Source organism: Pelecanus crispus, chromosome 1 (assembly GCF_030463565.1).
Source record: "Pelecanus crispus isolate bPelCri1 chromosome 1, bPelCri1.pri, whole genome shotgun sequence".
NCBI lineage: Eukaryota > Metazoa > Chordata > Aves > Pelecaniformes > Pelecanidae > Pelecanus > Pelecanus crispus.
In genome coordinates, this window is record NC_134643.1 from 91,483,246 (window position 1) to 91,550,612 (window position 67,367).

The following is a 67,367-nucleotide window of genomic DNA, read 5'->3' on the forward strand; positions in this document are numbered from 1 at the left end:
AGCAAACAATTATTAAATACCCTAATTACTGTTATAATTAACCTTCTTTAGCAATAATCATATGAATAAACCACTTCCACATTTAAGCAAATCACAGCCCCCCTTTCCCCTTACTGTTCTGCAACTTATAATCAAGCTAACAATTGTTACTATTTAGACAGCTGATGCAACAATATCACCTACCATAAGCCTTTAGTTGTACTAAGTAGATTCAGTTTCTATTGATACTTGCATTCTTATGTGTCTAATTCTGTGTACTTATAGTCTCACATTGTAACCCATATATTTGCATAGATCATTATGCATTTTATAGTTATTATGTGTTTTAGGGACTGGCATACAACTTTCTGTTCTTTCAGGTATCCTTGTAGCTATGTTAATATATGTGTTACAGTAATTGGTGTCTATGCCTTTTGCTATGCATTCTCCCAGTTTTTGTTAACAGAATTTTTTCATTGTTGTAACTGTGTTAGCATTTTATCTTGCTCACATAGGGAAAGTCTGTGTTAGCTGTTACACAGAAATTGATGTCTGCAATCTTATTAATTGAGTCATTGTAAGAATATTAGAAGCTCCACAGAAGCTGCGCAGTACCACATAAACACAGCAGCATATCCTTCAATGGTAAACTCTTCAGGGCAGAAACTGTCTGGTTTTTTGTGTATTACTACAATATTACACTCAGTCATCACAAACTCATAGATGTACCCACAGATAGCAACATACATGTTTTCACATCAGCTGTTTCCACAGATCTATGCACACAGCTTCTAAATATAGTACTGAGTGTGCACAGACAGTACCTCCCACTGCCCACTTGGACTCATCATGTTATGCCAAAGGTTGACAGAATCAGGGTGGGATTCCTTTGAGTCTGGACAGACCTTCTTTCATGCCCCCCCATCTCTTTAGTTTGTCTGATTTCCTACACAGACATCCACTCTCCCCACCTCCACTGTCTCTCTCCCCACCCCCCAACTGCTTCTCTATGCAATGCAATATAGCACAATGTCTTTTAAAAAGCATACAGCCACTTTCCCTGCTGAGGCTGAAACTGCCCCAAGGTCCATCCATTACACAACAACCATGCAAGCAGCAAAGAAGATCAGGATCAACCCTCCCCCAGCTGTCTTTGCTCCCATTCCTTCTAGATGCAAAATGTATTTAATTGGCATTGCAGGCAAGACGAGAATAAAAGCAGCTAAGCTGTTCATCCCCTACCTGAGCAAGGATCTCTCATCCCCAGCTGGTGAGCGGATGGAGACAGGGAACCCAGCTGCTCTCCTTTCCTTGCACTATCAATTATTCACGTAGGTTGCAGTGTCCTCCCTCTCTCTCTCTCCCTCCCTCCCTTTCTCTTCCGCTGCCCCCACCTGCAGATGAATGGAGAGCAAGCAGGTCGGTGCTGTCATACTTGAAACTGGAGATCATTGTCGATTGAACAGCCAGCCCATGGAGCAGCTGGGTTCTTAAGCAGGGAAGCTTGGTCCTAGGGGAAGGGGTCAGACCAACAGCTCCATAGGTGGAGCATGGGCAGCTCTGTACACCCACATCCTGCTCCCTGCGCTTCTAATCCCAGACCTGCAGGGATGATCTTTAAAAATGAGAGGGTTTTTTTTCCACAGAAAAGCACATTTTTTTAGTCCTGTCAGGTATAATGACAGTTGTTTGATGACAGTGAACTGGGTCATGCAGATTCATGTGCATAGATCAGAGTAGGAAGTGAAAGTAGCCGACTGGAAAAAATCTGAAAAATGCTTACTTAGTACTGACTTACTCCCATAGCAAAGGCACTGAAAGAGGATAACCAGAGGGGACAGGATGACTCGGTACTTTCTGCAAATGCTTTTGGTAATCGTGAGTCATGAGACTGACCTGTGGATTGGAATGATTGTTCAGTCACAATTTTTGTAGATAATTAAAGAATTTCCTATGTGGTACCAGTCTTAGGCAATGGTAAAATGAGTTCTGGCAAACCTAGGTGAAGGCATTTAAAGCATTTTGCTCTTATAGAGGTTTACTACCTACAACTGGGTGAGTGCTTTAGATTTGTCTCAGAGCAAAATTAGGTTTAATTCCCAGGCCAAATTAACCATTCCATTTTGCACTGGAGTAACTCAGCCTGACTCATTCTAGCACCATTAGTCTGCTGCAGGACCTCCTACTAGGTCATCTCAAACATCACAGTAATTTCTTCTGTTAATTCCTCCCATGACCATAGCCATGGCAGAGGCAAAAAAAAAAAAAAAAAAAAAAGCATACCAGGGTGCTCAAACAGTAGGTCATAACTGGCTTTTCTGCCCTATTTAACTTTTCCCATATTTTGAAAAAAAAAAATCTGTGGGAATTTTACCAGAAGTAATAAAGGGTTTCCCAAAATTAGATTAAAAATAAAGTGCCTAATAAAAAATTGCTGGTATTGCAACCTTAACTGTAAGACTCCTGAAAACCAGCAACTCTTAAAAAGAGGGCACTGTGTTTGTACCTACAATTGTTTTTAATTATGTTCTTGTTTTAAAAACTTCATAGACCAAGCTTTGTCAAGCTTTCCTCCACATTTATGCAGGCTGGAAATGCTTTATTTTAAAAAAAAGTCAGCACCTTTTTGTTTTCACATGAGCATGGGAACCAACAGGTTCTATAGATGGAACAACAACAAATTTCCTATGGATTTGTTTTGTGTAGTTGTTCCAGATCTAAGAACTCTGACTGAATCTGCTGGAGCACTTACAAGACCCTTCTCTTGTGCTGAATCTTTGATGAGGTTCACTTGCAACCTTTCCTTCTTTTGGGACATTTACAGGATTTTTTTTTCCCTGGTTGACCATTTTAATTAAGTTTATAGGAACCTTTTATCTGAGATAAGAGAAAAAATTCTCTTCGAGATACTTATCAAAGATGTATCAAAGATAATAATAAAATTATCAAAGTATACTTTTGAGAAAATTATCAAATGAACAAATTATCTTTGACACCTTGATCCCCTAATTTTGGTAGAAGATAAACTATTCCAAAGGTTACTAAGGAATAATGGTGTACAGACACACCCACACAAGCTGTCTAGCATATATTTTGTTTCCAGAAAAGTAGGCTGAGAACAAAGTATGGTAAAACTCAATAAAAGTAAGAAAACTGGCATTGTAAATATTAGAAAAGCAGTCATGTTTGGCTTTCAGTACGCAGCAGATATCGTTATCTGTATCAATATATCTACAGATGTAGCAGCACAAATTCATGCACTTTATTCTGAATATTAGACTCATACTGGACTTACTGTGTCACTGTTCTGGTATCTTACAATTTTAAATTAGTATTATTCATAACCTGATTAATAAAATTATAACATCCTACCATTTCTACAAGACTTTAAATCACCCTTAGATTATAAACTGATTGGGTCTTCACATTTGTCTATAAAGAATCTAGAATAAATTGTTTCCATATAAGTACTAACACTTCACATTTCCTTGCCACCTTTATTTGAAGATCTCGCAATAAGTTATTGATATTGATTCCCATTATTACCACTATTCCACATACAGATAAACTGGCACAGAGAGACTAACCCTCACTGTTACCCAGGGCCAGGAAAATGAAACAGAGCTCGGAGTCTGTCAGTACAGTTGCATAAACAGCTTGAGATGCCTGTGTACCACACTGACACCAGGACAGTCCCACTCGGATCAGCCAGCTGGTCCAAGTGACATCCTGAATGCTAGTGCTGGTGCAATGAAGGGGACTGGAATAAGTGGCCAGGGATGGAAATGGGATATGGCAGGACTCTGCTTTTTTGCAAGCAACAGTATTTTAAACTGGCCCATGAAACTGCATCATCAGTCTCCTGACAGAGCCCCTAGATAGCAACTTAGTTTATTTTCAAGCTTTGAGCAAAGTTGCCTGCTAGTAGAACTTAATGATATGAGAAATATTTATTAATTTACCTGACTGCCAGTACTGTATGAATTGGGGGAGATTTTGGCAGTGTAACTCTAGATATTTGTCAACAGGGAAAATTCATATAGACGGAAATTATGGAATTACTTGCTAATTTCAGAGATGACTGGAATGGCCACGATTCAGAAAAGAGGAAGCAGCTCCTCCACAAAAGTGAGTTCTAGGTTCTCACATATGCGCACAGCAGAAGGACAAGAGGTAACATTCAGGTTGCACCAAGGAAAATTTCAGCTATATGTAAGGAAAAATTGGTTCCTCCTATGAGGGTGGTTCAGTACTGGGAAGAAATGCCACAAGAGGCTGGGTGATCTCCATTCTTGGGGATCTTCAGAAGATGTATGGACAAGGCCCTGAGCAACCAGTTCTAGCTTTGAAGTTGACCATTTTGTGCAGGGCAGTTGACCTAAATGAGACCTTTCCGTCCTAACTTGTTCTATGATTTTACTCACTGCGTGTTAGAACACCTGTGGCATGAAATGTTCAGAAGGTCAAAGTTCATTATTTCAGTTTGAAATGTAAGAGTTTCAAGCTCTGCAGTGTGTCAGATCATAACCAAGTTGAAATTCTTCACCAACAGTTTCCACCCAGAAGTCACCAACTTTTCTAATAATTCAGCAGATAAGTATTTTCTTGGCATATGTGAGAGCACTCTGAAAATCGGAGAAAGTTTGTAGCATCCAGCAAGTCTTGCCCTGAAAATATATCTCAGGTGCTCAACAAGAGAATAATTCAGGCAGATGGAAAACATGAGATGTGAGGACAGCTCTAGTAGAGGAAGGCACTCTAATAAGCCCATATTTTGCAAACAGTAGTGCATTATCTATATAATAATCATGCCTAAGAGAAAGGACTTGGTTCCTGGGCTTTACTGCACAATTAACTTCATAATTGGCTTTAACTAATAATTTTAACAAAGAAAAACTTCCTTTATACTCTCAGTCAGCTCAATCCCTCAAAAGAAATAACATATGGATTTACAAAGCCAGTTCATGTCCATGAATTACATGTGAAATCAAGGCAGAGAAGTGAAAGGATTTCCAGGGTCTTGTTAAAATAGAAGGATGGACAGGCTTTTTTGACAGCAGAGAGGCAAGTCATTAGAGTGAGGAAAGGCTGAAGAGCACATAGGTGAAGATACAAGCCTTGCCTGAGTTAGGTCAACAAGTTTAATAGCTTGCAGCGATTAAATGGTATTCAAACAAGGGGAATAATAGCAGTCTAATCCAAACAGAAGGACAGGGTGCACATGCAAAGTTTTTGTCCTACGCATGTACCCACAAGTTTCCAAACCGGCACTGGGACTGCTGCAAAGATAACACGGGATGGGGAGGAAGGGAGGTCACACCTGGAGGGATGCAGTGTGGGTGAGGACAACAGGGGAATGCCTGGAGGGAAAGGCAGTCGGATGAGTAAGTTTCTTTTTCAGAATGAGGGATAAAGCTGCTCTGCTCTTAATTACTCTGAACCAGCTGGGATTATTCTCCAGAAACTTCTCCTGTTGGCCTGAAACTCTGAAGGGAGCAGAAAGAGTTAAAGCAGCCTGCGGTACAGGGGGTGGCAGGGAGCGGCCCCTGCCAGGCCACCTCAAGCTGGGGAATCCCTGATGGTAGGACACCATCAGCCCAGAGCCCCGTCCCCTGGCAGGAGCCCCCTCCTTTTGGCAGGTTCCCGGGAAATAAGAAAGATGCCGCGGCCCCTTTAAGAGCGGGAGCAGCTTATTAGTGTGAACAGCACGATCCACTGCGGTGTGGGCGGGGAGCAGGGAGCATCCACAAACTACTGTGCCCTAAAAATGCTAGGGAAACCCAATGGGACATATACCCCGAGGTACGAAAGTTCACTTATAAATACGGGGGGGGGGGGGTGGGGGGTGGGGTGGGGAGAGTTCGTGCTGCTAATTTCTTAGGCTTCATCAGCACCTGAAATGTTGTGAAATTATGTATTTCAGGGAAACATTTCTATATTTTTTTTCATCGAAGGAGGCTGCAAGATAGCCCAGCAAGATCTCGGCCCTATTTGCAAGGCACAAAATAAGAGTCAGTCCCCATTCTAAAAAAATTCGTTCTCCAAGAGACCTGTGATGAGTCAAGGGATTTGCTTAAAGTCACAGACGACAGGTTTGTAGCAACTGGAAATTTAACTGAGATTACCTGAATTGGACTTCAGTTCCTCAGTTACAAGAACAGTCTCCTTGCTTCCCCCTTCCTTGCTATTACTCCTCAATAAAAGAAAACCATGAAATACAGTGTTTTTCTTTAATTATGGGAAGGGGAGGACATTGTCACTTGTTTGAATCAGGACAGCAAACAAACAATATGCAGACTGTTCAGGACTACTGCCTCAGGAGAATTTCATCAAAAAGCACCTACGAATTATTCCACAATGATAGGCAACCAGGAAAGTGGCAAAGATGGTTTATGCAGAGCATTAGGAGACAAAATAATGGATCTTTTCTTTGTTAACCAATAAGGACACATAAAGAATAAGGAAGGTCTAGTAGCTTAAGTATGTCTGACAGCAGAGAACAGCTGATACTTGCTTTGACAAATACTTAGCATATATAACGTCTTAAAAAGAATCAATTTGTGATATTTAGTAAGAAAATGTCTACCACTTAGGAACCATACACTAACTCTAAATACCCAGAAAATCTATTAATGAAGAATGTGGGGCACATTTTGCTTGTGTGAATGGCTAAAAACATATCGTACTGTGTACAGTACATATCACAATAGGACACAGTTCCAGTTGGCATGTGTGGGCTGTACAGTATAGATGCACATGTATTTATAAAATACATAATATATTCTGTCTATCAGCCCTGCAGGAAAAACTGAATCTATGGCTTAGTTTACTTATTACACAGAAATCCTCCCTAAACCTTTTGGAGTACTGTCAGACAAAATGTCTCACAAAATAGTGTTTCTATATCAAACTTAAATGATGGAACAACTAAGGCAAAATGATTCCGTGGACCATTTTGTTAAGCACCTCACTGGCCTGAATAGCACTAAGAGGACAAACAACTGAGCACCACTGGAAAATCAGCCTGCATAGAGCACTATGGATAGTAAGAATCCAGTAAAATTCATAGACTGCAGGCAGCTGAACTGCTGCAACAAAAAAATCCTAGTAGATTGCAGTGAAATTGGCATGGAATAAAAAGCATCCAGCTGTTCTTAGAGAGCAAGTGACCACTTGGCTAGAATAGGAAACATCCAGCAATTTCTAAACTGCTATAAATTGTAGACCTGAAATAAAGAATGCCAGCAATGCTTTGGTGACACATAAAACAGAACAGGGAAAATCCAGCAATCTTCTAACAGCAAGTAGAGCTGCACAAACTAAAATATAATGAAAGGAGGACAAGCTGTTTACTTCCTTCTCAGAGAATGTTAAGAATTGATAAATACACTCATATAACTGATGTAAATATGTTCATGGAATGAAATGCAGAACTATAATCAATAATGGAACTCTACCAAAATGAGGGAAGTTAGATTTGTTAGACATTAAATATTTATACTGTGTTAGCGCTCAAACCCCAACTGGCTCAGTGTGAATCCTATAGAGGGAACTCAGAAGGATCAACAGCTAAACCAGAGACTTTAGGAACAGCAACAACAACCAATTACTCTCTCATCCTGAAGAGTTTTGCATAGGCATGCCAAACATGGGGAATCAGCTAAACACAGCCTCTTTTTTTATAATATCAGTATTTCATCTATCACCCCAAAACAGTAATATTTTTTCCCTTGACTCATCCAAAGGCATACATCCAGTGTTGATGTGGAGAATATCAGGTTTTATTTTTCACCTTTCTCTGCATGTTCTTCAAGCTGTTCCACTTCAGTTGTCTCTAATTGACCTACCACAAAAACCTCTTACCATGGCAATTTCTAGCCAAAACTTCCCCACTTAGAGCACCACAATTCACAAGAAGCCTTGGTTTTGTCTTTGTTTTGTTTGGAAACTTGTTTACAGTCAGATTCTACACTTCTTGTTTGACCTACCAATTTCAACACAACTTGTAAGAAAAACATTCAGCCTGCAAATTAACAAAATATAAAATAGGAGCATTAAAAAATCACCTCTGAAAAGATCTCTAGAAGTGTTTTAATGACTTGTATTTTGGTCTTAATTACATTAAATAAGCCATACATAGTTTGCATGGAAATGAACATATTTCTGCCTTCTCTGGCCCCATGAAGAAGTGTGTTGATCTCATAGAAACTCATGTTGCCAGTGTCATGTACTTGAGATTTGGAATTTCAGAAATTGTGAGACAGGCTTAACAAAGTTCACTGTAGCTGGGGTGCCATGCAAGGACACTTCAGGGTAGGGTTGCAAGGGCAAAGCATCAAGCAGAAGCAAGAGATGCAGAAAGCTGTAGTACTCAATATAAGCAAACATTTGTCAGGGATTTTGTATAAATGCTGCATCATTTGGCCTTTACAGTGCTCATAAGAAATCGAACAAATCACCTAAAGGCTACAGTTCTTCACCTCCACACATTCCTCATTCTGTCCTATCCCCCACTTTGCAAATACTATTTTAAGAACAGCAGGTGAATATGATATTGCCAAGGAAGCAGAGGAGTCGGCTCTCATCATGAAGGCCCTTTATCTTCTCTTCAGATGGCCAAATGTACATCCCATAGCAGTGGCTGAAGCAGAAATTTAGGAAGTCTTGATGATGGTCAAAGTTGTTGCTGAGTAGCTTTATGAGCAGGAAAATCAGGGTAAAAGTAGAACCACCATATATCAAAGACTTGGAAACTTCATCAATACCAATGGAGACTTGGGAGACTTTCAATATCAATAGATCTACAACCAGGTGTAGACTGGAAACTTGTGAGAGATATGGGTGTCACACACTGCCACACTTCCAAGTGTGAGAAGTAAAGGGTCATATAACAGTGATTCTGACAAGAGACTATTACCCCTTTTTTTTAATCAAGTGAGACAAAATTTGGAGGAAACAGGGAGGAATAGAGGAGGCAGTGGACAAGAATATATACCTCACCAGTAGTTCCAATATATTCAAAGAAGTCTCTTCAGCCAAAACTACAACCTATGACCTCCCATGCACCAAGTGTCAGTAAGAGCTTTTCAAATAGTTAACAGTGTATCCTGAATCACTCTGACATCTTTCATCTGCAAGGGATTTCACAGAACAGTCTTATGAACCAGAGGTTGCCAGTAGGCAGTAGACTTGACAACTCTTCTCAAGAAACAGTGGCACCACCACATGGATCATCTTTGGCATCAAATATGACTTCCATCCAACACAGATGTCCATGAACTATGACCACTTTATCCTGAAATTCTCCCTTCATGGGCAATCTTCTGATATTCACAGAAAGACCCTTTGCAACCGGTCACCAGTCTTCTCATGAGCACAGACATGATGTGGAACAAGCAGACAGTTATCACCATTAATAAATTCTGTCAAAGACATCAGTTCAACCAGATATACACTGAATTCCACATATTGCGTGTCCTGGTTTTTTGTCACCTACAGTGAACAAGAAAGCTAACAACAGCAACAGAAGCCTTAATAAAACAGTTCCCCTTTACAAACAATAGGAGTTGCAGTATCATTACTGCTGCTGCCTCAGGAGAAAGCAAAAGTGGTGTATTGCTTTCACAGTGCTGATTTACAAACAGCAGCCTGGTGATGTGGCATGGTGCTCTTTATGAGACTGTTCTTGCAGCTGATGGCTGACCTTGGAAACAGTAGTTCACCCCACAGGAAAAAACATCCAAAACATCTTCACAGTGCCATGCTAGAATCTACCAGGATAACAATTCAGATGTCATACAAACTGCAATACTACAGGGCATGATCACGGCACATACTGGAAATACACTATGATGTGCTCTTGCTAATTTGGCAGTGTCCATTAGAAATGCAAATCCATGTCAGAACTGGATAAAACCTGTACGTATCACTAAATAAACTGACAGCTCACACATTGAGGAACCATGCCAAGATAAAAGCTACGTTCTTTTCAGCTCATGTGTCTATTTGCTCACATAAAGTAACAAAGAAAATGCACTTTCACTGACCCCTGTGAATGTCTATTTGCATGGATGTAACTGAAATGTAACACCCATTTTTCCGGAGAAAGAAAAAGGAACCACATTGAGCTTCCTCTTTCTGAGGTGTGCTGCCTCTATGGCACATGGCTGGAGCAAAATGCAGTGAAAACTAGTGCTAAAACTAGTGTTGAAACAAATAGTATTGCCTTTGAATGGAGAATGTCTAATGAAGCAAAAAAAGGATCACTGTTACAGATCTAGTTTTCAAGCAAAAATGGCCTTTATTGAAATAGGTTTTACTAATTATTTTTTTCTTTCTTATTTCTTTTCTTACCAAGTTATCTCTCTCTGGCCTTCTATACTTGAATTGTTGCTTTGTGGCTTTGACACACTTCCTTTAGACTATGAGCACCTTAGGCTAGAAACAGGCACTGAGAAACACGTGGGATTCTGTGCTGCATATACTATAAAGAACAATGCTCAAAGAGTGACCAGCAGTGTATTCCTTTCTCCAAAGCACACCTCATCAATAAAATAGTTAAGTGAGCTCTTTGTCTGGCACACCTCCCCCATTCTCCCACCCCACTATTTAGTGAAAGAATTTGAAGGAAGTGCAACATTATACAATAGGAACATAAGAGCGCATCAAGGAGAGACACTGTGCATCCCACCAGTGACAGCGAACAATGCCAAATTCCTGCTCAAGCTACATTCTGCAACAGTAATTTCAACCTCTTTCTCTTCATGCCTATTACTTTTCAGTCCATGGTTATTTAGTACTACAGTGAGTTGCATAGTCACTGAATTCCAGCCCAAGGAGGCTATATTGTAATGTTGGATGGTAATTCCCAAATATTTCAGGTGTGGTTCCCTAGAAGAACCATCTAATACTGTTGAAAGGAGAAAGGCATCCCCTATTCTTCAACACAGAAATAGGCCATGAGGTCCTTTCTCCTCTCTTGGCGCTTCCTGCATGTCTTTGTGACTGTTAGTTTACTAACACAACAGAAAACAGCACTTTCTTCCTTTTTACTTGGTTAGTTTTATGCCTTGTTAGCAATTCAGAACAGGTCAGGGAGGGCTCCAGTGTGTAACAGGTCTGGCAACATCAGCAGCAAGAATATGTGGCTAGAATCAGGGAGGAAGATAGGGAACAGGAACTCTGTGGCAATTATGCCTTAACTTTTCTCACTGCATCTCATATCCTTTGGCTGAAAACTTTCCCATTTTGGAATGGTGAAATTATGTCTGGAGAAAAGGAATGCAAACACTGTTCTATGGTAAAGTAGCTCAGTGTATACAGGCCTTATTTTCTCTTATTTCCAGAGACACCTAGTACAGTCTAGAATGACAGCAAATGATCTTCCTGTATTCTTTTAACTATTCTCAATTGATTCCTTAATTTTACCTTGAAACTATTTCTTTCTGCTCACTTGCTCCTTCCACACTAGGTATTCCACTTGATTCTTTCACCATATTTTAGCAGTAGGATCTTAACTGCCCTCCTTCTTCTTCACCTTTAGTCACAGTCAAGTTCTCTCCTGCTCTGTCTGATCCACATTAGGAGCTCTAAACTAGCACAAAAGGAGAAGTCACTCTAGTATTCCATTTAGTAGCATTACAGTCACCAGGGTGAATTCCTTCAGAAGACTGCATACTGCCAATTTATCCTATATACAGTAATGTCTGATTTTTCATCAGTAAAAGTACTGCACTGTGCAGAGTTTCTACACAAGTATAGAAAGTCCTCCAACAAAAAAGTAAATAATATAGACCAGATTGGGCTCTGTCATTAAACTAAACCAGCTGCAGAAAATTTTATCAATGCTAACGAAACCTCACAGTTTTAAAGCTCCTGCCCCAAGGAGAATTCAGGATAAAAAGATAAGGAAGTTTCTAGCCTTTGCTTTCTTTTTCTCAGAGAAAAAAATGAAACATGTGACATAAGTGAATTTGAAAGGCTGTAAGAGGAGATAAAAAACCTCATATATCATTGTCTTGGTAATTGTTTGTTACTTTTCTGTCATTCTCATGGCAGAAAAGGAGGCACTGCTTTGTTAATTTTAAATACTTAGGAACTTTAGGTGTGTAGGCAGCCCTGGAAACATTTCTTACCTTAAATGTGACTCCCCACTATCAGAAAATAGAAATCCACTAGTTCTTCACAACATAACAAGTGTCTCTGACTCAGTCTCTGTAGATTTATGCTTTTCAGGTATCCCTGAGACAGGTGAGGAACGAGTAGCCACAGTAGAAGCTCTCCTTGCAATACCAGTCCTTCTGTGACCACATCTCAACCCTGATCTATAGAGAAAAGCCACTGCAGGTAGAAGACAGCCATGCCAAAAACCCACCATACAGCGACTACACATACAATAACTTTCAACCATTGTCCTGTAAGAACTGGAATAAGCTAGAAGACAGGGAGAGATTGCCAGCTCCCAAGAAATGTATGAACAATCAGCTGTGGCAGGTCAAGCACAACTGGATTTCTCATAGTTACACATATTTTTTGAACATCCGAGCATAGGCTAAACTTCCTTGGAGTTTTGCTTTCTCCTGCTCAAGACTTTATACTGACCAGAAACATACCAACCATAGGTCATGGCTGCCCCATGACCTCTGTAGACACAACGTAATTGTGCTCCTGAACAGAAAAATCAAAGTCGTATTTCACAAAGGTGACTAAGCAGAATCTGGGAGACAAAAGGAGAGGTAGACAAGACATGAAAAGGTGGTTCAGTAGCACTTTGTCCCCAGTACTTGCTCAGGCTCTCAGAAATTGCTTCAGGACAAGGTTATAGGGAAGAATAGACTTAGTGATTACAGAGAGATTAATCATGCCGTGGTATGTACGTCACAAGCCCTTGGGAATAAAGCAAGCTTCTCTGCATACCAACCTGATAAGTGAGCTTACTGTAGGTACTAAGTTAATTAGTAGCAGTGTGGGCAGGAGGTAGAGTAGATAGTGAGATGAAACAGGGGAAAGGTGAAATGCTTCCTGGATACTGAATGAAGAACAAAGATCAACAATGACATACTGAAAGAAAGAAAGAAAGAAAGAATGAAAAAAGGAAATCTGTGGTCTTAACTAAAGAAATTAGCTGTTAAATGAAGTCTGGTCCCCACAGCATGATTAAGCAACAGAGAACAGAAAGCTTTCTATAAAAAACATCTCTATGGCACATGAAAGGGAGACAGTTTAGGATGGCAGTATGAATGTCCCTCTTTAGTCTCCTTGACTTCTACCTCTTGTTTCACAAACACTGCATAGTGATACCTCTCAGGTGTTTCCCAAGCCCCTCTGCATTTTCTGAATCTTGTCATCACCAAAAACTTCTTGATACAGGTACGTGATCAATTTTTCTCTGTTATGGACCCCCACACACTGTAACCAATGACAGTCTGAACCGGACTATAGAGACAATCAAAATGGCAGACAGATAAAAATTTCAGAAATCCATCAGAAATGCCAAAAGGCCTCATGCAGAAGCACTGTGTTGCTAGAAATCATATTGCAAAGGTTAGTTCATAGAAGTTCGTGCTGCTTTGTATCCCTAGATCCGCAAAGCAGTCAGTATCACATTCATAAACATGTTCAACTAACGCATTCGCAGCTACATGGCAAAGTATCATTCTTGTAAATGCATAAAAATCATTCCTAAAGATTCAGCCCAGTCATCCATGCAACTCCATGGGTAAAATATACAGGAATTACTGAACTCTGAACTTCAACTGAAATAAACTGAAGTAATACAAGCTACAGCTAATGCAGCAGAGATATCTACCATTTTTAGCCTTTTTCATCCTGATATTTCATAACTATGCCTATAAATATTTTAAACAACTGTGCACCAATCAAAACTACTATTCAAATTTTCAGCAAAACCTATATCTTTCTATCTATCCACAAATCAAATCCAGCCTTTCCAATCACAGAGGTAGTTTTCCACCAATAATTAAGATTTTTTTTCACCTTTCTGACTTTTTCCTAATATAGCAAAAAGGTCTAGCCCCAAAGTAGTTTTTATGTGCCTACTCCCCACAGCAGAATGTGCAGACAAGCGAAGTGCCTTGGCTCCCTCTACGTAGCCTACAGAAGGATAAGTACCTTCTGTAGGTACTTACAAGGGGGATTCAACAACAGTCAGTTTGTTGGGGGGGATTCAACAATAGTCAGTGTACTTAGTAGAGCTGGGAGTTGCCTAAAGTCATCAGGCTGAGCTGGAAATCCCTGATATAATTAATAGGATTTGCTGAGGACAAGATTGGTCTTAGATTCTACACCTTTCTGCAGGGCTTACTTAGTCCAACAGGGAAGAAATTCCTTCCACTTCAATGGTTTGGGCTGAGCTGATCAAACGGTGCTCACCAGCTGGGTTAGCTCAGTTGGTTAGAGCATGGTGCTAATAACGCCAAGTTCACAGGTTCAATCTCTGCTCAGTGCAGGGGGGTTGGGCTCGATGATCTCTCAAGGTCCCTTCCAACCCAAAGCATTCTATGATCTTTGATCTCACTGCAGCCCTGGAAGTTATTCCCACTCTTCCTCCCTTCCCCTGCACCACTCTAGCTATGCATTCCCATTGCTTCCCTTGAATGGGGATCTAGTGGTTAGATGATACTTTTGTGACTAGACTCAGCCCACTAAATTCACTCTGGAAAAATGTAAATACTTTTCTACTAGCCAAGACAGCTGAGGTGGCTCGGCAAGAGATCAGCTGAGCACTAGGATCACTGCAAGGAGGACAGGCTTTGACAGCTGGGAGATGGAGAAGAGGCAGGAAGGAGGAAGGACTACCATATTCCACAGCAATTATCTATTAGGTTTGTTTAGCTGCCTTGTCAAACCACACCTTCACTCACTACTTTAAAAAGTAGAACCATCTTCTTTGAAGATAATTCTTATAGTAGTGATGCTCTTTTATTACAATAGGTCAGTAAACAGAACACTTAGCCAAGGTCTGTAGTATATTTTAATTCCCTCCTCAACCCAGTGGGATATAAATCTTTTATCTTTAAGGAACAGTTCCAACAACTACCAGCTACTCCAGTTAGAAGGAAGTACTGAGGTGTCCAGATTCTACCATCACTCAGTCATGCTTTCTGTACAGAGAGGCTGTGGAAACAGTTTTGTCAAATGTTCCTTAGCACTTAAAGTGTTTTCACTACTAGGCAATCCCAAAATGGAAAGAGCTGTAAGAAACAAATCAGTTTTCCCATTTAAATGATAGTCTTACAAAATTACACACTACACACCAGAAGCCTGACTTCCTCCTCTTTACATGGATATTAAATCATAGAATCATAGAATTGTTTAGGTTGGAAAAGACCTTTAAGATCATCCAGTCCAACCATTAACCTAACATTACCAAGTCCACCACTAAACCAATTAAGGGTAGAGTAGCAACCCCACACCTCCTGGCTTGGTGGCTGGATCATTTATAATGAAAGTAAAAACTAGGAATTATTAAGATTGGAAAGGACTTCTAAGATCATCATTCCAATCATCAACCCAACATGACCATGCCCACTAAACCATGTCACAAAGTGACATGACTACCCATTTTTTGAACTCCTCCAGGGGAAAATAAAAAAAAAAAAAAGAGATCCCGCTCAGCTTGAACGACTTCTTGAATGAGAATTTCTTCTTCTTCTTGGGGGTGTCCTTGGGGGCCACAGCACCTTCGGGTTTAGCATCCCCGCCTTCGGCAGGGGGAGTGGGCTCGATGGCATCCCCGCCACCCAGCTCGCCCTTGCTCTCCTCCTTGAGGGGTTCAGCCGATTCATTCCCATTCAGGGGTGCTGCTTCACCGCCCGACTTGGGCGTCATGTCTCCGTTGAGCCTCAAATGGCCGTTCTCCTGCCAGTTGGCCTTGGTGGGCTCGGTGGTGGTGGTGTGGCCAGCCGGCAGGCCACTGCCCTCCACCTTGGCCACCTTGGAGCCCTGGCTGCCTATGGTGCAGTGCAGTTGGGCCGACCCCGCTGTGGCGGCTGTGCTCAGCGGGCGAGCAGCGCCGAGAGGGAGTCGAAATCTGCCATCTTCAAAGGAATTCTCTTGAAAGCGAGAATGGATAACAGTCAGAGCTGAAAGTCCTTTACCTGTCAGCAGCCAAAAAGGGAAAAATGTTAGAAACATAGAAATGTTGACATGTCTAGGCTGGAAGGGGCGATCATCTGGTCCAACCTCCTACTGAAAGCAGGGCTTTAGACTCAGCTGAGTCTTGAATATTTCGAGCCAAGATGATTCCTCTGCTTCTCTGGGCAAGTACTTGCAACGTTTCACTGTTTTCATATTGAAGACTTTTTTTCTTATATCCAGAGGAACTTATCCTCTTTCCTTCCTATTGCCTCTTGTCCTCTTACCATGTACCCTCATGAAGAGTACCTCCATCCTCTCTGTAACTGCCTACTAGATATTGGAAAACTGTGAGTAGACACTCACCACCTGCCCAAGCCTTCTCTCTAGGCTGTACAAACCCAGTTCCTTAAGTTGTCAAAGGTCTCCAACCCTCAAATCATCTTGGCAGCAATTCACCAGACCATATCCAATTTTTCAATTTCTCTCTTGAACTGGGGGGAACAAAAATGTACACAGTATTCCAGGTGTGTCCTAACAAATGCTGAGTAGAGTGGAATAATCAGACCCCTTGATCTGTTAACTACACTCTTACTGATGCAGCCCAGGACAGTTTGCCTTCATTGCTTCAAGGGCACACTGCTGACTCCTACCCAGCTTGCTGTTAATTGTGACCACCAGGTCTATTTCAGCAGAGCTACATCCCAGTCAGTTGCACCCCAGCCTGTACTGCTTCTTGGGATTATTCCATCCATGCATGACTTTACATTTACCTTTGTTAAACCTCATACAATTCTTGTTGGCCCAATCTTCCAACCTGAATACTATTAATGAACATTTAGTAGTAGGACATCTTCCTATTACAGACAAACACAAGCTGCAGCCAGCTCCTGGAGGTAATTCAAACTCTAGTATTTGAGAACTTCCAATGATCTTCAGACACACGCTAAAGGTTCAGATAACAGACTTCAAGAAGTAATTCAGTACCTGTTCTGTTGCTTATCAGTACTCCTCATTCCCAGATACATCAGGGAGTAAGAAGGATTTTAACCCAGCCCTTTGTGAAATAATAACCTATTGTCTCTTTTTTTCCATTTGTTTGTAAAATCAAAGAGGGCATAAAACAACATCTTACAAACAGCACCCAATCAGGATAGGAAAATGTAGGGATTTACATTTTGCAGAACTCATAAATAGATTTATGTGTGGGCCATGTGATGTGGGCTGGGCCAGCTGTCCTTCCTGCTTTGTGAGGGAGAGATCAAGATTCCTCTGCTACGCAGGTGGGAGAACATAATTTTCAGGGCAGAGTTTCTCTCGTTAAACTAAAGCAGACCAAACAGATCCCACACAGGTAAGCACTCCCCCACAGCTCACTCCGCCCTCTTTCCTAATGAGTTTCCTGCTTTTGTGGGATAGACCTAGAAGAGCTGCAAAAGAGTAGAAGGTAGGTGATTGTCTAGAAATTGCTTTGGATTCAGAACCTGGAAAAACGAAGTTCTAGTTTCCCATGCAAAACTCGTACAACAGGATCTTCCCATCGTTTGGAACCTTCCCATATGCGCTAGTTACAGGCTTTTAGTTTCAAAAGAAATCTTCGTTGTCTCCCTGCAAGAATACTCAGAAGGAGGAAAGGAAAGTTTTTACTGGTGTCCTATCCTCAGGTCGGAAGGGGAAGGAGCAGGGACAAAAGACCTTGCACATTTTTCCATGTGATGAAGAGAGAAGTTAAAACATGACTGTTCCTACCTACCAAAACTCCTCTCTGGTAAGTATATGCTGAAAGCTGACAGTAAAAATGTAACAAGAAGGTAATCTGTTCAGAAAGAATGTGTTTCTTTTTCTGGCATTTGTATATATACATTTATCTATTTTTGCTGTAACAAGGGAATGCATTTATTGTGCAAAAGCACACAATGTAACATGGAACTATATAAAACTGTATCTTTGTTTGGAGATGCATGTTCATAAAAAATATGTTCATTGTGTCATGCTCTTCAAGGGGGTTTTCATCAAAACAGTGGGATATGTATTGGTTAGTATAACACATGTAAGATGACTCCTTAATTATGGTGTTCTTGAATACCACAGATCTCTGGTATTCATTCCATATTGACTGCACACAGTGACAACTACTGTCTTTTTCACAGAGATGGGGTTTGGAATGGGGGACAGGAGGGGCTCTCGTGTTTGAGAATGGTGCAAAAAAGCACATCAACAGAAAAAGAACTAAGGATATAGGCAAATATTCAAACACATGCCTACATTTTGCAAAAACAGACATACCCACAGCTATATCTAGAACCTAAAGTAATGTTATTGCTGTAATGCTACACTGAAGTTAGACGCTCAATTTACTGGGGCAGACAGCCCCATTAATAAGGCTTACTTCCGGGATCTGAACTAGTATCTGAACCTTCATTATGCAATATACAAATGTCCTAGAATTAACCTTTAAAGTTATTCTTCATTTCACTTTCCTAGTAACCTCAAATCTGCATCCTAGACTGCTCTAAGTTCTACTAAGAAGCTAGATCTTTTTAGATAAGCCTGGCAATAAGTGCTGATGGTCTATTTATGCATTTTATGTCTTGCAACTGTGTGTCCAAGCATTCCCATTATTTGATATGCATTCACATAGGAAATTCTAGTACATGTACATTGGCATGTATTTATGCACAGATTTCCCAGGCTTATTACGTATGTGCATAGCTGCGTGTTCTCATGATGGCATATACTCGAGTATGTCTGTTCATGATACTGATCACATGTTTGCATGCTCATGTTTCATGTTGAAAAAACTATTCCATCTTCCACAGATGTCTGTCCCCTTAACTGCTCATCTGTTCTCAACTGTCTACTACCACCACCTATACTACCATGTGGTTAGAGACACACTGGAAGAACATCCGCCAAGCCTTGTTGCTTCTTTTCACTGCTGCTCTTCTCATTGGGGTCACCATGCTGGCCATTTCATCTAACATCAATCCAGTAGGCTATTTCTTCCTAGGCGTAGGGGGAGTGTGCCTGGTCGGCTATTTGCTGAGTGTGTTTATCGAGTGTTACCTGAGGAATCAGCACCGACATGATGCAAATGAGATACCTCCACAGAGACAAAGCCAAGCAGGGTAAGCAGCAACCTGGTTATTCCTCTTACTTTAACTCTCTTGCCTCAGACATGGCCATTTTACATACTGTCTTGCTGCCCTTCCCCTAGGACACCAAACACAGACTCCATTCCAGAAGACAGAAGTTCTTTTTAGGTTGTTTTCCTTCATTCTTCATGTGGAGGTTGCAAATGTCTATGCCACGCATGTCCTGTATCTTGTCCAATACATATTTTCTTCCCCCACCTCCCCCGGGAACCGATCCACTAACAATTTCAAAGGTTAAACAGATCCAGGCCCAGTTGTATTTTTTCTTTGAGTAATCAAGTCTTGCCAAACAATGAGTCAAACAAGGAAAAAGAAACAATGTTGAAGCAATACTGAATCTTAGCTGGGTTTATCTCTATAAACCTTATCTCCAGAGCAACTGTTCCTGGGCAAACTTTTAAAAAGGAACCTGTAACTGGGTGTGTTTCCAGTATTAAAAATCTAGCTTGACACTAATAAGCCCTGATTTTGAGAGGTTCTTAATACTCCCACGTCTTTTTGGCTTCATGTATCCTTGCAGGTTCTCAACACCATCTAATTTAACTACAATTTGCCTACTGTAGTTGAAGAGTTTAACTTTATTGGTGTCTTTCCTTCCTTGTTGGTATAATCCAGATAATCATTATCTACATCCATAAATGACTGGACATTCTCAAATACAGGGTGTTGTAGGAGGGTAAAAATGCTATTACGTGTTTATTTTTAGAAAGAATACATAAAAAGAAGTCTATATTGGGCTTTGCTAGCTTGGGGGCATACTAGAAGAACATTAGTATCTATTTATTTAAAAATATGACCTAAAAAGGAAAACGTTTCTAAAGTAACATTTTTCTCTGCATATATTCTCTTTAACACAGAACAGTTAGTCCTTGTTTAAACTAAATGAAAATACTTAATTTTTTTCCACTTCTTAAAAATAGATGAACATTGAGCTAATGTATTAAAAAAGCAAGGTCCTGTTTTATTCTGAGAAATAATTAGTAGTTACTAATTCTTAGTAATACTTTTTAAGTAGTAGGAGATTTTAAGTAGCAGTAGATTTTAAATGAGGGACATCATCCTTAGCGGTCCCTTCCAACTTGAGATATTCTATGATTCTATGATCAAGCTAAGCCTAGGACACTGAAACCCAGTGTGGGTTTTTTGACTTATTCTGGGGAGTGTGGGAAAATGGTCACATGAGCCATCCTCTAGACCAAGAAGCAAGACATTAAGTTGGCTGGACAAATGAGCTGATCCAGTGGCAGAATATCACATACAATAATACCACATGAGATATCCTGTCTTAGTCCCATCTATTGATTGTAGCACGGTCCCTATACTACATTATCTAGACTACTGGCCTCTGCATAAACTAAGCAGTAAAATAACAAGTGTAACTGCCATTCCTCTCTTTGTGCATAGGGTGAATGCTGCCTATGAAGCGCCCAGCTATGAGGAGGTCATGACCATGTCAGTTCCAGCAATATGGACAATTGCATCCAATCCGGGCTTAGTGCCCTCACCACTGAGTGAGCCCCCCCCTTACAACGTAGTTATTGAATCATCTGCCCAAGAAGAGATTATGGTGGAGACTCTCAGGGTGTCAGTGGCACCAGATACAACACGCACCTCTGAGACAGACACAGGCTCCAGGATGCAGTTGCAGCTGGTGCTGCCCCCAAGACTGCAGCGGTTTGTTTCGGACATCCATGAAGTGAAAGGTATCGAAGACAGGCTTGAGCCACTGGAGCCACTCACGCCACCACCTGCTTATGAGAGTGCCATCAATGATGAGGTCTTTGAAGACGCTTTCCAGCCCTCCATATTATGATTAATTTCACTTTCTGTGAATGTAGAACCTAACCCTCACCCCAATACAGGGTGCTCCTGGATGGAAGGTGAAAAAGCTGAGATTTTTTACACCCAAAACTGTAAAAGTTTGTCTCGCTATTCTTTGAACCAGAGCTGAACTACAGACACAGCTTCTGATCTCACTAGAATCTTTTTGCACAAAACACAAATCAATGCAATACCACAATGCTTTGTCTTGGCAGATATGTAAAACCACTGTGAGGAAAGTTGTGTTATATACAGCAACAATTCTCAAACTGGAGATACACCTTTATGGGGGAGGAGAGTGAATCATGAGAAAAGACAAGGTTGCCAAGGGACCTCTGAAGAAGGACTGCAGGATGCAGCTGGGAGAAGCTGTCTCGGAAAGGGGAGGAATAGAAACAGCACTAAGTAGGCTATGCCTGTGCATTACAAACAGCAGTACTGCCAAGAGCTGTGCGATCACTGACCACCCTAAAATCCCTAATGAGAGACTGAGGCTGCAGTTCCCCGAGTGGCTGTTTTGCAGCAACACAAATTTACAGTCTGCACTGTTTGTTGCTACACCTCTGCTGTGCTCACTCCACATCCTCAGCTGGGCTGCACCACAGCGTGACTGAGCGGAAGGTGGCTGTCTTCATCTGGAAGCCGGCACCCCCCGATACCTGTCACTTAGGGTTGAAAAGCTGACGGCAAGCATGGCACCATGAAATTACTTCTGTTCTTCACAAGGTTCTCATCCCACGCAGCCTCCAGGTGGTGGACAAGAGGGAGACAATAGCAGTTTTTCTCCTGTAAGAGAGGCTGGCAGTAGGATACATGCACATATATGTATCCTTTGCCTGGTCCACCAGTCTTCACAGCTCTACAGGAGAATGTATTTGTCTGCTGTACTACAGCCCTGAGCAGCTCGCTTGAGATACGTTATTGTCGTCATGGCAAGCATTTGCACAGAAAGGTCAACGTTCCTCCAGTTCCCCGTAACAACACTGAGCATGGAGGCTTCTCTCTGGACTCTGGAAAGGACCAGACTGTCTGCCGAGGCCACAGCTACAGTGGAGAGCACCTGAAAATAGCAGTCCCAAGGCATAAGCCATCTTCATCATGACAGCTCTAGGTTGGAGCCAGGTTCTAGTTCTCACTGATCAGTGATGCTGTGTGGTGTTTTGAAATGGGTGAGTTAAACTGATGGGCTTTGCAGGATTAAAATGATCTGCAGTATTCATGTCTGGTGAATGTCCAAATAATGAAAAAACGAATATGGTGGTCCGAATCTCCTATGAAGGACAGCAGCAATCATCACAGCCTTGTCTAGTACAACAGCATCATTTTTAATTCATATGAGGAAACATCAAACCATAAGCTAGGAGCAAATAAATTATTTCTTATTGTTTGATTCTTTATAGTTAAAAAGACTTTTAAAGTTGTTTATAAATAAACAGGACTGTACTAAAAATACCTGGTGGCATCATTAGTTTTTGCTCCCAGAAGAAACACTCCACAAAGCATGCTTTTGCTGGCATTCTGCTTATTTGATAAACTTGGCTTAGTAAAAGGAGAGGAGTTCAATTTCTAAATCTACAGCTGAATCACTTTAATATCATTAATGATGGAACAGCTATGATACCTCTATTATAAAAGCATTATGAGAGACAAATTTGCTGATAGAGGCAATGTGATTTTTTTAAAGCCAGTCATTTCTTGCATCTCCCTCCTGTAGCTGCAAACACAGAAGAACAAACCACAGTAAAAAGTAGTACAGGTGTACCACACAGGATAACTTGGGGTCTAAGCTGAGCAACCCAGGACCTTTCTGAGCACACCAAATCGCCAGGAGTCAGGAAGCAATTCAGGTGACCGGTGCAGATAAAAACTAGCCAGAACAAAGACAAAGAAATGTCGACAGCTATGATCACTAGAATTTTGTCTTCAGCATCTGTAAGGGTTATTCAAACCTTCGGACTTGCATGCAGTTTTAGCACATGAAACTCCTGTGCACCAAGGAACAACTATCGGAAGCTGTACATGACAACAGCTGTAAATTTGCTTCTGCTAAAAGGATGCTCACTTGCTTTTCCTTTGTATTTCACGTGTACTGTGCATGTCCTGTGCGCTCCCTTTCATCCCTTTCCACTACTGAGCGTTACTTGAGCCCTTTTTTGATTTCAGCCAATTTCAGCCAAAACATACATCAGTAGAACACACGTTAACAAAAAAAGTCTAAAAATTAAAAACGAAACCCCAAAACCGGCATGTTTGCAAGGAAAGCTGCGTGCCTGTTAATTCTACCTGCACGCAGAATTCCCCCATTACTCCGATGTGCAAGGCCATACCCGCCCGTTCCCCCCGCCGCCATCACTCTGGCCTCCACGCCTCGGCACCGCCCCCCGGCGGGCGGGGCGGGGCCGGCACGCGCCGACAGCCCACGGGCGAAGCCCCGCCCCCCGCGGCCGAGCCCAGGCAGGAAGAGACGCGGAAGCTCCTCCGCGCTGCCATCTTCCTGCGGGGAAGGTGCGGCTGCGCATGCGCGCCAGCGGCTGGGGGCGCACGCTCGTGCCGCGCCGTGCTGTGCCGTGCCGCCTTCGCAAAGGGAGGGGCGGTGGCGCGGGCCCCCGCCCTGGCCACGTGACTGGGGGAAGTGGGTCTTGCCGTTTGAACCGCTGGGGCCGCCGGGAAGGAAGGTGCGCGCGCATGGGCGCACGGTGGAGCGAGGGGTGAGTGGTGGAAGCTGGTCCCGGGAGAGCCCACGGCAGCCTTCGTCCTCCGGGCCCTGCCGCCTCCCGGGCCCTGCCGCCTCCCGGGCCCTGCCGCCTTCCGGGCCCTGCCGCATCGGGAGCCGGGGGTGGGTGGCGCAGAGCGCGCCCTTCGCTGCTGATCCCCGGTGGGGCGGGCGGGCGGTGGAGGCTTCTTCCGCCTGTTGTCAGGTGGATGCTGGCGGTGGAGACGGTCGTCTTCTTCCTGAGCAGAAAGTTGGGAGGGGTAAGGGTGGCTCTTGCCATTGAGTTTGGCTTTGATCGCCCCTCTCCTGCCAGGCTGCTGGTTGTGTGCAGCATGCAGCGGTGTCACCAGGAAGCGCTGAAGAAGAACCGGGTGATGCTGGCAAAACAGCTGGTTTTAAGAGAATTGATGGAGCATATGATAGAGAAAGACATCATCACCACGGAGATGATGGAAACCATACAGGTATGCAGGTTATACTCGACTGCACTGTGAGGTTTATCTCTAGTTAAGCTCAGTGTTGTTCTTGGCAGTGGCAGCACGGTAAAACTCCTCTGTGGGTTACCTGCATATTTTAACGTGATTATGTTTGGAGAACATGCAAAGCAGTATGGGGTTTGCTTGCAACACATAGAACTGTAAGCTGCTTTTGGCAGTATGGATTTTGTCTGAGACTTACTAAATTGTTGGCTTGCCTGCTGGTACGTAGTTGCGGTAGGCTGCACTTCGTGAGTGAGGTGGTATCTTCCAGTCCTTCATTGACATTTTGTGCCTCTCTTCCCCTTCTTGCCCCCCCCCCCCGTTTGTAGAAGTAGGAAAAATATGTATTTCCAAAAGAATACTGTGAAAGTAAGTAAATGACTATATTATAAACCAGCTCGTTGTGGCATTTGTGCACCTTTCACTTGAAGAATTTGTATTTCATGTGTGGTTTTGTGAATTGCGTGAAGAACCTTACGTGATCCAAGACTCACTCTTAGATGACAAATGCTGTCCATGGGCTTTTATTACTTATCCTGAGCACCGGGTACTACAAAGAGAAGTCATTGGAAATAGCTTGGGATTGCTCCCAGAGGTATGGTAATGCACAGATGGCTGTGCAGGATGGAGATACAGGTCTTCAAAGAGAAAGCCAGCTGGAAAAGAAATGACTGAAGATGCATGTCAAGTGCATCTCAAGACTCAAGTAAGCAACTGAGGGACATTTTAGTCCCTTAGTAAGGTTGACGGTCCTGTTATAAGAACAGATGCTGAAAAACAGAATTACAAGCTATTTGCTGGGCACAAGTGCATGAGGTATAAACCTGAGACTGATAAGGTTTTTAACTGATAACTCTTTTAGTTATTGCCTGAGCAGTGCTTACACAGCATCAGTGTTTTTTCTGCTTCTCATGCCACCGCACCAGTGAGTAGGCTGGGGGTGCACAAGAGGTTGGGAGAGGACACAGCTGGGACAGCTGACCCCAGCTAACCAAAGGGATAGTCCATATTGTATGACATTGTGCTCATCAATAAAAGCTGGGGGAAAAAGGAGAAAGGGGGGAATGTTAGGATTTATGGCGTTTGTCTTCCCAAGTAACTGCGTTATGCATGATGGAACCCTGCTGTTCTGGAGATGGCTGAACACCTGCCTGCCGATGGGAAGCAGTGAATGAATTCCTTACTTTGCTTTGCTTGCACCACACAGATTTTGCTTTACCTATTAATCTGTCTTTATCTCAACCCACAAGTTTTCTCACTCTTACCCTTCTGATTCTCCCCGCCATCCCACTGAGGAGGGAGCGACTGAGTGGTTGTGTGGGGCTTAGCAGCCCACTGGGGTTAAACAATGGCACTGCTAAAATGTGGGTGTTCAGTTGCTGGCCTGCAGTTAGTCAGTGAAGGGGTGGGGGAGGGGAAGAAAAGGAAGAGGGGAAAAAAAAAGGTAGGATAATGTCAGAGAAAATAATCTTTTGGGGAAAATGCTGCTGTAGTTAAGAAGTTTTAAATGGAGACAGAAGGGAAGAAGACTAAGGGAATCTTCCTTTCCAGGTGTAACTGGGTAAAAGGAGATGCAACAATACTTAGTGATGGATTATCAGTAAGGGGAGAGATGTTATGATGGATAAGTCAGGTAAATAGTAATAGCTTAGTGGAAAAATTGTGCCTAATACAACATACACGCGTAACTAAGAGCTTAAATATATATAAATAGCAATAGCAGCCTGAGCAAGAGAACAAAGTGAATTGAACTCCTGTTGCAGGGTATGAACCTGGAAATTGCAGCAAAAATAGAAATGGCGGGGATGGGAGGAAAGCATTCACCTCTGGAACAGCAGTGCTGCAAAATACGCATTGCACTAGAAGGACTGAAGTGAAGGGAAGTTTGCAGGATAGTACTAATCATAACAGTGCTATAGATAAACAAAAAGTAATGTGCATTAAAAGAAAAATCACTTGAGTCAAAAACACTTTGTCTTACCTTTCACTTTTTTATAGTAGGTCTGTGAATTTGTAATAGTCTTCCACTCTCCAGCTCAAATGTGAACAAAAGTCTTAGGAGTGCTGTTAGGTAGCCTATTCTTGAAAATGTATCGTGACACTGTTTGTCAGGTACTTTAGTGGAAATAGGAGACAAATGCCACTGTGTCTGATGATTGTCACAAATGCAGGTTTGTGAATCCTCCTGATTATGTCAATTTTTTGTGAATGAGTGACTTTACACAGTTTGATTTAGTAGCAGTTTAGAATTTACTTGTAGCAAATTGCAGGATTTGGTTGTAATATTTTAATAGCAGTCATCAGTGATTAACAATGTGATTAGACAAAATTGATCAAAACAGTGACTTAGTTACAGATTCGAAGATGGCAAGGTTCACTCTATTACTACATGGAAGTGCATAAAGGAAAATTAAGTTACACTGAGTTGGAATGATTCACAGAGGGATCGTGGGTGCAGGGGATAAGGGAGACCCTCCCGTTGAGTCACGAGGTTCAGAATAGACCCCCTTGCTTTCTAAATTCCTTTTCAGAGAGGAGTCTAGGTGCGGCTAGGTCCAATCTTAGTCTCAGACTTGGTCAACGGTTTATGTGAATAAGGATAATATATATATGTGTATATCTAGTACATAGAAGCGCATAAAAGAAAATTGTTACACTTGAGTGAGAGAAATTGTGGATGCAGGGAAAAGAAGGATTCTCCCGTTGAGTAACGAGGTTCAGAATAGATACCCTTGCTTTCTAAACTTTTCAGAGAGGAGTCTAGGTGTGGCTAGGTCCAGTCTTAGTCTCAGACTTGGTCAACGGTTTATAGGAATAAGGATAATGCAGCAGTATAAGACTCACTTTGAAATTAAATCGTATATCTACAGACTACTTCAACTGATTCACACATGCATACACACAAACATGAATACATATATACATATATAAAAAGAATTGGTATACCAGTTTAAAGGTTCCCCTCGAGTTCAGTGAAATACATCTAATGTCTTGGCATTTCTCAACAGGCGAGAGTTGAACCTCAAGGAGTGAAGGGTTTCAGCCCAGGCTCCACTGTCAGTCAGCAATGGACCTCCAATTTTAGCAAACTAAGAGTTTGCTAGCTGTGAGAGGAGTCCTGCTCAGAGGGAGATGCTGGTGCAGCCCGCTGCAGTCCAGGAGAGCTCAAAGCGCCTCACTTAAGACTGCTGTTTTATAGGATTGTGAGATGATTGGCTTTAGTCATTTTGAATCTCCATCCAAGCCACGTTCTGGGTCGGTAATTACTGCTCTGTTTTAAAGCTGTCAGGGGGTAACTGATTGTTCTCATTCCCCTGTTCTCACTTCCCGCTTCAACCATGTCAGACTTTCTGATAAGGACAAGGCCACTCTCTGCTTCGACCATGTAGGAGTTTCTGGTACAATTAAGGGGCATCTAACCAACCAGCTTGCTACACAAGGCAGTGGTCTGGCAGGAGTCCCTGAGGTTGCAAAGCGGTTGAAAAGAGGAAAAAAAAAAGGGGGGGGGGGGGGGGCGCGGGATGCATCACCACAACGATAGAGCATAGATTTTCCTGGATATTGTAACTGACCGCTTCTATATATCCCCCTGCTCCCACAAAAAGTCAGGAAATCAGAAAGATCTGGATAAATAGTTATGTTCTAAATTGTCATGTCTTGAAAACACAACAATCATACTGGTCCTGTTGGTTTGATTTAAGCTAAATAGAAGAATAAAAAAATTGGTTCTGGAAATAGGGCACTTCGCTTGAATAAACTTTGTAATCCAAGGAAAGTGAAATAAACCAAGGAGCTCAGGGAGATGAAGGAAGGATGAAATTTCTTCAAGTGTGAGCTGCTAAACCAGTACTGAAACTTCACCAGAAGTAAGAAAAAGGTGGGAGGGGAGGACTTTGCAGGAAGAGCAACTGAAGATAAAGGTGGTTGAGCTGGATGAAGAGCTCACAAGGAATATGAAGAGCAAGTAAAGAGTTTATAGGTGTTCACTGCAGAAGAATTAATAAATAGAATCATAGAATGCTTTGGGTTGTAAAGGACCTTTAGAGATCATCTAGCCCAATCCCCCTGCAGGGAGCAGGGACATCTTTAACCAGATCAGGTTGCTCAGAGCCCCGTCCAACCTGACCTTGAATGTTTCCAGGGATGGGGCCTCAACTACCTCTCTGGGCAACCCGTTACAGTGCTTCACCACCCTCATTGTAAAAAATTTCTTCTTATAGCCAGTCTAAATCTACCCTCCTTTAGTTTAAATCCATTACTCCTTGTCCTGTCACAACAAGCCTTGCTAAAAAGATTGTCCCCATCCTTCCTATAGGCCCCCTTTAAGTACTGAAAGGCCTCAATAAGGTCTCCCTGCAGCCTTCTCTTCTCCAGGCTGAACAACCAACCCCAACTCTCTCAGCCTGTCCTTGTAGGAGAGGTGCTCCAGCCCTTGGATCATTTTTGTGGCCCTCTCCTGGACCCGTTCCAACGGTTCCATGTCCAAATAGGAGCAGCTTGCTTTGATGCCCAAAATGGGGACAGAGGGTAGGAACTGATAGGAGTGGATTCTGGGTCATTCAGAAGGGTACTAAACACTTTGAGGTTTTTTTTCAATTATACACACTTTTAAGAAAGAATAAAGAAAAAAATTGTGTTTACTGGGTAGCGAAGATAATGTAAATATAATTATCTAGATGAAGGCCCAGAAGAGAGGTGTTTCAAACACAGAGCAAAAATGATAGTGGAAATAAAGTGCGACAGTGGAAACAGCTGTATTTAAGATGAAGTCCAAAATCCACTTCATTAATGCCTTCTTGTCAGATCATGAAATGTTCTTCCAGAGCTCTGGGATGGACCTTCAAAATTGCAGATATGATAGCAAGAGCTTTCTCTTGCTTTTTAAACAAGTTCAGTACTCTGTACTGTAATCAAAGACTATCATGTCGCGTAAATATAGAGATTTAAATGCTCTGTGTTGATCACTAGATAGTAATGAAGGGACCACTGGCTTTGAGAAAGTGACATAAATTTGATTAGGATGTTTGTCAGCTATATGTGCTCTTTCCACAGATTCTGCACGTACATTCAGGCTCAATAAGAAAACTAATACTATGGGATTTTGACAGGAATTCAGTTTATTGTGCAGCCCATTCCTGTTATGCAGATTATCAAACTCATCTGTAAGGGTACAAAAATAAATTAAGAATGTATTAGAAGATAAAATGAAAGGAGTCTGTCTTATGAAAGTTTTACTTCTTGAATGTTTCCTGAACATTGTTTAGTATAACCTAAATGTGGTGTTGATGTGGAAGTTACACGAGGAGGTACAGCATTTTGGGTATTTAAAGAAGCATTAAGGAACAAGTCTGCCAAAAGCTGACTACTGTACCTACTAAGTGCAGAATATGAACATTAGGAAATTTCTTAACTTTTCAATAAAACTTAAGATCCAATTCTTGAGGTCAGTTTGTGTTCTTAATTATGATTTATGGTTTAGAGTCACAGACTGTGAAGACATATAAAGTGAAGAAGATTAATGATCCTAAGCTTGTCATAAACAGCTGCAGGTCTCTAGAAAGGAATAAACAATTAATAGGTACTTTAGAATATCAGCTGTCAATTTACTTTATTAGGTAAAATAAAATTCAGTGGGCTTACAGCAAGATACATGTATATGGAGCTGGTTATTTTCTGCAGACTAATGGAGAAGTGTTACCAGGAGAAAAGGGCAAGTATTTTCATACTTCTGGAAAGCCACAGGTGAGAAGAGTGTTTGCACTTCTAGTCAGCAGTGCTCTGAAAGGTGACATTTGTGTGGGAATAGGAAAGGGTACTTGCATTGTAAAGGGGAAGAGGCCATTTATGAGGAGGCTGAAAGAAAGTAGCTTTGTTTACTGTAGCAAATTGAGACCAATTTATAGAAAGAAGTTTGATAAATAAGGGAAAGGACAGGAGAACACTGAAGTCAACGGACATTGTTGATACAAAAATAAATGCTATTAGCCAGTCATGAATGAACATAGGTGTGAAATTTCAGAATAGGTGTATAAGCATTGGATCAACAAGATTTTGCAATAACCTTCCAAACAATGTCATGGGACAAAAGTCAAACTACTTTTAACACCAAGCTTGATAAATTTTATGAGAGAAACCAGATGATGTGAAATCCTCTGTAGCAGGGGATTTACACATGTAACTCGAGGGTTTTTTTCTGATTTTCCTGTGATTGCAAACATAGTGTTAGGCCTTGATTCTGTGTAACTCGCCAACCGTTTCTTATCATCCACCAAAAGAAGAGATCTTGGATCTAAGTGGTAATTCAAAAAAATATAGGATTAATTCCATGGAATTGATAACATTTATTTTTGATACCAAATATTTTAGTACATAATGTTTTTGAGTGTTTTAGATTTCACAGGGAAGGCTATTACTGTATAAATTATATAGTTTGTTGGCAAATGTCCTGTTAATATTCTAACAATTAGAACTTCCTGGAACTGTTTTACAATAAAAAATTAAATTTATGTATCTGTTACTTTTTCTCGTGTACTACTATATATTGCTTCATTGGCTTAAATGTTACAGTCTATACGTTGTAGTATCTTTTCAGAATTGACTGCGTAATATAAGTATTTTACTTAACGCTTTCTGAGGGATTACTGTTATCAGTGCATGAGACCATAAACCATTGGGCTGTAGTGAAAACATGTTCTGGACTTAATGTATTCAATGAGGGGAAATAGATACTATTCCAACAGTAACTGGAAGTAAAAGTTTAGAGAGAACAGGGTATATTACTGTGTGTGGTAATGTAGGAATTGTTGGCTTGCTGCGTTGTCATATACTCTCCACCTTGAGCTAATAGGAACAGAGGAATGGGATTGAAATCAACTAGGAAAAAGCTATAAGAGTAGATCTAGCACGGCTAAGCGTAGTGATGAAACGTTTACATGAAGGAAAAAAGTTGAGTTGTTCTGAAGCTTCACTGAAAATAAATTGTGTTTGAGTGTGGATTTTGTTTTTCCTCTGGATCTAGGCCAAGTCTGGGAGCTTCAGCCAAAATGTGGAATTCCTCAATTTGCTGCCCAAGAGAGGACCTAATGCCTTCTCAGCCTTCTGCGAAGCTCTACGAGAAACCAAACAGTGGCATCTGGAGGCAGTTATCTTGAAGACGATATCCAACCTGAGCCATGGGATTGCAAGGGTACAACAATTTTAAAAAAATAAGATGGATGGACTATATTTCAGACTGGGTTTGGCGCAAAGTGATCTTTCACAAATAGAAAAAAAAAATGTTTACAAAGGACATGATGGGTTTTTGTGGCAAACTTAGACTTGTGGTAGCCTTAGTAAAAGCAGAAGGGAAGAAATTTGGGAAGAAGAGAGTTTTCACACAGAATCACAGGATGGTAGAGGTTGGAAGGAACCTCTGGAGGTCATCTGGTCCAGCTCAAGCAGGGTCACTTTGAGTAGGTTGTCCAGGACCACATGTCCTGTTTTTGGCTGGGATAGAGTTAATTTTCTTCCTGGCAGCTGACATAGTGCTGTGTTTTGGATTTAGTATGAGAATAATGCTGATATCACACTGATGTTTTAGTTGTTGTTAATTAGTGCTAACACTAGTCGAGGACTTTTCAGCTTCCTGTGCTCTGCCAGGTGCACAAGAAACTGGGAGGGGTCACAGCCAAGATAGTTGACCCAAACTGACCAAAGAGCTATTCCATACCACATGACCTCATGCTCAGTATATAAACTGGGGGGAGCTGGCCAGGGGGCAGCAATCACTGCTTGGGGAGGGTGAGTGAGCAGCTGTATGGTGCTTGGTTGCCAACAGGGGCTAAACTGCAACACCACATCCATATGGCTTCTGAATATCTCCAAGAATGGAGACTCCGCAACCTCTCTGGGCACCCTGCTCCAGTGCTTGGTTACCCTCACAGTAAAAAAGTATTTCCTTACATTCAGAGAGAGCCTCCTGGGTTTCAGTTTGTGCCCATTGCCTCTTGTCCTGTAACCGGGCACCACTGAAAAGAGCCTGGCTCTGCCATCTTTGCACCCTCTCTTCAGGTGTTTATGTACACTGATAAGGTCCCCCGAGCCTTCTCTTCTCCAGGCTGAACAGTCCCAACTCTCTCAGCCTTTCCTCATATGGGAGGTGCGCTGGCCCCTTCATCATCTTTGTGACCCATTGTTGGACCCTCCAGTATGTCCGGACCTCCCTTGTACTGAGGAGCCCAGAACTGAACACAGGACTCCAGGTGCAGCCTTGCCAGCACTGAGGGGAAGGACCATCTGTCTTGATCTGATCTGCTGGCAACACTCCTCCTAATGCAGCCCAGGATACCATTAGCCTTGTTTGTGGCAAGGGCACATTGCTGGCTCACGTCCAACTTGGTGTCCACTGGGTCCCCCAGGACATTTTCTGCCAAGCAGCTTTCCAGCTGGTGGTGGCCAGCATATATTGGTGCATGGGGTTGCTCCTCCCCAGGTGCAGGACTCTGCACTTCTCTTTGTTGAACTGCACAAGGCTGCTGTAAGTTCTTACATCCAACATGTTCTTCATTGATGTGTCATCAAGAACCCCAAAGCTGCAAAGAAAATATTTTCTCTGAATTCTTTTAATTTAGTGTTCAATGATTCTCTGAGTAGAAAGCTACTAAAAGCTAGTCTTGTCTGTTGAGGAGAAAGGGACCCTCTTTATTTCGTTATTTTTATTTTTGTCTCTTCGCTATCTGCAGTTGTCAGCATTGGACTAAAGGAAGAATTTAATAAAGATTCAGTGTTCTCAGGGCATTGACAAGCATGGAATCTTGCAGTAAATAAATTTTATACAAAGGAAGAAAGACCAGATATTTTTGAGCAGACATGTTCCCTTATTAAAATGTAGGATTTATTAGACTACCCTTTCTATTTTTTTTTTTTTTTTCAATTTTGCTTTACTGTGCAAACAATGAAATCTTGAAAGCAAAGAAAAAGATAGGAGTCACTGGACAGATCAAGTTTTGGCAAAAATGGGGAGAATATGACCTCAGTGTAAGGTTTCCAAACTGAGGATTTGAGGATTTGGGTAAAAGTAGAGATGTGCAAAGAAGGGAAAGAATTTTGCATTGACAAAAGATGCTGCTGCTTTCTTGTCATGATGTTTCATTTGCATGTGAACCATAATACTATTTTTTAAGTCATAGATACGCGCACATAAATACATGTGTCTTTGTTCCATGATACCTATAGGCTTGTAGCGTAGAGAAAAAAATAGCTGGTTTATGCTACTCTTTTTCATGGATTTATTGGTTGTCTTGTAGCTTGAACACTGTTATGGATCAAATCTTCCGTTGTCTGCCAGTGAATCATGTAATTCAAAGAGACTACGCTGGATTGGTGAGTTGCACATGACATCATGAATACTTGATTGGCTATTGGTTGCTTCTAATTTCTTAATACTCTTTTAATTCCGCTCTAGAAATAAGCTTGCCACCACTTTGCTCATCCCAGGAATACAAACTTGACCATGAACTGACTGTGTTATGATCAGATGCAGGAGGCAGAATTAGGCTAGAAAATGGAAGTGAAATAGCATATTGGAAGAGAGAACCCGATCAGTTTCTAGTCAGCTTCATTTATTCTTACAGGAAATTTTGTTGCTTAAACAGCACAGGTCAGTAAAATTTTAGATTTTTCAGATTTTCTTCTTTGTTTAAGATTTGTAATAGAGTTTAACTGAACTAGAGCTGTGAAAAGATACTGATTTTGGGCAGTATTCCTTAACTTAGACTTCCTTCTTAGCAAATGAGTTTAAGTACAAGGCTTTGTATAGAATCATAGAATCGTTTAGGTTGGAAAAGACCTTTAAGATGATCCAGTCCAACCATTAACCTAACATTACCAAGTCCACACTAAACCAATTAAGGGTAGACTAGACTAAACCATGTCCCGAAGTGCCACATCTACCTGTTTTTTGAACGCTTCCAGGGATGGTGACTCCACCACCTCTCTGGGCAGTCTGTTCCAATGCTTGACTACCCTTTCTGTGAAGAAATTTTTCGTAATATCCAATCTAAACCTCCTCTGGTGCAGCTTGAGCCCATTTCCTCTTGTCCTATCGCTAAGTACTTGGGAGAAGAGATCAACACCCACCTCACTACAACCTCCTTTCAGGTAGTTGTAGAGAGCAATAAGGTCTCCCCTCAGCCTCCTCTTCTGCAGACTAAACAATCCCAGTTCCCTCAGCCGCTCCTCGTAAGACCTGAGCTCCAGGTTACATGGGCCCAACATAGATTTCTGTAGCTTCTGTCAAGTGCAGCAAATAGCTTTTCTTTAGCCAGCATTTGTGACTTAGATCAGGGAACTAGTTGTTGCAATGAATTTCCTTGCTAGTTTTCATGTTGCCTCTGGTAATGCATGGAGTACTCATTCCCTAACCACAGCTTTAATTGTGTGCTGGTTACTAGGAGCTGTCTCTGGTGTTAAAAAAACAAGTGTCTAGATTTTGAAGGCTTTTTTTAATTTAGGTCCAAAGGTTTTAGGGTTGGGTTATTTTGGTTTTTTAGAGCATATGTTCCTCCAACCAGGAGAGCCATGTCTCAAAAGGCTAAAAAAGGATTTCAAAGGAGATCATGAATGTCATTAGCTCTGTTTCTTCAGGACAGGCGAGTGTTTGTCTGCAAATGGTAAATGGTTGGTTATCATTCCCCTCATCTGCTCTTATCCAGAGGAAAGGATTGTTTATAGGCAGATAAACAAAAAAGGGCATTGTACTTTATGGAAGTTAGAGATGTCTAGTTTGATTACTTATGCATGGTTTCAGCAAAAAATAATTGTATCCAGTAGCATGGGGGGCCTTTTATGAAAGGAAAAGCACTATTCTATTTGAATATTTCTAGCAATGGTTTATCAGCCTAACTGTGAAAGGAATAACATACTGTACAAAATGACAGAAAGCATACGGCTCTAATTTTAGATGAGAATTCTGTTTTCATACTGTGTAGAACCAAATTTACTAGGCCTTAGACAAGGCTAACCCACATACAAGACCAAAAAAAAATTGCCAATTAAAATTATAAAAAAAAAAAAAATAGCATTGCAGTACCTTTGTTTTTTCTGCTATGTTTCATTGTGTGGCTGTAGTCCCTGATCAAGCAAAGTTTTTAGAGGTAGGAATAGTGTAATACAGGAATATGCCTAAGACCACATACTTCAGAATTTGCAAGTTACTACCTTAATGCAGAGGCTTTGTAGTTGGAATTTTTTATTGGTTTAGATATGTTTGTTTTGCACAGAACCAATGGAACATTCCCTGGATAATGGAGATGGTCCCTCAATTCCTCCAGTGAAGTACTGCACTCCTGAATTTTATCATGATCATCAGCACTTGGTAAGTAGTTGACAGAAAATCTCCTTAAGATGTGAAAGATGTGAGGTGTTTGGATATATCAACTGAACACGTGCTACTTAAAATTGAGTCGAAACGTGTGCTTCATTGGGATGCAGATCAGTGTTGTGCTATTTGTGTAACTGAAAGATGTTGCCAGTCATATTTGATTTGATGTAGTTCTCATTTACAAGTGTCAAGAAATTCTGAGAAGTTCTGTAAGTCTGTACAGATCTCTGCCTCTGGTTTTGTTCATGAAGAGCTTCATGAAATGCCTTCTGTTGCTCTGTGTAAGCTGTCAGTGTTATTGCCTCATATTTGTTTGTCTGCATCCTTATCTCCTTCTGTGTGATGTCGTACTCTGCAAATGACTGTAAGATACTAGAACTGTGTTTCAACTAGTAGTCACAGTCTTAGCTGGTTTAATTGCCAGCTTGTACCCGGAAGAGTCTTTCCTTAGGCTTAAGAACCAGATCAGGATTCTGTGCTGGGTAGTACTGGGTAGAACAACCTGAATTTCTATTATTCTTGTGCAGCGTTAGAAGTTATGTAGGTAGTCTAATTACTTTTTGTTTATTCTGTTTGTAAAGCACAGGTTGTGGTGGGGTGGGCTTAAGGAAAAAAAAAAATTGTGTAATGGGGCAGAGACTTTACTGGGGTTACATAATGTGCTAACATTTAACACTTCTGTCACGGGCTCTGTATACAGCAAAACAGACTTTTTTTTTTTCTTAACTGTCTATTGCGAAGACCTAGTTAGGCAGCATCAGTGTGAGCTTGACGTGTCTCCTCTTACATCTGCTCCTGGGTACACCTTTTTTGATATGCTCCTTGGGTATTAAATTTCGCTTCCAATTTACAGGAGTGTTAGTAACTGATTTACTATTGATTTGTTGTTGTTAGAGTGGGAGGGGCAGAGAGGGAACTTACTTTGAAGACATCCCTCTTAAATTAGTTCCTTCCCTGTTAACCTTTTTTGCCAGCCACATAACTTTCAGGATCAGTGACTGACAGTCCCGTGCTATTAAAATTGCACTCACATGCTATTTTACATCTCTGTCTGCTCCCAACAGCAATTAAGAAATGTTAGCTAAATTTTACATAGTGTTGTCCTAAGGCTTTTGATGGGGATGATGGAAATATGTGGGACCGTGCTGGGGTGAGGTTGGGGAAAGGGAAAAAAGTTAACAAGACCTAATTTACAGTTTGAAATGTATAAGCTGTGTTTCTTTTAAAATGAGAAATAAGGCTAGCTACTGTAACATCTTAACAGTGTTGTAGGATCATCAGTTGTGGAGACTTGCAAACATAGTTGTCTTTGGGACCCTTTGCAATACAAACATTTGTTTTATTTATTAAAAAAAGAAAAAAACTTCAAAAATTTGACCTCCACTGTTTTTGTGCCTTCTCAATCAAGAAATCCAGCATATCATATCAAGCTGGTATGTAGGGATTGCTGTTCTACTCTAACACTCTATTATTTCCTTGTGTAGTCTAAATTTACCAATTTTAAATCTTCTTCTCAGGCATATAAACTGATATCGGTGCCCCGAGGCTTAGCACTTATTCTCAGCAACGTCCATTTCAGCAGTGAGAAGGACTTGGAGTATCGTGCAGGGGGAGATGTGGACTGTACTTCCCTGGAGATGCTTTTCAAGCATCTTGGGTATCAAGTGACTGTCTTTCATGATCAAACTGCACAGGTAAGGGGGATGGATCCCAGTACTTCACAACCAGTATGGAGGAGAGTTTGTAACTGTTACATAAACATCTTAAGAGGTTTCGTATAACTAAGCTTGAACAGGAAGATGTGAGTAGTCACTTAGGAATAGAAAGTAAGGCTAAATGGGATGATGTCTGCTAGCATACTGACAAATATGAAGAAGCTTGGAAGGCAGAGGACTTCACAATGGAAAGTGGGATCACAAAGGACCACAAGAGGTACTACTCTAGTCTGACCCCTTGTAGTGCAATGGGCAAGAATTTCTAGACCACACCTGGCATATGTGTTAAAACCACAACTGAAAAAAGTCTCCAGTTTACTCTATCTAGACTTTTCCAGTGATCTGCTACCCTAAAAGTTAAACTTTGCAAATATTTGGCCTAGTGTTTGCAAGTGTAAGTGATGTTTTCATGTCCTTTCACTGATGAAGTCAATTGCCATCCTATTTATCGGTCTTCCAGTACCTATGCATTTAAGTTTGCTCTTTCAGTCTTTGCTTTGCTAGGGAAGTGGCTGTGCCTCACTTAAGAAAATTGGCAGTGTTCCATGACTGAATCAAGCTACTCTCTTTCCCTAGGAATGCAATTGCTGCCTTCTCCAGCCTCATTTGTTCTTACTCCTTTTAGATCACTGTGAAACTGAGTGGTACAGAACCTGCTGAAGAGTGTTTTATTCAAGAAGGCAGCTTTTACAATATTATAATAAGACTTTTACATTTGCCATGTTTTCAGAGTTTCTAAAGTTTTCCACTTTAATTTGTGGTTGTGTTTTGATCACTAGTGTTTGAATGCCTGAAGTAGCAGAGTATGTATATGTTAGCTGCTTCCCAGCCAGACTCAAATGACAATGTGAAACCTCTGTAAGATACCGGTTGATTTCTCCTATGTTGAATCCATGTGTACCAACTCAGATACTTGCTGCATCCCTCTGTTGACCATATAGAAATGTAGATGTCCTAAGTGATTCCTAATTCACAATGTTATGCTTAGGACTGAATATTACCTAGAAGAACAAGGAACATTTTGCTGGGTTTTTTTATAACAGGAGGACTATTTCTGTTTTTCCTGTACATTTGTGATTTTTCCCTGTACATTGACCCACTTCCCATGTGCAAGTCTGGAAAGCTTTTTTTTTTTTTCTCTCTTCCAGGAGATGCAGAATGCCTTGGAGAGATTTTCTAAGCTGCCAGATCATCAGGATGTGGATTCTTGTATTGTGGCTTTACTTTCCCACGGTGTGGAGGGTGGGGTTTATGGCAGTGATGGCAAACTAGTACAGGTATATTCCTGTGTCCTGATGTGATGTTTTGCTGTAGGTTATATCTTGGAAAGTGACAATGGAAAGAGGGGAAAAAAGTAAAAAAAAAAAAAAAGGGGGGGGGGGAAGAGAGAGAGAAGGTGAAGTGATGACAGACTCAGAATTTACATTTTTTTAAAAAGGAAAAAATAAGGGCTTGTGGTAAGAAAAGACCAGGTATCTGTCTATGACAGGTCTATAAGATAAAAAATGGCATAGAAATAGGACAGGTAGGAGAAGTTACTTCATTCTCTTTTTCTCTACAAGTACTAGGTAGACTGCATGAACTCCAACTAGTGGGGGGGGGGGAGGGGAGGGAAGGGGGGAAGGCATGTGTTTGTCACATGGTGAGTCTGGAGATAAAGGAGAAAATATCAAGACTGGTGAGGTAATAACCAAAATACAGGGAAGCAAGGTGAGACTGGGTTTGGCTCACAAAGGCTGTAATGAAGAATATTTATTTTCTTTTTTCTCTCAGTTGCAGGAGGCTTTCCGGCTCTTTGATAATGCAAACTGCCCAAATCTCCAGAATAAGCCCAAAATGTTCTTCATTCAGGCCTGCCGGGGAGGTGAGCACCCAAATACTAAAAGCCATGTATTTGGCATGCCATTAAGGCTCATGTTACACCCATACACACCCTCACATTCAACTTGCTGTCAACTCTCCTCTTTGCTTCTCTCAGGTGTAAGTGGGACCCATATTCACCTCCCTCTGCCCTGCTGCTGCCACTGCATCTGTTGCTCTGTAAGTGTCTTTTGCTCTGCATGAGGTGTGTGCATTGACTTGCAGACCCCAGAGCAGCTTAGTGATAAAAAACAATCATATTGCACTCATATATTGAGGCTTTCTCTTGCTATGCCTGCAGTAGGGGGAGTGGGACATATGGTGTGTCAAATTGCAGCACAGCATGGAGTGGTACACTAGCACTGGAGTCTTGTCTGAGGTCCTGTCTTTCTCTTGATCCAGGATGTGTTGTGTCTCTGGTGGTATTGTCTCTTGAGATATCAGGTTTCAAGTTGCCTGTTTTGGGGTTTGGGTTTTGGGGTTTTTTTTAAACCCTTTACCCTATCCTGCTTTCAACCTCCAAATGACCTTTCCTTACACCCTTTTCCACATACTATTGTAGTTACAGAATTCTTTTCTTGGTTGTCATAGACTTGCTCTTTTTCCACTCTTTCTGTTTGTATTTTTTTTTAATTCTGCTATTTGTTTTCCCTCCTTTTGTAATTAAACACATGTCTGTAACTAACTACCTGTCAGATCTACTAATGACCAAATTTTTCCCTAAAGTGTTTGGACTTTTTGAGATTGCTGTAAAACTGCAGATACTCCAAAGAGAAGTTCTGTGTCTTAGAAAGCTTTGTTTTTTCCTTTGTGATAGGCAGGTTTTGCTAGTGTGTATCTTTTTTCCTCTTCTTTTCCCTTGTTCCTTGCAATTGTCTCCCTTCTTTTTCATTTTTAGCTGAGCTTTGTAGTTCATCCTCTAGCCAAGAGAATGTTTCCTTCACCTGTTACCTACCTGTTTAATCCCAATGCAGAGAAAAACCTAAAGTCTACATGAAGTATTTTTGGTATCAGAAATATTTGATCCTTTAAGCATTTGGAAATATTGAAACATGCATGTTTACATTGAATTGAATGTGATTGCTTTCCTCATGCTATTGAACTTTTAGAATCATAGAATCATAGAATCGTTTAGGTTGGAAAAGACCTTTAAGATGATCCAGTCCAACCATTAACCTAACATTACCAAGTCCACACTAAACCAATTAAGGGTAGACTAGACTAAACCATGTCCCGAAGTGCCACATCTACCTGTTTTTTGAACGCTTCCAGGGATGGTGACTCCACCACCTCTCTGGGCAGTCTGTTCCAATGCTTGACTACCCTTTCTGTGAAGAAATTTTTCGTAATATCCAATCTAAACCTCCTCTGGTGCAGCTTGAGCCCATTTCCTCTTGTCCTATCGCTAAGTACTTGGGAGAAGAGATCAACACCCACCTCACTACAACCTCCTTTCAGGTAGTTGTAGAGAGCAATAAGGTCTCCCCTCAGCCTCTTCTTCTGCAGACTAAACAATCCCAGTTCCCTCAGCCACTCCTCATAAGGCCTGTGCTCCAGACCGTTCACCAGCTTCGTTGCCCTTCTCTGAACACGCTCCAGCACCTCAATGTCTTTCTTGTATTGAGGGGCCTAAAACTGGACACAGTATTCCAGGTGCGGCCTCACCAGCACTGAGTACAGGGGGACAATCACCTCCCTGCTCCTGCTGGCCACACTAGTCCTGATACAAGCCAGGATGCTGTTGTCCTTCTTGGCCACCTGGGCACACTGCTGGCTCATGTTCAGCCAGCTGTCAACAAGCACCCCCAGGTCCTTTTCGGCCAGGCAGCTTTCCAGCCACTCTCCCCCAAACCTGTAGTGTTGCATGGGGTTGTTGTGACCAAAGTGCAGGACCCGGCGCTTGGCCTTGTTGAACCTCATACAGTTGGCCTCGGCCCATCGATCCAGCCTGTCCAGGTCCCTCTGCAGGGCCATCCTACCCTCCAGCAGATCGACACTCCCACCCAGTTTGGTGTCGTCTGCAAACTTACTGAGGGTGCACTCAATCCCCTCATCCAGATCATCGATAAAGATATTAAACAAGGCTGGCCCCAAAACGGAGCCCTGGGGAACACCGCTCGTGACCGGCCGCCAACTGGACTTAACTCCATTCACCACTACTCCCTGGGCTTGGCCACCCAACCAGTTCTTTACCCAGCAAAGAGTATGCCTATCCAAGCCATGAGCTGCCAGCTTCCCAAGGAGAATGTTATGGGAGACTGTCAAAAGCTTTGCTGAAGTCCAGGTAAATGACATCCACCAGGCGGGTCACCAGGTCATAAAAGGAGATCAGGTTGGTCAAGCAGGACCTGCCTTTCATGAACCCATGCTGGCTGGGCCTGATCCCCTGGTTGACCTGCACTTGCCTGTTGAGCTCACTCAATATGAACCGCTCCATAATCTTCCCTGGCACCAAGGTCAGGCTGACAGGCCTGTAGTTCCCCGGGTCCTCCTTCCAGCCCTTCTTGTAGATGGGCGTCACATTGGCAAGCCTCCAGTCATCAGGGACCTCCCCTGTTAACCAGGACTGCTGATAGATGATGGAAAGTGGCTTGGAAAGCTCCTCTGCCAGCTCCCCCAATACTTTCGGGTGGATCCCATCCGGCCCCATAGACTTGTGAGCGTCCAGGTGGCATAGCAGGTCATTAACTGCTTTCTCCTGGACTATGAGGGCTCCATTCTGCTCCCCATCCCTGTCTTGCAGCTCAGGGGGCTGAGTAGCCTGGGGATGACTGGTCTGGCTATTAAACACAGAGGCAAAGAAGGCGTTAAGTACCTCAGCCTTTTCCTTGTCCTCGGTGACAATGTTCCCCCCCACATCCAGCAAAGAATGGAGATCCTCCTTGGCTCTCCTTTTATTGCTGATGTACTTATAAAAACATTTTTTATTATCTTTTACAACAGTGGCCAGATTGAGTTCTAGCTGGGCTTTTGCTTTTCTAATTTCCTCCCTGCATGACCTAACAAGATCCCTGTACTCTTCCTGAGTTGCCTGCCCCTTCTTCTAAAGGCAGTAGACTCTCCTTTTTTCCCTGAGTCCCAGCAAAAGCTCCCTGTTCAGGCAGGCTGCTCGTCTTCCCCGCCGGTTGGTCTTATGGCACATGGGGACAGCCCGCTCCTGCACCCTTAAGACTTCCTTCTTGAAGAAGGCCCAGCCTTCCTGGACCACTTTGCCCTTCAGGACTGCCTCCCAAGGGACTTTCCCAACCAGCATCCTGAACAGGCCAAAGTCTGCCTCCCAGAAGTCCATGGTAACAGTTTTGCTGCCCCTCCTCTTTACATCGCCAAGAATCGAGAACTCTATCATACTGTGGTCGCTAAGCCCAAGTTGGCCTCCGACCACGACATCTCCCATGAGTCCTTCTGTGTTTGTAAACAGCAGGTCAAGTGAGGCACCTCCCCTGGTAGGCTCACTTACCAGGTGTGTCAGGAAGTTATCCTCCACACACTCTAGGAACTTCCGAGACTGTTGCCTCTCTGCTGTGTTGTATTTCCAGCAGATGTCCAGCAAGTTGAAGTCCCCCCCCAAGAACAAGGGCTAGGGATTGCGAGACTTCTGCCAGCCGCTTGTAGAACACTTCATCTATCTCTACATCCTGGTTGGGTGGTCTATAGCAGACTCCCAACAGGACATCTGCCTTGTTGGCCTTCCCCCTCATCCTTACCCATAAGCACTCAACCTTATCATCACCACTGTTGAGCTCTATACAGTGGAAACATGCCCTAACATACAGAGCCACCCCACCACCTCTCCTTCCCTCCCTGTCCCTTCTGAAGGAGCTTATAGCCATCCAGTGCAGCACCCCAGTCATGAGAGTTGTCCCACCACATTTCTGTGATGGCGACTATGTCCTAACCATCCTGCTGCACAAGGGCTTCCAGCTCCTCCTGTTTGTTGCCCATGCTACGTGCATTGGTGTACATGCACTTGAGATGGGCTATCGATTTCGCCCCCAGTGTTGCCATGCCCCCCCCGGGCTCCTCACTAGCGAGCCCGTTTATATCCCCTTCCCCCTTCAAACCTAGTTTAAAGCCCTCTCAATGAGTCCTGCCAACTCATGGGTGAGAATCCTTTTCCCCTTTGGAGACAGCTGATCTCCATTAGCCGCCAGCAGGCCTGGTGCCATGTAAACCTCCCCATGATCAAAAAACCCAAAATTCCACTGATGGCACCAGCCTCTGAGCCACCTGTTATTCAGGTGAGTTTTCCCATTCCTTTCAGCATTCTTCCCTGCCATTGATGGGATTGAGGAAAACACTACCTGCGCTCCCAATCCTGCAGCCAATCACCCCAGTGCCCTGAAGTCCCTCTTCATTGCTTTAGGACTTCTTTCTGTAATCTCATCACTGCCAACCTGTACAACCAGCAACGGGTAATAATCGGAGGGCCTTACGAGATCGGGGAGTTTCATAGTAACGTCCCTAACTCAGGCCCCAGGGAGGCAGCAGACTTCCCTGTGGGATGGGTCCAGACGGCAGGTTGGGCCCTCAGTTCCCCACAGGAGGGAATCACCTACCACAATTACCCTCCTTTTTTTCTTAACGGGGGCAGTCGTAATCCATGGGGGTGACTGACTGGCCCTCAGCAACCCCCTGGCTGGACCTTCACCTTCACCTACCTCCCCACTTGCCTGGCCCTCAACTTCCAGAGCCCCATATCTGTTGTGTAAGGGCAGCTGGGAAGGTGAGGGAGGCCAGGAGGGGATTCACCTGCCTCCCCAGGCAGGGACCTGTTTCCATTCCCCCCCCATCTCTTGGATCCCCTCCTTCTGCTTGCTGGCAAGAGGGTAGGGGATCCTCTGCTCCTTGTGGGGCCTCCATCTGCTGCCTTGGCCCCAGGGATGGTAGGGTGTGGCTCCACCAGTCTATCTCCCTCTCACACTCCCTGATACTCCTTAGCCTTTCCACCTCCTCCTTCAGCTCTGCCACCAGGCTGAGGAGATCATCTACCTGGTCACACCGAAGACATTTGCTGTCTCCGCTGCCCTCCAGTACAAGCGACAGAAACTCTTGAACAGATTGAATATGCAGACTCATAAAAGTGTGGAAATAAGTGTAATAAGCCAGAAGTGGCAGCTGACCTGATTAGGCAGTTAGGTTTATTTGACTGTGATGTTACCATAATGGGTCTGTTCACATCAGCAAATCAGGTTTGGCCCTCCTATTCCCAAAAAGGTTTCAGTTAAGCAAGCTATACAAAATGCTGCAGAACTGGGGTACTTCTATAGTCAAAGGATTGACGCTTGAGCAACTGAGAAGGAAAGATGTTTCTTTAATTTAAAAAAAAAGCACAAAACTGCGTTTTTTAACCTGTCTTTTAAACCTTGATTAGTAGTTGGAGGGTAAAGCCAGTTACAAAGTAATTGAGCTGTCAACAAAAAAAGTGTACCATTTCATGTCAGCATTCAAAGGTTAGACTAGCCAATACAATTTGTTTTTTAAAAAAAAGCAGCATTTAAAAGACTGTATAAACAGTGTGGACAACTTTAGGTTAGTAGTCAGTCTCTCTGTGCCATGGAAGTTAGCTGGAACCAGTTGAAACAAAATGAGAAATGCACAGGTTATTCTTTTTCCCTAAGTTTATGTAATGGGCTTTATCTATCTTCTATTAATGATACATTAAAAATGTAGATAAACAAGAGTTGGTAATAATCTACTTAATTTCCAAAGGGCCTTCAGTAGGAGTCTACTAAAGAATTGAAGTAGTTAGTCCACCTACAGTCATGGGTCAAAAACCAGTGGCAACAGAAAGCAATGGGAAAAGAAAAATAGTCAGACCTCACTATGACATAAAATGAGACTTTGAAGCTGCTTAACATCTGTGTTTAATATAGTAGTTGATCCAGAAAAGTGAAGAACTGTGGTAAATAATGACTGAAACCAATTGGGAAAACAGCAATCTGGGAGCTTCAGTAAAATTTAAACAGACTGGATCAATCTGGGTGGCAGTTATTGGTGATATAAATTAGAGGTTAAATATGCAGAGGAATATCCTGATAAGGTTAGTGCTTTACACTTTTTAGTTACATTGGTAAGTTGACAGGAATGGTGTTTGAAGACAAAAGCACGAGGAAGACATCTGATTCTGAAGCTTTAATCAAAAAGGTTTTGACTTTATACATTTGGGATGATGACAGCGTGAATAATATAGCTTGACTGTAAAATTACCTGAGTCTTACCTGAAATAATATACACTGAACAGTACACTGAATTTTTAAGAAGATACAGAACTAAAAGGATTTGGAGAAGTGTGATAAAAGACATGAAAAAAGTGTGGTTAAAAATGGAAAAATTTGCATTGCTACCTTTAAAGAGATGATGAAAGAACTTTATGGGAGTAATTGTGAAATTTTGAGCAATGGAGCCTTAATTACAGGCTGTATCTAGCCTGTCAGACAATCACACCCCTCCCACTGCTGCTTTCATTTTGGAGGAGAACAGTAATATTGCTGACTTACAAACTGACCATTTGCTGTGCATAATTACGAGATGCCATCAGTGCCACTGCCTGTAAAAGGGTTAGAAATCCAAATTGCATTTCTTAGGCATAACCTGGCAACAAGAACCTAGAGCCATCATAACAGGAGGGCCTCTGAAGTGGATGCTTATGCCTCCTAAGACTAGAATCTGACACATGCTGTTAGGAAGTAAGTAAAATAGTAGATTCTCATCTTGCAACAAAAGAACAAAAGTGCAGAATTATATAGGAAACCTGTAAAATGTAGGGTTTTTTTTCTTACAACATAGCTGGACTATTAAAGTTATTGCCACTAAGTAGTTAGTCTAGATTACAGTGGAAACTGCATCATGTAAACAACCAATTAAGAATTTCTATACTTGTCACAATACAATACTAATCAATCCTGGAAAGGACATTAAATGTTTTCCAGATTTTAAACTAATCTCCATGTACTGGAGTTCTCTCTCGTGTTGGGGCTGAAATTATTTTGCATTTTACTATTGCACAATTTATGCTTTTGATTGAAACAAGTGATATTATAGTCAGGATTTAGAACTAGGTGAGTTATTTGGTCCATGTTTTCTTGATGTCTTGGAGGTAGACCTTAGCAACTAAAATTATAGCTCTTACTTGAGCTCTGCAATAAGTAGGTAGTTAGCATTGCAAACTAGACTAGACATTTTTGGACATTTGAAGGTAGGTAAAAGTGGAAAATAGAAACTTTTAGGGCTAGGCATCAAATCCTTCCATGCATGGTGAAGAACTACTGAGAAATTTCTTTGCTGTCCAGTTATCCAATGATCTGCATAGGAAAGGAGTGGGGGGGGGCGGGAAAAGATCAATCAGCATGCAGACTAACAGTCACGTTAGGTTGAGCAGGTTGAGCACTTGTTGGTATCGGCATTAGTTTGTGCAGAAGAACTTTCAGATGAGTTTTAAAAATAGCTAAAAAAGATTAAAGTTCCTGCAACAGCTTTCTGCTTGACAGCAGTTGTGGCATTGCTGAGCAGATCCCAAAACTAAGGAAGTACAGGAAAACTGTATCCAGTAATTCAGGATAATTTCTTTCTTTATTTTTTTTTTTCCTCCACCCCTCCCCTTCCTTGTTTATTGCCTTTGCAGATGAGACGGACCGGGGAGTGGATCAAAGAGATGGGAAAGAATGGTCAGATTCCTCAGGCTGTGAGGAAAGTGATGCAAACAAGGAAGAAAATCTCAAGCTGCGTCTACCTACATGCTCTGATATGATTTGTGGATATGCTTGTCTGAAAGGTACTGGAGAGAGGCCCTAATTGTTAGGACATAAGTAGGTTTTATGTGTCTGTGTTCCCCGGAAACTTCATCCTACACGCTTTCTTCTCAGGCACTGCGGCCATGCGAAACACCAAGCGTGGATCCTGGTATATTGAGGCTCTCACCTCTGTGTTTGCAGAGGACTCCCGAGACACTCATGTAGCTGACATGTTGGTGAAGGTGAGCTGCAGTGTCTTTCCTCTCCTACACTTACCTGGTTTCTGAGGAGCCTTCCAGTGCTTTAAATTGCTAGGATTAAACTACTATTAAAGCAATTGTTCTTGCCTTGTTTGTAGCAAAATTATCACTTCTTTCCCTGTTCTTTTTTATATATATATTTTTATACAGTTCCACAGCAGTTTAACAAAAGTAAAAATGCTGTTTCTTTGACTCCTTCCATTTCATTTGTGTGGTCGCATGGTGAACTTAGGAGAAGAATTAATCTGGCTTGCCAAGAATTGCTTTTCTTCTATAGATATAGCTTTTTTTCAGGTGGATTCATTCTCTGGACTGGCTCACCACATAGCTGCACAATAGCTTGCACTTGCATAAGGGAAAGATTAAGAAAGTGGGGGAAGAGGGAGTGAATACAACAGCGTGACCACAGCAACTTGAACTGCTGTGGAACTGCACCCTAGTTCTTTATCCTTCTTATAATTTAGAAAGACAATATGTAGGGGACTACTTAAGAGGTTAAACAGAATAATCTACAAGTACAGAAAGCAATGACAGTTTTCTTACTTCTGTCTTCTTAATCCTTCCAGTTTTTTGTTGTGTTGTTTTTTTTTTTTTAATCTCACATCTAGGTGAATAGGCAAATCAAGCAACGAGAAGGTTATGCCCCAGGCACAGAATTTCACCGCTGCAAGGAAATGTCAGAATATTGTAGCACACTCTGTCGGGACCTTTACCTGTTTCCTGGTTATCTGCCAGGAAAATAACCCTGCCAGCTCTGTTGGAAGAGAGATACTGCCAAAGCTGAACTTTAAGTATGGATGTCTACATTTTCATTCTTATGAGCTGTGACATCAGATGCACAAGGAATGCTTGTTTATATCTGCCAGTCCAATTCTTGATGTCTTTGTCTAAAATAATCTGGCAACTTTCTGGAATCTGATTCAGTTCAGGGTTTAAAATTCTAACATCCTGACTTATTCCATATGTATAGAAATTGATGGAAAGTGGATCAGCACTGGAACTGGGAAGAAGTGGGAAAATCCTTTGGAAGAAGACATAAGGATATTTGTAAGCAAAGTGAATGTGAAAAGGGAAACAGACTATTCATACAATTTTTTAAAAAGTTAAGCCTTTCTGAAAGGAAAATTATTCATAAAATGCTACTTATCTTATGCTTGTATTTTAAAATATTTAAATACTTTCTGCCTGGTTCTTCATACAGGACAGTCAGCTCCTGTGCACATTAGAAAAGGGCTCCCTTGTGAAGGAGAAGCCTTCCCCTCTCTCAAATGGAAGGTTATTGTTTTAAGTATTTGACACTTCCCTATCCATCTTGATCGCTTAAAAGTCTGTTTTTGCACATTCCTTCTGTAGCCAAGTTATCAAGAGAACTACAAGACATCCCAGGTTATCAGCAAAACACACAGAGATCCAGGATTTCTTATACAGACAAATAAGCCTCCATAAACTGCCCCAGAAATAGTTTTGAATCTAGAAATTCTAGATTAGCTCTCCTTAGTCCCAAGAGTTAACAACTGCATGGAATATTACTTTTAAGGAATTTGTTTGCCATAGTACCTGTGTGTCACAACAGACAAAGCATTCAATCCAGCAACTTCTCAGGAATCTATAAATATGCAATGTACAACTGAATCTCTGAAACCCTACAGGCTTGTACAAAAGGATCTTTTGTCTTTTGTTTAAATAACAAAAATATTCAAGGTGGTTCTTTACAGTCGAAGTGTGTTGCTTGGATTATTTATCACTGCAGTTTGTTTCCCTTTTAAATGAAAGAGAACAGTTTCACATTATTACCGTTATGTGAGTTTTCTTTCTTCAGCCATGATCATTTAAAGCTGTTCAGCTAATATTGTTTGCAAAGTGTCATTTCAACTGGTTAATAAGAAATGTTGTGGCATAATCCATCACTTTTAGAAATTTCCTACACAGTCTCTTCATGCTGTAATTTGTCTCTTGCTTGTGTCCAGTTGCAGTTACTCCCATTTGATGTGACGTGGGAGATGGGCATTGTTCTCTTTTTGTGGTAGAGCCTAAATCCAGGTATACTGGGTTACATATGGACAGTCTGTTCACTCGAGTCTCTGTCTTCTCCATTTTGTATCAGTAAGTTGGCATAGTTCCTGGCTTACTCTTTTTATGTAAGTGTGGCTTTTAAAATATTTTTTCAAGATAGAATTACGAATAAGAAGTACAAAGGGATATGGAGGGAGGCTGGAAAATTAGGCATGTGCTTTTTTACTCTTCTACCTAGGAAAATGAAGTCTGTGTTTCCTCCAGCTGACAAAGGTGCAACATTAACATGCATCTTGCACTTATCTTACACACATGTGATAAACAGAACAAGGATCCTACTTGCCAATTAGTGCCTTACTCTGAAATTTAAGATACCCGTTTAGGGGCTGTTGTACCTCCCTGGACTATAAATACTTTCTTCCTGAGTGCTCCCTCTTTGAAATGGTGCAATATTTTACAGATATGTATATTGATGAAGCAGTCCACTCTGGATTACATTTCTGTAGCATTGCATCAAGTTGTATTATCACTGCCACTTTTGTGTATACTTTTTGTATACTTGTATTTTACTGCCTTGAGGGGTTAAAATAAAGAATTCTTGTTTGATTAATCTGTGCAATATCTTCCATTTGGAGAGTTACACCTCTGTGCAGAAATGGAGTTTCTATATAAAGAGAATTTTGCATAATTTCTTGATGCCTCCCAGAGGCACTTTTGAGCTCCCAGGCAGAAGCCTGCTACTTGCTAGCTGCAACCAGTATGGGCTGCTTGTGAATTTTGATAACACCTGGACTAAACTAAAGTTAATACATTTTTAATAAAGAGATACAAGGCAGAACCACCAATTAGGAAGCCAATGTTGTGTTTCAGCACATAAAATATTTAGACTGGGAAAATTGTGGGCTTGGTATTCTCAGAAGAAGAGTTGGTGCCAAAAAGAAGGGTTCCTGAAAAAAAGGAGGAGTCTTGGAAGGAGGAAGGGCCCAGAAAGAAGGTGAAGATGTCAGCTGGAGGAGGGATCCTGGAAGTGGGGGAAGATCAGGGGCTCGGAGAGCTGCATGGAAATGAATGCCAGGGGATGCCCAGAGGCCTTGACCTGTAATGCCCAAGACTGGTAACTGCGAGCAGCTGCACAGCACAGAACCAACACAACTTTCTGCTCCACTTTCACAGACCAGCAGTGATCTCACTGCTGGGAAGGGAAGCTGAGACCTAGGTAATGCACCTGGGAGAAAGCCAGTGAGTAAGTGCGAAATAAGAAGATAAAAGCTCTGGTCTCATTAGTTCTAAAATAAACCCCAATATCCAGATCCACTAGAGGTTGCCGTTTATTCTGTTTCATCCGTGACACCTAGAAGGGTGCTTCCTGTCGTCTAAGTTCTCTTTTTTTATAGAAAGCATACATTGTTTTTTCAATAACACCACGCTTGGGTACAGGAAATCTAGTAGTAACATTAGCAGTAGAATTACCAACATCTACCTGTGCAGAAAGTGTTTCCAGCAGTACAGAATATGAAGTAAACTAGATGTTTATATTTTCAGAGAAATAAGTTTTGAGCTACTAGCATAGTTTAAGGAATGACTTTGCTGGATAGCAGGAAAGTGTTAACCGGTTCATACTTTGGCTCAAAACCAAAAGAATAATAAGGTCAAAAGTTCTGTTTTGTGGGACAGGAAGTGCAAACAGGATTGTAGGCAAAGTATTTTGCAAATCTTGAGTTGCATGAAAATCATTGTATTTATTAGTTGAACAATTCAGTGAGTGAATACAATTCTAATAGTTCTAAACTGGTTTTGTTTCCCTAATTTGCCATTATGAAAAGTAATAGATTCTCAGGGGATCTGACTTTATAGAAGTAGTCATTGATCTCCTTAAAAGTTATGATATACAGAATGGTATTGAAAGAGGGCATGCTTTCCAAAACATCAAAAGATTTGCCTAAACTTCTGTAAAACAAGTTGTAAAATAAAATTTATGCCAAGCTGAGATTCCTAACATATACTGTACCTGTCTTGTGCAATGTGTTCTTACCCTTGTCTTCAGGGTATGAGAACACTACATCACAACACAAAATTAAGAGAAGGAAATGCAAGAAAAGAAGGTACTGTTACGTAACAGATCATCATCATTACACAGTGATGATGTCATAGCATATGCATACAGAAAACATTTTCTTTTAAAGGAAAGGAATGAAACAGTCTCCAGAGGCATTATAATTGACCATTGCCACAGGGTCCACAGCCTCCGTGAGGCTGTTTCCCTAGGCACAAATACTAAGTCCTACTCAATGCAGTTTGGCCTAGTGTTGCTGCTTTTGCCAATTCTACTTGTAGAATTCTCTCTTGTGAATGTTTGGTATTCTTTTGTTTCCATTCATCTGCATTTGATACCTTGTTTATGGTCACTGTTACACATAACTTAGTCTCCAGACTGTAGTTTTGCATAAACCCTTACCCCTGTGTGCACAAACTCTTAAGAAGACATCTTCTGTGTAATTCACTGCATCTTTTAAAGAGCTTAGAGTTCTATTCAGACTTCTCTAACGTAAGAAAAATAACTGGGATTGCTGTGTTTTAGGCGCTTGATTTTTTCAATTTTTTTTTCCTTTGTCACTCCTAAAAGTTCTGATTCTCAGCTGCAAAATAAGGAGAAACAGTAACACCTGTCACAGAAACCATGCTTTGACAAAGGTGAGCATCATGCTGCATTAAAAAGATACTTAGATTTGGATCTGTTATGTTCGGGTTGTACAGAAAAACACAAACTAGCTAGCTGTTAGTATTCAGTCACGTACAAAGTGACTTAAAGGGTGAGGGGAAAAGGTCACACTGAGCAGAGGCTTAACTTTTCTGAATTTATTTTACATAGAAATTAACAGTGAAAGGATGTTAGGAGCTGGCACTGCCTCCAGCAGTTGTGTGGCTTCGGTATTCCTCCTGCCCAGCCCAGAAACTCCAGGCTTTCCATCCCAGGCTGATTTTCCATTTGCAGGTTGAAACAGTAGCAAGGCTGAGTGCGCATCTTGGAAACAGACTGATGTACGGAGGACACTGATGTGGCCAGCTACACAGACTGCAACAGAAAAGGTACTGCCTTCAGCAGCACCTAGCTTCAGCGCTACCATGACTCAAAGTGTAAATACAGACAGCCACCTCCCCTTTCTCTTCTTCAGCTGGTAAGGATTGAAATTCCGTAGTGAAAGCACTTGCACCCCCACTCTAGATTCACAAGCACGTTCATGGATCCATTGAGTACCCAGAGACCATGGCCTCTCTCTCTCTCCCATACCCCTGCCCAAATTTTGGGCCTTCTTATCTGCTCCATGGTTCTGCTACCTACTGGCTAGTCCAGCTTGATGCTTGTTAGCAAACAGCTGCACTCACCTGCTCATCCCACAGGCAACACCACACTCATGGGTCCCACTGAATATCAACATGACCCCTCTGCCTGCCTAATACCCATGACCAGACCCATGGCCTCCTACTTACTGGTTAGTCCAGACTGGCATTTGTCACCAAATTACATGCATGCATCCAGGGTTTGGGAAAGATACAGACACTCCTCCCCACACCTGGCACAAGGGCTGTGACCCACAGTCCTGCTCCAGCTGCTGGCATTGAGCCCCTGCTTCACCTCGCTCATGCTGGTCCCCTCAGCAGCTGCACCCAGGACACATGCTGGTCCCATGCTAGAGGCTGGAGTAGACACCCACTTCTGTTGCTGACACCACAGGCCTGGGGTGCCTACACCCCTGGTGAGACTCCAGTTGCTGGCACCGAGTCCCCTCACACAGGTCTTGCCTGTAGCTAGCACTCTAGGTGAGATGATCTGGAGAGCTATGGCTGCTCCAGCAACTGATGCTGAGGCTCCACTTGCTCCAGTTGCTGGCACCGCAGTCCCAGAGCCCCTAGACCCTTGGTCTGACTGCAGTTGCTGATCTCAAATTCACTTACACCAATCTTGCCAGTTGCTGGCACCTCGTCCTAACAGCACTCACATACATGGAATAGTGAGATTACATGGAAAGATAGTTAAGAAAGCATTTAGTAGAAGATAAGATGGACTCTGGTGATCAGGAGGGGCACTCAGTCAGACAAGCACACTGACCAGCCTTGGTTTTCACAAAACCAGCCCCTTTCCATCTATTCCCCACTTCGTTCCTCCCCAACTCTTTTCCTTAACAAGTTTTGCATAGTCCCACAGACCCAGTTCAAATATCTCAAATCCTTATGTTCCTCTTGTTTCCCCCTTATTAGTTACAAAGTCCAGGCTGGCCCACTCCAAAGCTGTGCCTGTAGTTTCTTAATGGCCCATTAAAGAGTGACTGGAGACTTTTGGTCTTTTGCATCATCTCTGTTATCCCTTGTCTCTCAGGTCTGAGTCTCTGTGTGGTTTTGTTTGTGGCTTCCCCCTTTCTTTATAATCGCCTTCTGCACTGAAAAGGTCCTTGACTGGTTAACCTTAATAAAGGAGATGCTTTCACCTTTCACATACTCTTAGATAACCCATCTTTAGTGGGAGAAACAACTTAGGAAGTCATGATATTGCCCTAAGAAACTGTCTGCTTTGCCTCGATATATATAGAATTTATCAATTTCCCTGATTGAAAAGTTGTACAGATAACAGAGGAAAAAAGCAGCAGGTGTGTGCAAAAAAAGCTGTGGCCTGTTTTATCTGCTCTGCTCCCCACAGACCTCTGGGCTTGCTGCTGCCTCAGGGTATGGTAGACAGTAGCTATGACTCAGCTGAGGACGTCACAGTTACCATAGCTGCTCAGTGCTGTTTCTCAAGGCAGTAGCCCAGAGTAGCACCCTGATTTTGCCCTTTCTATCCTATTCATTCCTCCCTACTTTTCTTGTGGCAAAGACCCAGAACACACAGAAAGGCAGGAGGCAGGACCTCCCTACTTTGCATGTCTACTGATGTTCCAGGATCCTCAATATCCCACAAACCCTTCCTGACTGCTGTTGAGCAGCTTTGACTGGTTTTAGGTATAACAAATTGGGTTAAGCATAGCTTTTTTGTGGTCTTCTATATTCCCATGTCATTTCTGGTCAGAGATTAAGAAAAAAACCCCAACATTAACACAAGAGGAAAATATGAGATCTTTTTAAGGTAGTTCTCAGAAATGAAATTACATATATTTAGGTCTTAGAATATGCATTCTTTTGGTGTTTCTGTCTATCACAAAATGTTTCAAAACTTGAAATTCATTTCTGAGGATGATGCTAAAAAATTAGAAAGAAAATGGAAAAAAGAATCATTAAGTGTTGAAACGTCATGAAGTCAACTTCATGAAGTTCAACAAAGAGAAGTGCAGAGTCCTGCACCTGGGGAGGAGCAACCCCATGCACCAATATATGCTGGCCACCACCAGCTGGAAAGCTGCTTGGCAGAAAATGTCCTGGGGGACCCAGTGGACACCAAGTTGGACGTGAGCCAGCAATGTGCCCTTGCCACAAACAAGGCTAATGGTATCCTGGGCTGCATTAGGAGGAGTGTTGCCAGCAGATCAGATCAAGACAGATGGTCCTTCCCCTCAGTGCTGGCAAGGCTGCACCTGGAGTCCTGTGTTCAGTTCTGGGCTCCTCAGTACAAGGGAGGTCCGGACATACTGGAGGGTCCAACAATGGGTCACAAAGATGATGAAGGGGCCAGCGCACCTCCCATATGAGGAAAGGCTGAGAGAGTTGGGACTGTTCAGCCTGGAGAAGAGAAGGCTCGGGGGACCTTATCAGTGTACATAAACACCTGAAGAGAGGGTGCAAAGATGGCAGAGCCAGGCTCTTTTCAGTGGTGCCCGGTTACAGGACAAGAGGCAATGGGCACAAACTGAAACCCAGGAGGCTCTCTCTGAATGTAAGGAAATACTTTTTTACTGTGAGGGTGACCAAGCACTGGAGCAGGGTGCCCAGAGAGGTTGCGGAGTCTCCATTCTTGGAGATATTCAGAAGCCATATGGATGTGGTCCTGGACAAACTGCTCCGGGTGACCCTGCTTGAACAGGGGAGTTGGACCAGACAACCTCCCAAGGTCCCTTCCAACCTCAACCATTCTGTGGTTCTGTATGAAAAAGGTACTGAGTGTTGGTTATGCCAGTGAATGAAGGTTCATCAAGGTACAAAGACTGTGAGGAAGGCTGTATATTTGTGGTGAGGTATTGTGGCCATGGAATCAGCAATAATGGGTATACTTTAAGAAAAATTATGTTAAATATGAGGACACCATGTAATTTATATAAGAAATAGTCTTCCAAGGTCTGCTAGGAGAACTTGCCCTCTCAGATGCTGACACTTCACAAAGTTGTCCCTGAAACAGGTTTTAGGAATAATCCTGCTCAAGTTGCAGGATGGTTCTCTTATTTCTAATTTTGGTACTTTTTTATTTCCATCCTCTTCTTCCCTAGTCTCTCTCTGTCATCAGCCCCCATTCTTTCTATGGTCCCACTGGTGACCAAATGCAGTGAAGAATGATACTGCCTGAGAGAGGAGAGGGAAACCTTACCTCCTGTTAATTTACTGAGCTGTCCTGGTGCCAGAACAGCAGAGAGATATTAAAGCAGGGAAGCGGCTGCTGTGTCCAAGCACAGACTGAACAGGAGGGGGCAGGGAGTCTCTGGTTACACTCTCCCTCTCTGTCTTTCCCTCACTGGTAACTTTCTCTCTCAGGGTGCTCTGTGGGATTTTAGCTGAAGCCTTGCGTCTGTTTCATTCCATGATTTTGCCGTGGAGAGCAGACAGGAAGACGTTGGCCTGAACAACGCCTACTCCACAGGACGTTGTCTCTGGGGATATGACTGGGGATGCCTCTCCAACAAAAACGTTCCGATACCAACAAACTCTGGTGAGTACAATACCTGCAGGAGGACAGAATGTTTCCTACATGATGGCTGTTGCCTTCTCTGCTTAAGGGGCCAAACACTTTCTTCGCCTACAAATATCCTTCCCTGTTTGTATTAGGAAGAATCTGTGGGAGTTTTGCTTGAGCACATGCCCCGGTAGAGTCTTCCTACAAAAGAGAATGAGACCATATTCTTCTTTTCTCAGGATGAACATCGGAATTGTTCCTAATCCCCATGGGTGAAAAATTTACATCACTGAATTCACCAGATAGGGAAAAAAAATGCTGGAGAGACACAGGGCTTAGTCTGTAGGGATGCCTAGTCTGCAGAGCTGCACAGAAATGCAACTGCTGGTTGTGAATGGGTTTCCTTTTTCCAGACAGCCACAGATAAGGCACTGAATCCTTCCCCTGCCCTTTGCTTACAACTCCCAGAAGATGTGGTTAGGATTCTGTCATGCTGCGTGTTAACGGGTGCTGTGAGAGCACAGAGCATGTTGCTCTATGACATCTTTTGGGCACATCCCAGTGGGGTCTTGCACTGCTTTGTTTTATAGGTATTTGGATGCAGGCTGTTGCCCCACTTTCTGCTTTAAGTACTTTAAGAGACTACTGCCAACTAGGAGAACTAAGATTTATTACATCTCATGACTCCTCACACTTCTCTGGACAAGCTGAGGTATCAGACTGTACTGTATCTAAACAGCCCCTTCTTCTGGCAATTTGAAGTGAGAATTGGCATCATACACTCCAGATTGCCTAAGGAACAGCATGAAAGGCATCCCAGCCCCTAAAAATGAATGGTGGCCTGTTTGTACCTGAACATGCAAAGTTTCAGTGGCAGTGTTTGGAGAGAAATAAGACTGTGTTGGGGCTGAGGAAAACATGAAATCTCATCATCTTTGAGCTACTGTAAAGAAAAATCTCTCCAGACTCTTTATAGAAGGTAGAACAGCTGGTTTACTTTGGGGAATGTATGGTTGCCTTTGGGAACAGAAAGCTGAGGTGAAGACCAGGAGAGTAGCTTTCAGTCCAACATTTTCTGCTGCTAAACCCTGCTCTTGTGTATGACATAGTGCCTTACAGATTAATGAAGAATTGTATGATCTTTGGTGTGACCATATAACCCTTTATGACTGAACGCTTGATTTCAAATTGACTTATGTAATGAATGTAAATTTCTTAGTGCTCCACATAGGAACGTCACAAGCACATGCCCTCGGCTCAACAGTATTTTACTAAGAACACTATTTATCACTTGTCAAGTATTAACATTGCTGAAGAAGCCAATCATTACAGTGGAAAGGATGGATTATGAAATATCTCATCTCTGTTGGCCTGGCTTTCTGTAGTCCAATACAAAAAAGTAGCATCCTCATTGTCAGAGTCAAGTAGCACCAACACTAGAGCATTGAGACTGGGCCTAATATATGACATAATGGGATTCAAGTGGCCTGTTTGCACAGTATACAAACATGTAAGGTTTGTGGAGGGAGAACAAGAGTTGGGTTCTGAGATCAAAAATTCAAACTGAGTTGGTTTCTGAGTTGATCAAATTGCATAAGGTACTGAGCTGTAAGGAAATACTACAAAACTGAACAAAAGCAGTGGCAAAGAATGCTTTACGATAGCATGAGACAGCAAAAGATGCAGAAACAGCGAGTATGCTAGTTGGGGAAAATGGCTATATTTCTTCTGTAACTGTAACAAACGATTCTCTAGAATTTTCAGGTTTAGATTCTTTAGTTTAGAACTAGACTAGTCAGAGTATTTAGGTGTGACAGTTTTCTTGAATGCTTGTGGGAAGACACAACTGGTATTATGTTTCTTGAGCTCAAAGAGCATAATCTGTATAACTTGAACTAAGGCAAGTCTTCTGACAAAGTATTTGTACATTACCAAATAGCTATTCAGGAGAGAAAGGAAGACAATGTACTGCATGATCTCCATTTATTCATAAACTTACCCAAATATTTGCCACTGAGACCTTTTTTGACTTCTGGACAGGACAGGATTGTGTAATAAGTGATAGCTGTTTTGATCCCTCAAGTGTCTGCATGGATAAAATGAAAACACTTAGTTCTTTAACTGAATTCGTCACCCACATTCCAGGTAAGCTTTATGATAAGGAGGCAACTATGCTACAACAATTTCACTGAAGAGGTGGCTATAAATTTAGCAATTATTTGAGAATGACCATATACTTGAGTCCTTAGGGATCACAGGCAGAGTAGTAGCTAGTTACTGAGAGCAGCTAGTTGCTGGATCTAATTCAGGCATCAGTGCTAAGTAGATGCTGAATCACTAACCTTGATGAAGGATTAATTATTTCTCAAAACATGAAAAATGAAGACCAGTTATAAGGATTAGATAGCAAGTGAACAAAAGACTGTAATTCTGGATGTAGGTGCTTCAAGTGGACCCCAAACACTTCTGGGACTTGAGTCTTAGCAAGTTATACCTTAAAATGCTATCTTTATGAGCATACTCCTATCAAGTATCATCCTTACTGCTATCCACTCCATAGTGAGTCATGTTAGTTCTTTCTTGTTTAGTGAGTGAACAGTAGCAGTGAGCACTTCGAAACTAATGCTACTTACATCAGTTTTCATACATAAAGCACTCACTGCTCTCTGGGCATGCTGGTTTTTAGTAAAAGAGAGATGGTAGGTCATCACCTGGCTTCAAAGACTGTAGGAATGACTGTTATTTTCCTCTGATTTAGAAAATCTATTGCAGTGTCACAGTCCAAAACCTAAGTCACTTATGAAGCCCTTATACCTTGGGATGAGGAGAGGTGGTAGACTTCATAGTTGCTGGTCAGCCTTGAAGGTCACAAGTCATCTACACGAGAGTGCTGATGAGTCAGCTGGACATTTCTTGTCCTTCGATCCCTCCTGTGATTAAAGTATCTCTGCTTATTTATATAACATGGCCACTTTATTAAGTTTTTCTCCTTCTGGCTCAGTCTTTCGCTATTTCTCTCCCATATTCTCTTTTAGCCATTTCTTTCCCAGATGTTCCTTGTCTCTTTGTCACTTACTCTTTTACCATTCTCCTGTTATCCTCACATACCTTTTTCTTACTCTTGTCTTCTGCTGTGTCTCCTCAGTTTGTTTCTCTGCTGTTCCTGCTCTCAGTATATATGAGGCCAAGTGTTAGGTTTCACAGCTGTGTTTTTCTCTGTGCCTTCCTCACATCACTGCCATTGGATTCTGTTCTAAAAATATCACATGTGACCCTTTCCCTGTGCTGTCCTGAGGCAGTGGGGTGATTCTCCACAGCCCCCATCTCCTCTTTTACTTTTGGAAGATGGTGTCAATCATACAGAAAGTACTGTTAAAAGACAGAAGAGACCTGGAGAACTGAGGTCATGAGAAAGATCACTTCTGCAGACTTCTATTGCTAATTCCAAAGCTGGAGAGGACAAAAGATGCAGATGAATACAGGGCCAGGCTCTACAGGGCAAGATGTAGGCTGCTGACAATGACAATAGAAAAGAAAGAGGAATTCTTCAGTTTTTTGCTGTCTGATTAGAAGTGCAGGCATTTAGGAGCATCACCTACTGCTATCAGTGAACAATTTTTAGCTTCTTATATTCAGTCTTTGCGGGGAGACAGTCACCTCTTGTATACTGTCAGTATTTGTTGGCTCACAGGCCGATCTCTGCTGAAACTAACAGAGGCAAAAAGAAGAGGTCCATTGCCCATCTTCTTGTAAATCATACTGGAATTTAATATCTACTGAAGCTAAAGGCTTCCTGTTCACTTATCCACCATACCCACCTTGCCATCTACTTCCCCTTGCTTTGGCATCTACCGACTCAGTTCTACAGGCATATTTGAAGATCTGCATTCATTTCTCTCCCCACTTCCCATTAGTGGGGTCACAGAACTAATGCCTTGCCTTGTCAGAAATTCACTGCAGAAATCAGTGATAGGGTCTTGTCCTGGCTGCATGGTACAAATGCCTGGGAAGTTGAAAGGCATTCCCCTGCAATGTACACGTAGTAGTGCTCCTCTTCTGTAACTGTCAGCCAGTCACTGGGCAAACAGACCTCCTGCTTTGGTGCTGTGAGATTGTGCCTGGACCTTTCCTATCTGAGGGATGGGCCGGTTTCAGAATCCCAGTGAGTAACAGTGTATTTTCAGTGCCACCCGGCATGCCAGGAGGAAGGCTGAGGAAAAGAAAAATGAGAACAGGCCTAGTATCAACTAGCTTTTTCTTAAAGTAACATGGATTTTATTTTTAAGATTTTAGTAAAGTGGAATACACATGGCATTCATTGATTAGGAGCAGGTTAAAGGGTGGTTTGAGTATAGATTTACTTCTCCAGAATGCCAGTACCTAGAGACAAATCATGAGTTCGCAGCTGTCCTATCCACAATGCTTGCAAATAATTTATGTAAGAACCTCTTCCCCAAACAACAAAGTAGTGCTCTGTCCATCACTGTGTGGGACAGATGTTCAGATCTACCCTACCTCTTTAAAACATGGGGATAGGAAATTTTCACTCATTTTGCTGTGGCCGTAAGCTCCACTGTGAGACCTAGCAGCTTCTTTTTTCTCTTAGATTCTCTCTAGAGAATAAGAAATTCTCTTATTTCCAGTTTGTATTGCTAGCAGACCTGGTGTTCATAGTTCTATTAATAATCTAAGTTTGTTTGTCAGTATATTGGTTTTGTCTCTACCAAAGTGAAAAAAAGAGAGTTACGGAAAGATTTAGATGGGAAGGGACCTCTGGCAGTATCCAGTCCAACTCCCTGCTCAGGCATGACTTTCCCTTGTTGTAAGTCATAGCTGTTGTCTCTTGCACTTTTCCTCTTTGAGAAGAGCCTGGCTCCATCTTGTCTATACTCTCCCTCTAGGTAGTGGCAGACATCAAACAGACGCCCCTCAGCCTCCTCTTCTCCAGGGTGAATAAACCCATCTCCTTCAGCCTCTCCAGTCAACAACCCAGGCAAGACTTCCCAAGGTGACACCCCCAGCTGCGTACCAGTGCTGTTTATTACTGACCTAAATGCTTTTCCCATGGAGGAAGTTTGATTTAACAGTAACACATGCAGCAGAATTGGCACTAAAGACTTTGCCTCCCACTTGGCACTACCTTGCCTGGCTGTTGCCCGTGTTTTCTTTGTACCGAACCACCAGAGCAGTCGCAGCCGCACAGGTGCAGGTTGTCTGCAGGCACCCTACCCTAGATTGCACAGTCCTAGCAGAGTGCTGCAAGGGGCTTTTTCTCCTACTTGCAGAAAAACATTTTTTTCACCCATTTCCAGCATCATTCAGGTACTGGGTTCTGTCATGAAGGTGTCTGGAACTGTATGTTTTAATATCTTATTTCTAAACAATCCAAGCCGTCCATCTACAAAGTGGAGATGTCACGCACCAGGAGCTAGATGACTAGCAACGGTGTTGTCTATCAGCACTGCAGTTGTCTATTCCTGAGAAAGCTGTCACAACTATAGCACAGTAGCAGTAAGGATATCTTGATACTTCAGTGAGATTGCCCAGCTACATGTCCCTCACTTATAATGCTATAAAATTTAATCTTTTCCATGAATTGTACAGCAAATAAATGCCATGGACTGGCAGCATGCTGATCAATCTAACCCTTGCCATTGATCTTGTGCTGTAAAAGTAAAATAACTGCTTGTGTGTAGATGGCATAAGAGGGCATCCCACATTTGTTTGAAACCTAATAGGGTAGCTGCATGCTATAAACTTTTTTACATGGACAAAGAAAGTACATAATTGTTGATCAGTGCAAGGTGATACTTGCATGCTAATTGGCAGTATAGCAGATTAAATTATTTCAGACAAGTTTGGGGCAGGGGAGACGGATAGACCATGTACTAGCATTCCTGATATTTCAAAAAGTTAGACCAGCTGCTAACAAAATTGTCAACAACAGTAGTAGAGAGGCAACTGGAATACAGAGGTTACTGCCCAAGCTGTACAGCAGGTGGCATATGAAGTACAGTACATGAGAAATAATGCATCAATACAGAAACATACAGATACAAATACAAATACAAATCCTTAAGGTAAACTCAGCTACTGTTGTGAATCTCCACAAAATCACAGCAAAGAACCTGGGCGTGCTGGGGAGAAGCTGGCAGTAAACACTGCATAAAAGTAATTTATTTTGTCAATGCTTGCTTTAGTGAAGTAGCAGGAAGTTGCTGCTGAAGTTGCTGCTATTAATACTGATAGAACATCTTCCTCATATCTGCATGATACAATAACTCTGTTAACTCATCTTGTTAACACAGAGGGAGGACAGACATAGGCTATTAACATTGGAGACTACCTTATCAGAACCTGCTTATTTAAAGTGTTTTCATTTACTATTAAGTGACTTAGAACTACTTGAGGAACCAGATTTCATTGCTGGTTATCTGCATGTGAAGGCATTCTATGCCTTTTTATTTGATAATGGTACAAGTATCCACACTGAACACAGGAATAGCAAAGAGATCCTCCAAAGTTGTTACTGCAACAGACACTTCAGTCTTTGGGCATTGCTAAGGGAATAGGCAGGGGTAAAGGATTTACTCACATTGTTAAAACTGAGACATACATCTCTACAACAAATTCCTGCCTGCTGGCGAAGTAAGTGATTCTTATGTGTCCTTAAAGGAACCAAGTGACTGTTGGGGATGACAGTCATACATTTCCACAAAATATTTATAAAAGGTCATGGATCAGGAATGTTTGCCTATCAGCTATTGGCATTGAGAGTAGATTCTAAAAGTACATAAGAATACAAAGCAACTTCACCGTATTTATTGTACAGTGCTAATGCAAGTGTGAGTGGCACCTACACCTTTTCAAAGAAAGCCATTACCTGCAGCTCTAAAAACTCTGACAAGTTACATGCAGTATGCTCTTTTCTGATTTGATGATGTGAGGAAACACAGTGTTTAAGTACATTACCTTGTGGACACTCAAGTTTGTTTCAGATTGAAGTTAGGCCAATTAGTCTTAACTGTGCATAGTCTAGCATACACATTCCTTGATCCTGTGTAAAATACTATGGTGACTATGGATGTCTGTAACCTGAGACTCGGAGCTACCCAAAGCTCTGCTGGGACACTGAAGAGAACAGAATTTGCCTGAAGATCACTCACAGAAGCTGACAAAATATTTCACTGTTAAAAAGAAATTACTGCTTTTAACAGCTGCAGAAAAATAACTGCCCATTTTTGTGTATGTAGTCAGCCTAGGTACAGACCACAGTCCTGCAAAGAGTCTTAAGAATTAGATGAGGCTTTCTTCAGACAACTGAAAGAGCCTCATGTTCACAGTCCTTGAAAGCAATCTACTGGAGCAGCAACACAGCAGGGCACAAGTAATCCAGGAAGTTTCTGGATTGCATTCACAACAAGTCCTTAACACAGATAATCAAGGAGACAGCAAGGGGAGGTGCTCTGCTGGACTTCATACTTACAAACAAAGAAGGACTGGTTGGGGGTGTGAAGGTCTGGGATAGCCTTAGGATCTGAGGAGGGAGAAGGGCTAAAAACAAGATCACAGTCCTTGAGTTCAGGAGAGCAGTCTTTGATTCTTCAGGGATCTGCTTAGAAGAATCCCATGAGATATGGCCCTGAAGAGAAGAGTCATCCACGAGAGCTGGTTGACATACAAGAATCATCTCCTCCAAGCTCATGAATGATCCATCCTGCTGAGCAGGAAATCAAGCAAAGGCAGTCAGAGGCCTACATAAATGAACAAGGAGCTCTTGACTAAACTCAGACATAAAAAGGTGTAAGCAGGGTTGTGTGACCTGGGAGGAATACAGAAACAGCAGCCAAGTGTGCAAAGATGATGTTAAAAAAGCCAAAGCTCATCTGGCGTTTAACCTGGTGAGGGACAAGAATGGCTTCTACAGGTATATCAGCAGCAAAACAAAGGTCATGGAAAATGTGGGCCCTCTGCTAAAGGGGCAGAGGACCGCGTGACAAAGAGCAAGGTGCCTCATTGGAAGAGGATGAGGTCAGGGAACATTTAAACAAACTGGACATACACAAGTCCATGGAACCTGATGGGATGCACCCGCAAGTGCTGAGGGAGTTCATCAATTTCATAGCAAGGCCACTCCCAATTATCTTTCAAAGGTCATGGGGATCAGGAGTGGTTACTGAGGTCTGGAAGAAAACAAATGTCACTCCTTCCTTCAAAAAGGGCAAGAAGTCCAGCAAACTACAGGCTGGTCCACCTCACCTCAATCCCCAGAAAAGTGATGGAGCAAGTCATCTTGGGAACCATTTTCAGACACATGAAGGACAGGAAGGTGATTTGGAATAGCCAGCGTGTATTTATGAAGGGAAAAATCATGCTTAACCAACCTGATAGCCTTCTGCGATCATATGACAGCTTGGTGGATGAAGGCAGAGCAGAGGATTTTGTTTTTCTTTACTTTAGCAAGGCTTTTGACACTGTCTCCTACAACATCCTCATAGCAAGCTGATTAAGTACAGGCTGGACAAGTGGACCTCGAAGTGGATTGAAAACTGGCTGAACTGCAGGGCTTAAAAGGTTGTGACCAGTAGCACAAAGGCCAGCTGGAGACCAGTCATTAGCAGTGTACCCCAAGGGTTGATACTGGTTTCAATACCGTTTAACCTCTTCAGTAATTATCTAGATGATGGAACTGAGTAAACTTTCAGCAAATTTGCAGATAATACAAAACTGGGATGAGTAGTTGATACACCAGATGGTTGTACTGCCATTCAAAGGGACCTTGACAGGCTGGAGGAATGGGCAGAGAAGAACCTCACGAAGCTCAACAAAGGGAAATGTGGGGTCCTCACCTGGGGAGGAATAATCCAATGCACCAGTGCATGCTGAGGACTGACTGGCTGGAAAGCAGCTTGGCAGAAAAAGGCCTGGTGGTCCTGGTGGACACCAAGTCAAACATAAGTCAGCAGTTTGTGGGGCTACAAAGAAGGCTGCATTAGGAGGAATGTTGCCAGCAGGTTGTGGGAGGTGATCCCTCCCCTCCACTTAGCTGCAGCAAGGCCACATCTGGAGTCCTATGTCCAGTTCTGAGCTCCCCAGTTCAAAAGACATATGGAGCTACTGGAGAAAGTTCTGCGAAGGGCCACAAAAATGATAAAGGGACTGGAGCATTTCTCATATGAGGAAAGGCTGAGAGAGCTGGGAATGTTTAGCCTGGAGAAGAGAAGGCTCAGAAGGAGATCTTGTAATCTTAGGGGAGACTAAAGATGATGAAGCCAGACTCTTCTCAGTGGTGCCCAGTGACAGGTCAAGATGGAACGGGCACAAACTGAAACACAGGAAATTCTCTCTGAACATAAGGTTTTTTGCTGTGATTGAGCGCTGGCACAGGTTGCTTGGAGAGGCTGTAGAATTTGCATCCTTGGAGATATTAAAAAACTGTCTGGATATAGTTCAGGGCAACCTGCTCCAGTTGACACTGCTTGAGCATGGTATTGGACAAGACAGCAGGTGTCCCATCCAAAGCTCAAATATTCTGCAATTCTGTAATTAACTAAAGTACTCAGAGGAACAGCAGTGCAAGTTACCTAATGGTCAACAAGATTATTGTCTTCTAAATATGACACAGAATGTGTTTTTAATTCCTCAGCTGTAATGAACTCTCTTATCTACCCTTATTTTTAAGACTCATAAAATAATGGCATTAACTTCTATTACAGAAAAGCAAATTAAAACTGCTTGCCTGCATCTAAATTCCAAGAAGTTGTGACTTTAATAGAACAAGATGCATGTTGTCTGACCAACAATTGTCTGACCAACAATTTTTTTGGTTGTGAACCAACTGCCTACTTCCCAAGATACAGAAAAACAAACCTTCTCAGTTCACTTTCTCCATATTGCTCATTGTTTATTCAAGTCCAGCCCTTGCTACCCTTTCCAGCCTGAGAGGTTCAAATCTGCTTAGCTGTTCCTCATACAGAAGCTATTCCATAATTTTGACCGCCCTCTGAAACTCTTCCAGTTCTATTATATTCTTTTTGAGATTGGGGGAAACAGAAATGCAAATATTACTCAATATGTAGTTGCACATTGCATTTTATCTAGTTTATTTTCCCACTGCTTAACTTATGGTTCTAAAAAAGTACTGAGGGAGTCATTACTATGACCATTCTGTTTAACCCCAAGACCTTATTCTTAAATAGTAGAAGTCAGCTTAAATAGTAACAGTTGGATGATTCTTGTGTATGCAAAACTAGAACATTTGTTCCTCCTCCCAGTTATCACTTTACATTTATTCTGACTGTTTCATCTGTCATTTTATCACTCAGTCATCCTGTTTATGTCCTTATACAATTCTTCAGTCAGCCTTTGTTTTTACTCCTCTGAATAACTTACCAACAAACTGCGAGCCCTTTTCCAGACGAGAGAGACATTTGATATTACACTCTTGGCATCAAGTTTATAATCAGCAGTAGAGGACAATGCACTGAGTGTATGCTGCTTTTAGTTCCAATTCCATATAGAAAGAAGAAACAGCCAGTGTGATGTAGGAACTTTATTCCGGAGGTATATGAAAATCTTTCTGTTGGGAAGATCAAGCAAGGGCTAAGTAAAGTTCTCCTCTTGCCTAAACATGTGTTTTAAAGCTTCTTGTGAGGGTATACATTGTAACTGAGATGATTGATTGACCACCACATGTAAAACCTTCTTACTTAAATGCTGCTTCCCTGACCTATGGCAAACTCATTCAGAGCATGACACTGAGCAGTTAACAGCATGAAGACATGTATGTTTTTCCATCAGTTTACCTTTCACAATGCTAAGGGCAGACATATCAGAGCTGGTGCAAGGAAGGGAATGTGACTGTCCTTGCCACTCACAATTTTGAGGCAGCTGTGAAGGTTCAGGCCAACACTGAAAAATCTTGAATAACTGTGTGTTCTCTCTTCTATATTTCAAAAGCAGTCTGAACTACTCTTACCCCCAACCCCTAAAGAGTTCTCTTCTGTTCTTTTTTTTTTTAACTGCCCTTATACCAAAAGATAAAAGACCAGACTTGACTTTGACTTTGTCTGGAAAAGTGGAATAAGGGAGACTAAGTTCAAGGTCTGATACATTACTGGCTTTTTATTAGGCAGGTGCACAGTGTGACAGGCAGCCTGTGCTGTGTAGGGCTCGGATAGCGTGGCCTATTCCAGCCTTCACCACAAGCCCACAGAAAGAGGGAGTCAGAATATCCACAAGAAGTAGTCCTTGCCCATAGTACCTTTCACTCTCCATTCTGTTCTAGCCCTGAGCTACCCCATGTCACCCTGATTCTTTACTTTTACTGTTCCATCACTGTGAGAAACTGCTCAAATGCTACATAGGCTACCCGTAGGCA

The 67,367-nt window shown here is 42.1% G+C and overlaps 2 protein-coding genes across 2 annotated transcripts; both read left to right on the forward strand.

Annotated features, from left to right (window-relative positions):
* The first annotated feature begins 18,954 nt into the window (after positions 1–18,954).
* Positions 18,955–21,042, forward strand: TMEM139 (transmembrane protein 139). Its single transcript, XM_009482900.2, has 2 exons — positions 18,955–19,202; positions 20,634–21,042. The coding sequence occupies exons 1-2, from the start codon at positions 18,955–18,957 to the stop codon at positions 21,040–21,042; spliced, it is 657 nt and encodes a 218-aa protein (XP_009481175.1).
* A 3,053-nt stretch (positions 21,043–24,095) lies between these two features.
* CASP2 (caspase 2) lies at positions 24,096–48,194 on the forward strand. Its single transcript, XM_075717937.1, has 10 exons — positions 24,096–24,227; positions 31,261–31,428; positions 33,527–33,602; positions 35,501–35,595; positions 37,119–37,295; positions 38,465–38,593; positions 39,090–39,180; positions 46,798–46,947; positions 47,039–47,148; positions 47,775–48,194. Exons 1-10 carry the CDS (start codon positions 24,096–24,098, stop codon positions 47,907–47,909), a joined length of 1,263 nt encoding a protein of 420 aa, XP_075574052.1. The 3' UTR covers positions 47,910–48,194.
* The last annotated feature ends 19,173 nt before the right edge of the window (positions 48,195–67,367 follow it).

What these genes read in the sequence shown, in the direction of transcription:
- TMEM139 (XM_009482900.2), top strand. Translation starts at nt 18,955, where the DNA reads ATGTGGTTAGAGACACACTGGAAGAACATCCGCCAAGCCTTGTTGCTT. An exon ending in CAGAGACAAAGCCAAGCAGG is followed by an intron (nt 19,203 to 20,633) that starts GTAAGCAGCAAC and finishes CTTTGTGCATAG; the next exon opens with GGTGAATGCTGCCTATGAAG.
- CASP2 (XM_075717937.1), top strand. Translation starts at nt 24,096, where the DNA reads ATGCAGCGGTGTCACCAGGAAGCGCTGAAGAAGAACCGGGTGATGCTG. An exon ending in ATCATGATCATCAGCACTTG is followed by an intron (nt 35,596 to 37,118) that starts GTAAGTAGTTGA and finishes TCTTCTTCTCAG; the next exon opens with GCATATAAACTGATATCGGT. An exon ending in GTGATGGCAAACTAGTACAG is followed by an intron (nt 38,594 to 39,089) that starts GTATATTCCTGT and finishes TTTTTCTCTCAG; the next exon opens with TTGCAGGAGGCTTTCCGGCT.